We start from the raw sequence: 72,089 nt of genomic DNA on the forward strand, positions 1-72,089 counted from the left end.
GTTCTGAGTTCCCAGAAGAGATTAAATTTAATTGTCTTATAAACAATCTCACTTCAGTCAGAGCATTAATATATTGCCATCGTTTGCTCGGATGAATTTCATACTGTTATTTAGGACAGAAGTTTGACAGCCCGGAATGCTCTTCCTCAGCACATCCAAAACAATCCCAATATTTCATCATTTAAAAAAAAAGCCTAAAAGAATATCTCAATACCAACTGGCTCTGCCCCTCTATTTCTCCTGGATAATCTCTTTCTCCTATTACTTCACAGCTCTTTTTTCATGTACCTTTTTCAGCACCTTTAAGCAACTAGTGCTTATATCCCATGTCTTTTTTTCTGTTAGATTTTTGATTATCTGACCTCTCTTTCTCTACACCAGCCACAAACTGGTTCCACAGCTATCTAGCAATCAGTCATTTGGGACAACAATCTATCCACTTGCCTCCCTTTTACTCTCGGGGTTACCCAAGTCTCCATCCTTGGCCCCCTAGTTTTCTCCCTTTTCACCAACAATCTGCACACTGCCACCAAACATGCCTCCCTCATACAGTATGCAGATGATTCCACCCTCATCTGCTCAGCCCCAACTCTAACAGAACTCCAACAGATCACCCAAGAATCTTTCTCTTCAGTTGAAAGCTGGCTATCTAATGCCCAGCTTCTCCTCAATCCAAATAAAACCAAACTAATCATCTTCCAATCCAACAAATCTACTCCAAACACCCCACACTTCATTATTCAAGCCAAGGATAATACCTCCATTTCATCAACAGTTCACACAAAACTACTTGGCATACAGATTGAGAATAATCTCAGATTTGACACCCATATATCACTAACAATAAAAAAAGTTCACAAAAACCTGGGTACCTTATATTGAAGCCACCGATACCTCACCAAACCAGCAAGAATCTCTATTGCCAATTTCCAACTAATCTCCATCCTACTCTACACACCACCCATACTTACAAATCTTTGACAGTCAGACTTACACCAACTCGAAGCCTGCTACAGTAAAATCGCAAAATTTGTCACAGGTGCCTCTTACCACAGCCACCACTGTGTCTCCCTTGGAGACCTTGACTGGCTTGAACTCCCTCAACTCCTACACCAAATTCATCTCACCTTTGCTCATAAACTAGTAAACCACCCTTTCCAAATCCCATCCCTCCATACAATTCTCCAACCCTACCACTCTTCTAGACCACTGCGCTCCTGCAACATAAATCTACTCCAGGTCACCAAAGCCAAAAATTCAGCAGGTGAAGCACTATTTTCCTATGCAATATCCAAGCTCTGTAACAACCTTCCCACTATCATAACTACCCTTCCTTCCTTCCTGCAGTCTTTTCAATACTGCACTTAAATCTCACCTAAATTCTCACTGGCTTTGTCCTTGTCCAAACCCCATCTAATACCACCCCTTCAACCCTTCTCTCCTTTCCCAGATTTAGCTAGAGTATCCCCTCTATCACTATAAAACTCACTGCTTGTTAATCCTTCCAGGATTTAGTTATTCATTTAGTCTGTTATTATTGTTATGTAGTTACTGTTTAGATAATTTGTAGCACTCTGTTTTACTTCTTATTTCTCAATGTAATTAGAGCTTACTAATCAATTGTGCCTAATTTGCTCCTGTATTTCTCATTGTCATGATCACTTCTACTGTATACATTCCTTGATTGTTATTGTTTACCATCTACCATGTCTTTCTTTTGGAGCTTGTCTCCCCGGGCCTCTGCTGAAAAAGGACCTACGTCCAGTCGGAATTTCCCGGTAAACAAATATAAATAAATGAATAAAATTATTCCACTTATCAATATCTCTGTATTATGTTATACTGACTATTTGTTTCTTAAGTAATTTGTTAATCGCATTTTTTGTTAATACTTGTGTTCATAACTATGTGTTTTCTAACTAATTGTTACTTTACTGGAGATTTTTTCCCTGGGTCTCCGCTGAAAATGGGCAACTTGTCCAGTCGGACACTACCCGGTTAACAAATGCAAATAAATAATACATAAATAAGTTTCATCATAGGACAACATATGCTTTGATATGTTAATAACTATGATGCTGCTGTTCTCAGTCTGTTAGTTCAAATGACTGCATGTTATGAGCACTTGTTGACTTCTGCTTCTGGCTCTTCCTGCTCCCTCTCCTTGTCTTCTTCCCTTGCTTTGTTCTCACCTGATAGGGAGTGGGGCATCACCTAAAATTTGTAAATAATGTAAAGGGTCTGAAGCTGAGACTGAACTATCATCAGTGACTGGTACATCAACATTTCGTACAATATGAGTGAGAAGTGATTCAACCAATGAAGAAACATGTTGTTGCTGCCTCTGTACTCATTGTTCATGCTTTCACCATGAAAGCAACATGTTCTTTCTTAAAGTCATTCCAGTCTCTCTTAATCTTCCTTTTAACAATTATAATCATTTGTTCAAACTCATTCATTTGGCTTATATCTTCATATTATTTGATACTACTCGCAAACATTCCAGGTGCAATTATCTGATTTTGGATTTCATTAATGTTATTTCTGCTTTTAAAAACCTTTATTGAAATATCACTTGCGACATAGGCAAATTTACATTTATATAAAAGTAATCAAACTGTATTAACATAAATATTATACCTCACATATATTGGTATATGTCATATAACCTAAGCAATATTACATAAATTATTCAATTCCTGCCTTTTTTTAAACAAGAATCATCTTTATTAAGCCATCACTTACTGTATAGGAAATCATTATTTCTGAGAAGATCTGTGAAAAATTCTGCTATCATACTAGACAGAGCAGTAAAAGGTTTGCGTGCATAGGAATTGAGGTTGCTGAAATCTAACAGAGAGAGAAAACTCACTTTACAATAAGGGTACTGAAGACAAATGAGTTTGTATGTAATCTTACTTTCCCTAGTATTAATAATCTGGAATAAAAATAGAAAAGATAACTAAACATGGAATACATCTTTGTAATGAAAGAATGAACAGTGTAACACAGAACAGCAGACGTATGTATGCATGCGTACATATATGTACTGTTGAATGAATAAAATATTCAACAAAGAGTCTTTCCAGGGAGTTCAATTCATGACCATTTCCAAACCAAGTTCTATCTTTTAGAGGGAACAGAGCCTTGTCTGAGATGGCAGTGTGATCTTTTGATGCTTTAATGTTTAATTAAGGCCACGGACCTCAAACAAGATCAATTTTGGCCTCTCTCCACAAAGAAAATCACCAAAACATCTCTTTCTACCACCCGTTTACCTTATTTTTGAAAGCTAGAATATTTTCAGCCTTTCTAATCTCCACAGGAGGGGAATTACACCTTCTGCCAGCCTTGTTTGAAAAAAAAAAGACTAAAAACTAAACCTTGGGTTTGCTGTATTCACCCTCATGTCAACTAACTATTCCTTGTTCTACATTCCACATATATGATTTGGAAAATTAATTTCAGTGTGTTCCCCAGTGCTTCATTTTTCAAACTGTTGAATACCCCAAACTAATGTGCGTGTAATATAATGAGAATATGTTGAGAATCTTAAGTCTTCGTGTGGAAGATGGATGCTAACATCCTGTTATCTTCATAGTAAATATATTTTGGATCTATCACCTCTAGAGTACACATAAAAACCTGAACCATATTCTATTGTTGGTCTAATTATTAACTTATATATTGAAAACATAACTGACTTGTCTGTCAAGGTAATTGTTCTTAAACTTAGACGTTTGTCTGAGTAGTAGGCCTGCGTGCTGGCAAAGTTGGCTGGAGGAGATGGGAAGTGCAGTTAGTGCAAGGGACTGAGAAGAATTTCATAATAGCAGCAAGAACCTTCAGATAGAGACATGAAGAACATCCTCCAAGATGTGGGAGCATACCTTACACTACAGAGAGACTGGAAGATAGATGAAGGCACACAAGTGGTGCATGTGAGGACCACCAAAGCACACATTGTATCCTCTACCCCAAACAAATAAAAAGTAAGCATTAGGCAAAGAGAAAAAAAACAACTTTGTGTCATTGTGGCACCTAGCTATGTCATCCTGCTACCTTGATGCTACCAGTAGAATGGGGGGGAGCGGATGATTCATTCACAGACTTAGATGGCTCAACTGTTGGGCACTGAACAAATGCTAACATCTTTTTTTCTTCACATATATTGCTATATATCTTATAACCTAAGAAACATTACATAAATTATTCAATTCCTGCCCCCATTATTTGAATAAGAAACTTCTTTATTAAACCATCACTTACAACATACATGATCATACACTTATATAAATGAAAACAAACCACACTGACACACTCAGAGCTGCAAACATTATTCATCACTTGCACTCTACCCAGTCATTTTCAGTCAAACATTACATAGCTCATTTAAGTCCTGCCTTCTTCTAAACCTCATTCCTTCCCTGTATGTATTGTTCCCACAGTTCCCATTTTTCTGATGTAGTTTGCTCCTCCCCTTTACTAAAGATCTCAGTTACAGTTGTTTTATCTATGTTACTATATTCACTACTTCTAGTATAGTTGGTTTGGATTTTGATTTCCATTTTCTAGTAATTGCTTTTTTGGCAGAAACCATAATTAGACACAGCAAGACCTTACTATGTCTGAGCAATTCTAATTCTGTATCATAGCTCAGAAAAATCATCTCTCTCATCACACCAATCTGCCCACCCAGCATCTCTGACAGTGCATCCTGCAGGAAATCCTTAAAATATGTTCCCAGTTATCTCTTTCTTCCCCATTATACCTCCAACATTTGCTGTCTACTTAAGGAAAAATTCTCTGGAGTCTACATGAGGTATAAAAATATCTATGTAAACATTTCCAAGAAAAATCCTACATTTTTGAGATTTTGTTGCATATTTGGGAGACATGCATATATCCTCCCATTGTTTCTTTGTGAATTGCTTATCCAGGCTCTCTTCTCAATCCTTTCTAACCTCCTCTGATTGATTCTAATAGTTATCATGCAATATTTTATATGCTGTACTAATTATTCCTTTTTTAATGGCAGATTCTGTTTTAAAATATCTACCAGTACTGGTCTTTCATTTAGGACCCCCCCTATTTCTTTATCTTTGCCTATAATCTGATATCAGTCCTTGATAGGAAAAGCAATCTCTAACCTGCAACCCAAATACATTTTTGGCGCCTTCGCATTCTATCATCTTTACCTCTCTAGTTAATTGCTCTCAATACCTTGGTTCCTTTCCCAGTTTTTTCTAATAAATTTGAGCCCCTTCTTGCCTATTGTTTATATCCCTAATTGTAGTCATCCCTATCATCAGAATCTCCTTTTTCCATTCCCATGTTGGCTTAATTCTTAGGATACTTTCTGCTACTTTATAGCTATAATATTCTGTATGATTATTGTTATTCTGTTTAAAGGCCTGCATCCAAAATCCCAGTCTCTCCTTTCTTCTAGAACTTCCCTCCATTTCATCATCATCCCTTTCAACTTTGAATTATAGTTCTCTGCTTGTGCTATGTGTAGGAGCCTTAACTGTGTAGCTCTGAAATACCCCTTCAAATCAGATAATCCCAATCTTCCCTGTTCTACTGGAAGAATCAACTTATCCTACTTGACTCTTGCCATCTTCCCCTCCCAGATAAAGTCCTTCAGCTCTTTATTAATTGCTATCCACAACTTCTCCTCCGTTTGATAAAAATATGCTTGACCTATGTACAAGACTAATGGGACTACAATTTTTAACTGCTTGTATCTTGCTATCTATATCCATATAACAAAGCTTCCATTTTTTTAATTTTTTGCATTAACAACAATGGTATTTTCTTACATTCTGCTTCCCTCTGGATCATCAATATTCTGCAATTGTTGTCAAATGATTGCCTTCCCTCCACAAAACCACATTGTTCCGTATCTATCAATTTTGGCATTATTTTTGATATTTTTCAGCCTTTATAGACATCAACATTTTATAATTGTGGTTTAGTATTGAAATAGGCCTGTATGAAGCTGGATCTGATGGATCTTTACCCTCTTTAGGTATTACAGCTTTCACTGCATTTTTCCAGGATGTTGTACTTCTCCTCATAAAATACTGTTAAACAGAACCTTCCAGATCTTTATCAGTTTTTTCCCTCCTAGTTTACAAACTTCCACAGGAATATCATCTATTCCTGGGGACCTTCCTGTAAATTGGTTATACATCCCAATTTTTATCTCATCTCCTCCTATACTAACCATTAGTAATTGAGCCTCATCTGTCTCTAACCTTGGCATACTTAATTCTTCCACAAACATTTCCATTTGTGTCTTTTCTTGATTTCCATATTTCTCTGCTTTATACAAACGTTCATAGAATTTTGAAATATTTCTAATACCGCTACAGGATCTCTTGTTACCTTCCTTGTTATAGGCTCCCTAAGCTTGACGGTAGCCCTTTCTGCTTTCTGTTGCCTGAGTCATTATGCTAAACGTTTTGTACTCTAGTGTTATTGTCATGAAAGGAGATATTGCCAGCCCAGCTATCTGGAATTTTATAAATTATTATATGTCATTTGTGAATATCAAACATTATTTATACAGAAGTGTGACAAAGACAGATACTGCCAGCACAGCTGTCTTGAATTTTATAAATGGTTATATGTCATTTGTGAATGTCAGCATGCTTCATGTAAGATGCTTGTGTTACAACCTTATTAGAACTGTATGTTATGTGTATATCAAAATAGGTTTGTAGAGATATGTGTGTTGAAAAGGGTTTGTAAAGTACTATGCTTAAAGATATATCCACAGTGTACCCTACTGGAAAAGAACAGCAATGTATTTGTAACAGTTTAAATGTATATATTTTAAAAGGGGAAATCTGAACACAGGAGGTTAACTACAAAATTCAGAAAAATAGTTGAAATTAAATTACATTATGGCTGGACCATAAAAAGTTCTTATCTTTGAGTTTCAGTGCAGTAACAGACACAATGTCTATACTAGGGAGCTTTCTCTATTGTGAAATAAATACTAGTTTTTAAATGTGTAGGAAGGTAATTGTTTTATGATTTCCAGGATCTGCCTAGATCTGAAGGAAAGGTCCTTGTCTGTGTATTTTCACAGGTAGATGCTAAATGCTACCAGCTGGCATCAGTGGTTATTTTGAGCCTAGGAAATGAAGTCAGATGACAAGAAATTATGTCATTCTGTAAGTATCGCAGCAGTAATATTTGAGATATTAATTTGGGGAGTCTCTAAGAGAGAGATAGTATTCTGTGTTTGTCTTTGACCTGATAAAATCAAGATCCACTCACCACATCTGCTTTGCTGGTTCTGAAGTAAGTGTACTAGGGAACAACTTAATTCTTTTAGATATAGTCAGGAATATAGCAAAGCTTAGCTTAGATATTTTTATTTATTTATTTGAAACTGTCCTGCAATGTTGTTTTAAAATATTTCCTGTAATTTTGAGCTATGACATCACTGTACATATATGTTTAGTATTGTCTTGTTCTTTTATTGTTTATTATTAAATATATTTAAACATTTCATTGTGACTGATCTTTGTGAGACATATTTAAGTTTTGGGAGTACTTGCATATTTATTTGGTGACACTGTGTGGACCACTCCTAATTGCCTTGCTCTTGGTCAAACTACCATTTGTATTGATAGTAACATTACACAGTAAGACTGGACACCCTTTGTTAAGGGCTTTAAAGTAGCTGATAAGGAGTTACTGGTGGCAGGGAAAACTACCTTATAGTCTGGGCAGAAGGGGACATAGCTAGTAAACCTGTGCCAGCCTTTCTCAGCTGTGTGTGTGTGTGTGTGTGTGTGTGTGTGTGTGTGTGTGTGTGTGTGTGTGTATGTGTGTGTGTGTGTACAACTCAAACCACAAAAAGTATGTGTGTGTGGGTGTCTGTCAGGTACTTGGGCAGGGGCACAAAGCACTGGTTGGACAGAGAGGGTGCTGGAAGTCTTGGCTTGGTCACTGATCTGAGATCTCAACTCTATAGCTGTGCCAGTGGGGCGACTTACTGGGGATCTGGAAAAAGAGGGAGAAACTGGCTCCAGACTGGCTCTGGTCTGTGTGTGCTCATAAGGGAAATTATACTTGATGCAGAGAGCTGCATTTGGAAATACTGTGTGTATACTTGCCATCCTCCCGATGTACAACCCCTACCGGTGCTAGTGTTGAGGATTGAGTCTCCTTCATTACTGGGCCAGAGGTGGGGCATCACAGTTATTATCAAAAAACAGTTGCTTAACACCAGTCTTTCTAAACTTGTGAGTATTATCAAGGCAACCCTTATTTTCTGCTTAGCATTCCACATTTGATACTCTTCTTATTCTGTAAGATTCCCACTATTTTCAGTAATACTTTAACCTTTGTCAGTCCCTCTAAATAATTCTTGTTACTTCTTAACCATAGTTCCCTTTCTTTGATTTCCACCTTATTTTTAAACTCCACCTTAATTTTATCTCACTTCCTAGCTATATTTTTAGAAGTAATTTCTATTCTCTTGAATTGCTCCTGAATAATCTCCACAACCCATTCCTTAAATTACACTTTTCAACGGATACATGGGAAATTGCCAGTGTCTAATTTTTATTTCATTACCCTGTCTTTTTATTTTAGTTGTTATTGGCGCATGATCTGAAATACTTATTGCGTGCATATCAAGACCTTCAATTAAATGTACATGTTCCCGTGAAATGTATATTCTGCCTAGCCCAATATTTATATCTTGTGAAATAATATGTAAACTCACTTCAAACTCCTATTACTGAATTCACATATTCCATGCCAAATATTTTCATAAATTGCTTAAAAAATCTACTCTCATTTGTTATATTTTCACTTCTGCCCCCCCCCCCCCAGACACATCTTCACTGCTGCAAATCAAATTGCATTCTCTACCTATAAGTAATATTCCTTCCTGAAAATTGATTATTTCTCCCAGAATTTTCTTACGCTCAGTTATAATGGTTTTAGGTGAATATAAAATATATGCCAGTGTAATTCTCCTCCCTTGCCAGTAGCCCCTTAGCACTGATATTATTATCTTTTTTGTCCTCTTCTATCACTATTGGAGCTCCTCTTGCAATTAATATAAGTACTCATCTTTTCCTTTGTCCCAGCTATTCCACCGAATAACCATCCTGAAAACCTTTCTTTATCAAATTCACATGATCAGTTTTTTCCAAGTATGTCTCCTGTAATATAGCTATTTGCACTGTTCTTTCTTTTTTTGTATTTATCTGTGAAACCAATGACATTTAAAGACATTACAAAAAGCATCATTGTATTAAAACATTATTATTCCCACCTTTTTTGTTAAATTTCTAGTTCCAGCTTTTGTATTACATGCATACATTGTTTGGCAGGTTGGACTTTTATATAGTTGTTTCTTGTTATATCCATTTGAGCCTATGTTATATCTTGCAAAACGTTTTGTTTTATTGAAATCTCTCAAACAAAAAATCAAACAAACCCAGATGCCCCCTAAAATTTATTAATTTAATACTAACACACAAAACTATGTACATCTTCAAATATTGAAATTTTACTCTCCTAATAGGAACAAATGTCCCAAGCTGACAGCCACACTCATAAACTTGAGTTAACCTAAAAGGAAGGTTATCCATGCTAAGACGCATGGTGCAGCCTGTGCTTCTACCAAGTGCCAACTGATTTTGTCTTATCTCTGTACCTCTCGCAGCTGGGAAAACCCCTGAATGCTTTCAGAGAACATTGCCTCCTAGCCAGTTTCTCTCTTCTTTCTCCTCCAGCCAATCACTCTCCACCAGGCTGTTACCAATTTCTTTCTATCAGATTGTCTCCATGGAGACATGAGAACTAGACAGCCAATTTCTCATTATCAGATTGTCTTCATGGAGACATTAGAACCAGACAATTTCTCTTCATCAGATTGTTTCTGTGGAGACATGAGGGCCAGATACAGAATTGCTACTAAGCATACATTCATTTACTAGAAAAATCCTCATAATATTCAATATTCCTTTTCATTTACTTGCTTTCTCTTAATTTTTCTTTTGTCATGCTCTTTTAACCAGGCGTTTTTAACTGCAGTGCCTACATTTCTTAAAACTGAACAATAAAAAAAAGAGAAGGGAGAAAGACAAGGAAAAATGAACAGCAGCACATATTTACAATCTCCATTACACTTAAAAATAACTGAGAAAACTTTATAGCATGCAAAGAAAACCATACAACACAAAAGTAGTACTATTAAGAAAAAATATTTTCTTTACTTACAGTTAACTTTTCTCCCCTTTTTCTTCTCCCCAAAGCATTTTCCAAACATTAATGACATGAAATAGAGCATATACTTTAAAGTCCCCAGAAGTTCTCCAACAAATTCCGAAAAAGTCAAATATTTCCAGATTTTCTTGTTCTGTCAGATTTAACACATAAATGATTGTATTGTAATCCCATATTAAGTTACTGGTTTTATTACTGTTCATCTCCATTTACCAGATCCTGTCTTTGCTTCATTTCCAACATACTCTCAGTTTGTCTAGTCAACTCTCACGCTCCCTTCCTTCTATCCAATATTTTCTGTTGAAACAGTGGAAAAGGTTTCACAGGCATAGTCTCTCTGTGGTCTTTATTACCTGAAGAAAAAGAAGCAGAATGTCCTTCTGTTTCATAGCTCATTTTTTTGTTGGACAAATGTTTGTATTTCCCTCCTAGCATGTATTTCATCAAAAAAATATTTATTCACTTCAGAGAAGAATACCTTTAAGACAGCTGCATCTAAACATTCCCTAAATAGTGGAATGAATTTACTCATCTTCTGCCTGGTGTATAATGAATAATAATTCTCCATAAACACTCTGCTGTCTCCTACTTTTAGTATTATGTCTTTCTGTCACATATTTTGTCAGAATCAACTCCGTGTGCTAGTAGGATTGCTTTTTTGCTATTAAAGATCTAGGTTGATTTTTTTATAGCCAGGTTTGGAGCATACACATGATGTACCCTTTCAACTAACAGCTCCTGCTATGGAATACTAGCCCAGCTGCTTATTTAAGCTTTCAGAAAATGAATGTTGTCTTTTCCTTCCAGCTTCCCTAGTACAGATGTAAATCTTATGTTTTCCCTACGTGCTCTGTCCTCTAATTCTAGTATGTTTTGAAACATGTCTTCCTGAGCAGTCTCTTATTCAGGCAGCCTCTTCTGTATTTCAACCTCTAATTTTTAGAGCTTTATCACATCATTTGAATATCTGTTTAAAGCTTCTTCCATTTTTCTAGTCTTTTGTTGTTTGTGTTGATATACTCAGTCCGTGTTTCATTTATTTTAATCAGGTCTGTGTGCAGTTGTCTTATATCTTCTTGTAGGGTACTGGATGTTATATCTGGAGATTGCATTGCTTTTTGCTGAACAGCTGCAGAACATTCCGCAGTCAGTGTCCCATCCTCACTTTTTGTACCTGATTTTTTTCCAGGTGTTCTGTATTTCTTTTTTCCTGGCATCAGGGCAGTACATATACTAGCCAGTTTCTAAAATGTATCCATAAACACAAAAGACTACTGGCCTTCTCTGTTGAGTTCCTGCCTTCAAACTGGGAGAGCTAAAGTTAAGCTGTTATTCCATGTGCAGCCATCTTGGAAGGCAACAAATGCTAACATCTTAACCATTTCAGAGATATTTTATTTTGTCACTTCAGGCCAAGTGTCAAGTCCTGTCAATACTATTTTATTTCCATGTTTAATCCAATTGATGCTTAGAAAAGGAATTATAGGCATATTTATTTATTTATTTGATTTATTGGCATTTGTTTACCGGGAAAGTCTTTATATATAAGCATATATATTTTAGTATGATCTTCCTGCGTCAGGATGGGTAGCCCACAAGTCTTGGTGTCCTCTGGAAGAAGCACCTGTGCTACAAGGATGGTAAATGTGTAAACAGTGCCAGCTCATGATTAAATGGGGCTATAAGCAGGATAATAGACTGCTCCCTCCAGCCATGCCAATATCCGTTTACTAGAACGTCTGTTTCCAACTACCATGAAACACTGTTCAAACCTATCAGTGTACATATTATTTTCTGCTTATCATTTAAAAAATTTCAGAGATTTTAATTTATTTTAACATGTTTATTTCACATTTGACAGCAAAAATGCTAACAGATATCTGCTAAAGAAAACAAAACAAAACATTCTAGCATTAAAAACGTGCTTGGCATAAGCAACAGCAAACTTCCTTTCATTGAAACTCGCATTTTTTTAAATGCGTATCTGGAAACCCATTAAACTACAAGAGACATGCTGTATTCCTAGTCAAATAGCATATAGTGATGCACAAATTATTGGCTAAATGAAGGGTGCATAAATTCAAAACACTAACGTAATCCTTTCTCTGTTACTTGCATTACTACATGCAAGTACCCCTTTCAGGGGCAACCTAGTAGCAGTATCTGGAAGTGAGTTCATCAGAGTCACAAAGCCAACAAAGAAAGCTGAGGGGATCAAACCATGCACTATGGGAAACAATTCATTACCAGATCATAGCCTTACTCATCTAATAAATTGGTGTTGCCCAACACAATGCATTTCATATCTGCATACCTGCAAAAAAACAAGCTAAATTAAAAATGTATTCATAGTTAAAATATTAACATTAAATTCATAAATGTCATGGTATCTGGTTTATTCACAGTCAAATAATAAACACACTGTCAACAGTCAACCAAACAAGAAAATCAAGTATCGTACCCAATGAACATGGTTCATATGATCATGCTCCTGTTTACTACAATCACTTCCTTTAGTTACATAATAACTACTCTGGGATGTTAGAATCAAGTATTCACACACACACACACACACACACACACACACACACACACACACACACACACACACACACACACACACACAAACTACCATCAATTGCAACTATTTGTATGATGGTACACCTCAAATATCTGATTGAAGTCAAGTGAATGAATAAATTCATAAATAATAGCCTAGAAATATCTCAACTCACTGCAGTCAGAATTATACAGTGTAATCTACTGCAACTGTCTTCTGCTCCCTCAACCTCTTAGCTCAAATATCTCTGACAAAGACCCAAAATCAAGAACAGATTTTTCATACTACTGTTATGTACATTGAAAGTTATACATTCATAGATAGTTAGCAGGCATGCAGAACAGGATACCATTAAGGAGACTAGCCCAGATTCCTAGTTGTCCTGTCTGGTTAAATGACACACTGAAGGTTGCGTAGTAGGCAAATGAACGTGGAAATATTCAAACCCTGTAACAGGAAAGAGACAAGTCAGAGGTTCAGCCCTCTGAACTAACCACCCAGACATTTAACTTGCCGCTAGAATAACAAGCATGAATTTGCATTTTCTACATAGGAAAAACTACGAACTTTAATACTGTAATCCTCACTGATTTACAGGAAAAAGAAGTTAAAGAGGGACAGGGCATGAAGATGAGACAAAATCAGACATAATCTGCAAAACTGGAGACAGATATGAGAATCATTACTCCAGTTCATTTAAAAAGTTTTCTATCAGCATACATTTTCTAAGCAGCAAGAACTCTGAAACTCTGTAACTATAATGACTAGCATTATTGACTGACTGTAATCCTCAGAAACTTTTCTGGAACAGAAGAAGTTAAAAGGTTAAAAGGTATAGCAGCTGGTGCAGAGGATTAAGGTTTCAAGCTCCCAGTGAGCTGTTTCCTGTAGTCAAGGATACAGGGTTTTACATTTTCTACATCCATTTGCCAGCTGTGTAACTCTAAACAAGTCACTTAACCAGACAGTGCTCCTGGGCTGTCCATGAAAAGTGGGCTTAAAAAAATGTAATAAAAAAGCACAGGACAAAAATATATTGATGTGCATTTTCTGAAGAATTATAAAACTCTTATGCTAGGCATTTACTCTAACGCTGGCAAGAATAAAAATTATGAAATCTAAATGTCTGGCATTATTACCTGACTAAAACCAAAGAAAAAAAACAAGGTAAAGGAAGCAATTTTATCCACACACACACACACACACACACACACACACACACACACACACACACACACACACACACACACACACACACACCTTGCTAAAATAATGGAAAGTGGAGAAAATAATCCCAAAGCTTGTTTGTTTGAACTTTCTTATTGCAATAGTGATCAAAGGACTCCCTATTGAAATGTCAGCACTAGAAATGCCAAGTGCTGAAAAGCTGAAAAAAAGACCAAAAACGAAGAGAAAAGTGAATCTCAAAAATGACTCCTTTTCTTAAAACTTTTTTTTTGCTGCATGAGGGGGGCAAGTCCCCTGAATATATATATACCAACTCCGAGATCACAGTACCTCTAAGAAAAGTGAATATTCTGAGAAATTACATCTCAGACCTGGTATGTACAAGTCTGATCATTCAGTCATTCAGTCTGTGCATTATAAGACTCAGTCTAATGGGTCCTGAAATTTCAAGTGGTTACCTAATCATGGTGCTTACCACTTGCATACTTCAGGCTTCACAGATCTTGCACAGTAACACAAAGCTTTACTGGCCATTAATACTGCAGAAAAAAGTTTCTCTCTGTCTGTCATTGGCTCTACATTTGAGCCAGTGAGACTAAACCAGAGCAGCTGAATGGAAATCAGATTGGGAAATGGGGTGAGACAGATTTTTTTTCTTTTTGTTTTGCAATGTTTATAACCCTACCAAGTCAGCATTGGGCCCTAGGCAGCTCCGTAGATCACCTTATGTTGGTTATGGCCCTATGTGCAAGAAAATATATCAACAGCTAGTTGACATCTAGTTACTTGGCAACAGTTGCCCAAGGAACAGAATTATGATCACTGCTTTCCAAGTAAAATCACTTTGAGATTTGGGAGGCAAGTTCTCTGCAAAAATTGCTTGAAGTCAGAAGTAATATCATCTTGACGATTAGGGCATTTGTGTTTTGTTTGGTTCCTCGACATCTTCACATTTGAGGTTTCATAATAGAACTGTGCAAGTAGCAATTATTCAAGTATGTGTATTTTTTCCACAGAATGCTGTTAAAATTTGGTTTCTATATTGGCAATGAAATTATGTCATTGTATATTAATTCGTTATCACTGTTGTCCATAGTAAGAAAGTACTGTAACACTTTAAGAAATCACTGAGGCCAATGTAAAGCACTTCAGTCAGGAAAAGGAAAACAGTGATGTCCACTGTATGAGTCATTGTTTTGGGCACATAACTCACTGATTCCTGGCAGAGATCATTGTGATTCATGACAGAAAATAGTATGGTCCACAGCAGAAAAAGCTGCAGCAATGAATGCAAGGCGGTCAGCCAGTTACTGAAAGAAAACTCATCTGCCTATGGTGAAAAGCAGTGAGACTGACAGATGGGTCGAAACCTCACAGGTTACTGGCTCATTCTGGTAACAATCAGTAAAGCAGGAGACATGAGGCCATAGCTACCTTAATAGTTTGCTTATTATGACCATCTGTAAATTGATTGACATTGCTTTGATTTCTGGGCAGTCACAGGTTCAAGTATGCCTGTTGCTGAGTCATTACTTCCCCCTTGCCCCTGTCTTTTGCCTTAGTTTGCGGCTAATAACTGCAGAAAACATTATTTCACTGAAAGCAGATGTGTAATCTCAGCTGCAGTTTCCTGTGTTGAGAATTGCAGTCATGCTTAGAAGAAAACATACGGCAGAAAAATAAAACTTTACATTTTGGTGGGTTGTCAGCAAAAGCTGGTAACTGAAGTGTATTTACATCTTCGTTAAATAAGAATGTATACTTATAATTTAACAGTGTCCATGATTTCTAAGGGTTATTTAAATAAGGCTGTTTGGACAGTTTGCAGAACATTCATTTCTTTATGATACTGTTAACTTTTTCCACAAATTTCATTTTTTGAGTTTAATTTAGTTAGGGGAGATGTGAGGACATAGGAACCCCACTCCCTGTACCGCTGAAAGTCCTTCTAGTAAGAATAGATTATTTGGTAAATAAAAAAGGAACTTCAGTCAACTGTCTGAAATCTATTCCTCTCACTCTTTGTATACATATATATAAACTTGCAATTATAGTTCATTTGATCTAAAAAAAAAAAAAAAAAACACAATAAACAGTGGCTCATTTCATCAAAGCCACAAAATATCGAAAGTAATTTCTCTGGAAATTTTACATACACCGAATGTATCTCCAAAAACTTTTTTTGCAGGGGGTAAGTCTAACTTTACCCCTCACTCCACCTAACTTAAATATACTAACACCACAGCCACTCAAATGCGGTAAAAAAAGAATACTCCTGACACACCAAATCACTGCTGGTGCACATACACATAGAGGGAATTCATGAAGGTAACACAACTGTACACATCTGTGTACCCTTTTGGATTCACAAGTGTTGCATGGTGCACTTGCATGAAGAAATGCAGCACCATGTAGGGCTAGCCTTGTGGCCATGCTGAATGCTAATGAGGTAGTCCATGGATGTGGTTAATGCTAATTAGCAATGTGCTTTCTCCCTGGCACCACCACCAGGAAAGCGTCTGCACCCTGAATAGGCGTCTGCACCCTGAATGAATCAAGAAATCTCTCTGCTATGTAGATCAGCACAGCCATGCTCAACTACCTACCACCAATGATACAGGGATTTATGGTGAGGAAGGCCAGTACTTACCAAAGATATATTTTACCTAAGTGCCATAATGGCACCAAAATCAGTACAGGTATGGAAGGATAGGGGTAAACACTAGACTCCAGGGACTGCACAACAGTGAAGTGTCATAACAGCAAAGGCATTATTACAGGGATTGCTGGTGGGGGGGATCATTAGTTGTGATAGATACATATTAGTTAAGTGCCTTAATAGCACCAATATCAATAGGGGGATATGTAGATGAAGTGAATCACTAGACACGAATGATTACTCAACAGTAAAGTGCCATAACAACACCAACTTCAGGACAGGGATGGGGGGTGTGGGAGGATTCAGAAGACACCAGGAAATCTAAAAATATGTCATAATGGCATGTACACTATTGCAATGAATAGGGGTGGAAGTACATACAAGCCACCAGGGCTGCGCCATAACAACATGTGCACTATTAACATGTGCACTATTACAGAGATCAGAGAGGTGGGGTGGAGGACACATTAGCCACCATGGCATACTAGACACGTGCCATTATGGCACTTCAGCTGTTACAGGAATTGAGGGTGGCAAGAACCATGGGAGGACAGATAGGTATGGAGACTGTGTTTCACATGGGCGCACACGTGTGTGTGTGCGCACGCGCGTGTGTGTGTGTGTGTGTGTGTGTGTGTGTGTGTGTGTGTGTGTGTGTGTGTGTGTGTGAGTGTGTGCTTGTGTGAGTGTCTGTTTGTATTTTATGTATATCTGCATGTGGGAAAGTGACTGTGGGAATGCCAATGCCTACACAAGCAGCAGTTTACTACGGAGACAGATTAGCAATGATTTGCATATTGCAGTAGTAACTGATATGCAGAGAATGAGATCTTACCTCATTACAGCTGATACATATCTGAATCACAAACTACTACATTGTAGGAGCAGTATACAAATAAGTATTACTAGGATAGTAATGCTGAATTAATTGTGTATTTTGCAACATGGTTTATCCTAGTACACATGTAATAGTTTGTAGTTCGTGTAAATATACAGATATTGCTTTTACTTCATTACTAGAGAATTAATATATGTGTGTATAGCGGTTTTGGTTTTACACTGGTATATATATATTATATATATATTATTTATATTTATTTTTATTTATTTTGAAGTTTATATGTGGGACAAAAAATTTTAGTAATGGAATATATACTTCACAGGTCTTAGGTCTGTGCATGGTGGGTGTAGAAAAGTATAAAAGAAATGCTGGACCTATATTAAATTTTTCTTGTTTTTCTTGTCTCTATGTCTCTGCTTTGGGACCCGTGGGAGGAACTTTTGCTCAGGAGGAACTTCATACTGAGAATTCAGACATGTGACCTTATTAGTGAATATTGAATGTGAATTTTTACATGCAAAACAGTTTGTTGATGCTTCTCTTGATTGCAGCTTTTTTTGATTGAAGTGTTTTAATAACTTGTATTGTATAGCTTTTCCAATTAATATGAGTTAAGAGTGAGTTAAGCTATAATATATGAGTTAAGAGACAAGGGATTTTAGTGATTTAGTTGTGAACTCACTTCTCTTGTTGGATGAATGTGGTTTTCTTTCTGTGATTTTCCAAGTTCTTTGTGCTTTGTTTGAAGCATGTATTTGTTGAATTATGAGTTTGGTTTGTAAATTTATTTTTTTGTCTGAAGTCTGCAGCGTTTTTTTTTTTGAGGAGGTTTTTGATGAGCTTTTTTGAATTTTTGATGAGTTGAGTATTTGCACTTTAGAAAAAATGTATTGATGAATTTTAAACTGTGTTTGAATAAAATGATGGCTTTAAATTGGTAAAATTTTTGAAATTTTTCATTTTAATTTATGATGCCGCCAAAAGTTGTTTAGTATAAGTATTTTGGAATCATTTTATTTATCTGATATCTGATGAAGCATAGTTTAACTATGTAAAGCGCTATTTTTCTGTTTTGTTTAATTTCATTTTTTCATTATTTTCATTGTGGATATTTTCAGTGTGTCAGGACTCTTGGAGTGGATGAGTTGTGACTTCTTATGTTACCGCTTCTTCCTGTTGCACTTTTTCTTTTTTTTACTTTTGCTTTTCTGCTTTGGTGAGAACGTCTGAGTTTTTGTTGTGTTTTTCTTTTTTACGATTTATTCTTTTTTCGCATTTTTGTTCTCAATCTCAGTTCACCTATGGAAGGCCAGAGTGTTGGACTGCCTCTAATCCAGTGTCGGTGTTGATTATTTCTGCCTATGGACATTATTTGTATTTGGAACTCAACCCTTTATGTGGCTGTGAAAGGAATGCGATGTGGGGCCCTAGAAAACATGATGAATAATGGAAAACAAATAAACAGCCAGGAAATGACTGAGCAGCTGGAAAAACAAGCTTAAACTATAACGTACAAAGGCTCATGTGGCAAAGGTTTTCTTTGAAACTTTAGATGCTTAGATAGCTCCCCCCTGGCATCATGGTCTTCAGCATGCCTCGTTGTATACTCCCCCATCCATCCTTATTGAAGCAGTGTGAGACTTTGAATTTTAGGCCTGGGCTTTGATTATGTGAAGCTACTTTGAAAGCTTTTTTCTCCTATTTGTTGAGACCGACTCAGAACTGGGCAGTGTGCTAGAAAAAGGGTTAGTTGATAATTTCCAATAATTTTTGCTCAGAAGAAAAAAGAGATTAATGACCAAACAGCATAAATTTGGTGAGAGTGTTGGTAAGACTGTGTAAGACAGCAAGGAGTGTATGAGGTATGTGTTGGTTCAGTCTTTGTTGGTGGTCAGGGCCTTATAGAAGGTCCCTAAAGATAAAATCAGCTTCACTAATGTCTATACTCTACAGCAGCAGTGGTTTTAGTTACAAAGTCAGTTATTTCACAGTAATCAATTTCTCTTTAACACACACAGAGTTTTTTCCCCACTCAGGTCCTCTTCCATACAACCCTATAGTTATCCAAGGCTACACAACCACCTACACCCAAGCAGCTATACAAGAGGCTAAGAAGAATCAGCGAATCAATCCAGGAGCTATAAGCTTTCCAGGCTCAGCGACAGGCACCTCGAATCAGGGGACAGAGGAAGCAAGGGAAGCTCCCAGAAGAACCAGGCATTAGACAACAGCAGAAGATTTTCTTGACGGAAGTTAACTAAGTATGTGGAATATGTCTAAACATGCTATGGTGTTTAATTTTTGTAGCTAACTTATCATTACATAATACTTTATTTAGAGACAGAAGAGGACCTTTATTTATATTTTGTAATTTTTTCCGCTCAAAAGACATTATTGTAATGATATTTTTTTAGCAAGATTACTTAAAAATAGAAGTGTTTTTCTATAATAGTTACATTAATAGATGGTAAATAAATGACCGTGACCTACTTCTATCTCAAATAGTACCTTTAATACTAGTAATAATCCAATAGATTGATTTCCATATCTAGATGATTTCTAGATTCACAAAAGGAAGATTTTTGCAACCTTTAAATTAGCATTTTGAAGAGCAAAAGGAAATTGAGAAGACGAAGTAATCTGCCCTTGAAATGATAAGATGAAGAGGGGGATGATGATGGATGTATTGTGAAATATGGGTGTATTACAATGTTTTGATGTGACTGGACATTATAAGATACTATAAGTACATGACCTTGTTATCTATAACAATACTACACACACAGTGGTTAGTCTTGACTTATGATTTATACTGGAAATTATGAAAATGAATATTGATTAACTATAAATTCCTGTTGACCACCCAGAAATATTAATTCTGGGGACTCCCTGTTTGTGTTATTCCGATGGGGCCATTCCCATGAGAGATATTTTAAAGAGATTTGGCCTGTACCATGAGACCTGTTGTGAGGAGGGGTGAGTGTACCATATCCTATACTTTTCCTTGAGAGCTACATACACTAGGTGAAGAAAAGACAAACATTCCTCATCTTAGAACCATTTAGAAACTTATATTTACCCTTATATGGGCCTATATAGAAATGGCTGACACAGAGTACCTCATATAAATGGACACAATAAACCTCTTTACCCCTAATACTAATATACAAACACAACATTACAATACAAAACATAAAATAAACATTGACAAATGACTAATAATTTAATGTAAATATGGCAATTTCAGCTAACATGAACAACAACATGTTTTTTATTTTGTAATGACTATTATCTACAGGTGTTGTGGGTAGCCAGCACTTAATCCCCTCCCTGTTAGTTATGCTAATTTGTCTGGTATAATTGTACTTAAAAAGTTAGAGGCTGTTTATACATATGATGGAGAAGTACATGATATAATTTAAGGTTTCATGTTATTTATTCAAGTATTTCATTGTTTGGCCCTTTGATATGAATTCATCATTGACTTCCTTTTTTAATTTACACAACAGAGGTGGTTCTTTTTTCAGGTAGAAGTTGGAATATTTCAGGTAAGGAAAGAGGATGAGTAATTCAGCCAGGAGATGGCATCAATTGTGACCTTCATTTACATGAAAGCTAGTCAATTTATGAAATATGCTAGATCAGTCAAAAGGCACCTAAATATTTTGAGTATGTTAATAATACCAATATGTATAAACTATGGATGATATGATGTATAATAATAAGAAGACTTTTAAAAAATAAAGAATGATCTTTGAAAGAAGGGAGGACATGGATGATAGTTTAGTGGTTTTGGGAGAACATAATCATGGTTAGAATCCAAAGATAATATTAGTTGTAGGATTAGTGTTGGGAACTAATATGAAAAGAAGGGTAAGCATGGGAAGTTTTGAAGTTCCACTATGAAGATTAGTCAAGGAAGGAAAAAGATAAGTATGAGAAGGAAGCGTAGACCAATGCTTAATAATAGGAAAGGCATTAATGATGTAAAGCAACTGCATAACTGAAAAAGGTCAAATATGATAAAGGAATTGGTCAGGTCTAGTAGGAAACCTGAATTTGTATAATCTTAAGGTCATTTACAAGAGTATTATCCAGACTTATCAACATCAGGACAGACTTTTGTTTAGGACTAGGGATGATTACACCTTTAAACATATCCCATTTTTCACTTGCTGCTGCAATTGTGATCTTTGTACCCCATTTCGATTCAAACCAAAGCACTGAATTTTGTGATTAAACCCAACCGGTTCTCACCTTACATGGCCACCACCACTGTTACTTGGCCAAGCAGGTTAACACAAGCATTTTAGCCAGTCTAAATCTTTTGACCACTCTCTTAGATTTCAATTTTAGGGTTTGTTTATGAATGGATTTTACTTTGACTTAAGTTTTTGTTGAATTTAGGTTTTTTTTTTTTTATACTATTCATTAAAACTCCATAGTTATAGTTATGGATTTATGAATTCCAACTGGAGAAACTTTAGTTTTGGATTCTAGCTGGGCTAAAGTTAATTTTGCTACTTAGAGTTATAACCATCATATAGTTAGAGTAGTTGCGATAATAAAAGTATTCCATAGTTACTTTTTTCTATTCTAGAATTGATTATAGTACCTAGCATTTCCTTTTATTATATTTATCCCTTTTTGTTTAGTAATTTTGATTTAGGAACTATTATCCCCTTTTCTCCTTTTATCTATCAGGAAGTGATGTATAACAACATTATTAATTTATACCAGTGAACATATCCCATATATATATAAACATTTTAAATATATAGATTACTGTTATTTTTTAATTTTATATATACATGTTTTATATTTTACCTTTATTTCATTTGTAATTATATATTATAGTAAGGGCATGTCTTAATTTATATATAGGAAGCTATTATAGATTATATTTTAGCATTGTTATATATATTATATGTCATTTTATATGTATTAATATTTTATTTCATTGTTCTGAGTGCAATATTGTTCTATATGTGGTAATATGTATGTTTATATTGGTGTGCATGTTCATTTGGGGTGACACTCCTCCACCATGAGATACCCTATATATTTAATTGTGGTGATGGTCTAGTTATACTGATGTACAGGAATAGTTTTGATGTCCAAAGGAAGCATTATGGAGATGCTGTTCATTTAAATACTTTATTATCTTTATGATGTGGTGGATTACAAGTACATTTTTGAGATATGGTATACTGATATATTGTTAATAGCTTGCCTAGTGAATATGTGGTTATGTTCTTTTAATGTTATATAAATATGTGTTATATATGTTGATGTATAGATGTATATTATATGTATGTATTTCTATTTATATAATATATATTTTTTCATATATAATATGTTTATCTATATAATGTTCCTTTTATGATGTATATTAATGTTAAAGGTATATAGTAGTGGTAATATGTTTACTATAATTGTATGTAAATCAAGGTAGATCATAGTTCAACATAAAATGTATTTATGTTTTATTAGTAACATTACATTAGTTGCTACTTTTTAGAAATAAGTAATATATATATGTGTGTTTTATGTTTATTATTATATTTTAATAGTTTCCATATGTATTTACTTTATTTTTAGTTTTTGTTTGATATGAATATTATATCATTTATATTACTTATATAATTTTAAATTATACATCCTATATAATATCTCTTTAATTTTATTTTGATATATATATGCCCGCTGATAAACATTTTATATTAAATGGGTAGGATTTTGTCCTCTAAAATATACAGAAATTTTAGGATGGAAATGGTTAATCTTTACAGGGATTGAACTTAATTGGTATGTGGACATTAAACCTTATTTTTGAATAGGATGAGGTTTAATTTGCAATGGCAACAGTTTTCTTGATGCTTTTGCTTTTTTTTTTTGTTTGGGGACTGTTTTTTATATAATGTATTGGTCCATTTGAGAATTCAATTTGTGTAAAGGGATTTTAGAATGTTTATATGAGTAAATTGACAAGGAACACCATGATAGTATTTTGTTGGCTTTTCTTACTTTTTACCCCATGGGATTTATTCTATGTTATTAGATTTTTTATGTCTTAGAACTTGTTTTAAGTAAAGTGTTTTGATCTAATTTTTTTGTTGTGTTTTTAAGTGGTTCAAGTTTTTAGCCATTTGTTTAGTTGAAGGCTTTTTGTGGTGAGTTGCTAATTGTTTTCTGTATGAGTGTTGCATTTGATTTATGTAAATGTGAATTTAAAACTGTTTTTGAATTAAAATTTGGGCTTAAATTTGTAAAGGCAATTAAGCTTGCTTTTATTATATTGCTTTAGATGATGGATGCTTTAAAAAATTTTGTGATTATTTATGATTTTTAAATCTTAAATTGATACATATTTTATGCTAAAACTGTTTTTTTATGTAATTAAATAAATGAATTCATTAATTAGTAGTTTAGTATATTTTTTTTTATTCCTGCTGTTTTTGTTTAGTATAAGACACATATTTTTTCCATTGTGTATTTGATGTGTGTGAGTTTTTTGATCATTGTAGGAGCAGGATGTTTTAAGCTCAAGCCATACAGATGATACTAGGCCTTTTAATGACTTCCTGAGAAACTTCTTGATGTGGAGTTACACCTTAATAGCAGGCATTAGCAAGGAACTAATAGTTATTAACTCTAATTTGCAATATAATTCTTGTGTTCCAAGACCAATCAACAGTAATTTTCTACGGGCTAAGAAATGTGATTCAGTCATTTGTGGTTTAGATTAAATGAGTTTTTGATCAAATGGGCCCCACTATTTTAATTTTAGATAAAATGAATTGTAACTACATATATATATATATATATATATATATATATATATATATATATATATATAGACGGACAGGTAAATGAGAGTCATTCACTCCATTGAATCAGCTATTGTTTGATGGAGTTAGTGTGATTGAGAATGCCATTTATTAAAAGTTTAACACTTCATATGAGGGAAACATTGCTTACATGCAGATAAAGTAAGAATAGGATTGGGAAACTAATGCCAAAACCTTCTAATACTAGAAACGTTTCAGCATTAGGAGGTTGGAGCTTTTTGGTAAGTATAGGTAGGCCGAGGCTGAGTTAGGGTGAAGGGATGTGTAGTTTTAATGTAGTGTGTGCTTGTGTGTGTGTGTGTGTGTGTGTGTGTGTGTGTGTGTGTGTGTGTTTGTGTGTGTGTGTAAACCATAATCTAAACCCCCCTGAATAAATAATATAATATATTATTGTAAACAAATTTTGACTGAGTTTCCTGTACTCTCCCAATTATCAAAAAATAATAATAATAATAAATTCCCTTAAAGGGGAAAAGGAGCAGTCTTAACCCATCTTGTCAATACCCATGTAAGTATCTTGTAAGAGTTTTCTGAAGACCATATGAAGTCAGTACATGCACTTCACTTTGTACAAAACATCGTAAAGGCATTTAGAGCATCTCTAATTATTCTGAACATATGTTATTATATACCTTACATTTATTTTATATTACATTATCTTACATTACATTATATTACAATTTTGTGCTTCTATTTTATGATTAGTCTGACTCAAAAAGCTAATTCAACAGATGTGGATGTTGTTTTATGTCCCTTTCATTCATGACACATACCTTCTCTTTTTCAGTCAGACTGGGTAATGCCTTCCTCAACATTTGACAGAAAACTCTGGTGCAGCTGCTTTAGATAAGAATTTAGGTAAAGGGTTAAGTTTCTATTTCAGTAAATAATCTTTCCTTCCCTTTCCATAAAAAGCTCATACAGCCTGCAGAGGAATTCACTGGAATCTCATTTCCATTGCACAGTTACTCATCCTGCATAATTTCCTGCAAGTTCTTTTAATATTCCATCATAAAATGCATAGCGGTCTCATCAAACCCATGTACAGTGAATAACACAACGTTACACAGTGGTAGTTTCATTGCTTAGAAACTGACCTACAGGGAAAGTCCACTTATTTAATTTTAAGTTTTGGATTACTTATACACATATAGTGTGTGTGTGTGTGTGTGTGTGTGTGTGTGTGTGTGTGTGTGTGTGTGTGTGTGTGTGCGCGTGTGTGCATGTGTGTATGCGTGTGTGTGCCTGTGTGTGTATACATATACTCATATGCACACACACAAACATATATATAAAACACATATGTTTACACATATAGATACTTATACCTCTCAACTGTACAGATTTTCATAGAATGTCCAGATTTTGTTTTTCTCATTTTTTTTTTATTTTTCAAATACATTTGAATGAATTCTATAGTATTTATACATATCTTAAATAAATATGTACGCCTGACACTATAACAGATTTTAATATATACAGTTTCTTTATAAGTATGTCCAATCCATTATCAGAGTGTCTGATCAATTATTGTATAGTGTCAATCAATGATAAGACTTTTCCCCAAGGGTTGTTGATAAATGGTTTTGGATACATTTTTAGTTCTTTAATTTTAATTTCCAGTAATGCTGTGGTCTTCAGTAGGTTGTAGAAGTCTTCCAAAGTTGGTATTGTGTTTGTATTCTATCTTCTTGTTATACACTTCCTTGAAATTGCAAGTATAGTCCATACTAGATACATGTTTGACCTATTCCAATGAGGACCTTCGTTCACATTTAATAATACAAGAGATTTAGTTAAATAAAATGATTAGTTAAATAAAGCTTGTAGAAAGTTATTAATACCATTCCAAAATGGCTTAATTTTTAACACAATCAAAGAAAATTTGGTTCCAATCTGCAGTGTGTACTTGCTCACATCTCCAACATATTCCTTTTATGGAAGAACTAATTTTACTGATTCTATCTGGGGTTAAGAATGCTCTGTGCAAGCATTTCCAATTGTAAACTTTACAGTATTATGTAAAGGATGCATATTTTTTCGATAATAAGATATTTGTTTTAATATCTTCAGTAACTGTATTGCGTGTCCTTTTGTTATATATTTCCAGTATGAAGTTTTGGGTGTTGTTTTATAGTTTATCAATATTTTGTAAAATTTTGAAATACTGTTTCCCATGTCAAAGTCATTATATATGATTTCATATATGTATTGAGTAAATTTAGGTATTTATTTAAATGAAGAATTGTTAATTATTCTACTTAAATCTTGCGAAAATGACAGAATACTCTGTAAGTTAGCCAGTCCGGTTGTGGAATTTTGTATGTTGTTTTTATTACTTGCATATCTCAAACTTTTAGTTCTTTGATACATTGGAGCCAACAGACAAATCCTTTCTGTTCCCAGGAATTAATAATTTCTCTATGTATTTTATGTGGAAAGTTCTTTGTGACTATAAATGGTGTTAAAAGATCAAACCAGGTTTTTAAATCTATATTTGCATTAATAATTTTCCTATATGAGTCAATGTAATAATTAATCATACGAGTTTTATTGGGTTTAATTATGGTATGTTACATACTAATACATATGTGCCATGGCAAATTGTTTTTATCTGTTATTTGAAATTTTTTTTGTAAATCAAATTCATTTATTGATATTATAGTTAGTAATTCTTTACAATTTGCAGAGTAGTTTGGACTTATCCAATCTGAGATTGTTTTAGATATTGATACTTTTATATATGTTTCTAAATTAGGTAAATTTAATCCTCCCTGTTTCCATGGTCTGATATGATGTATTAAAGCTATTCTGTTTCTTTTGGGAACCCATAAAAAAATTATTAGGCATGAATTTCTTTAAGTATATTCCTTTCTGTTAACAGTTGTATTGCCAAGGCTATATATAGGATCTTGGACAGTAAAACCATTTTTATTAACTGTAGTCTATCTTCAAATGTTAATATTATTTTGTTCCATTTTTGCACAGACAATTTCATTTTATTGGTGACATTATTGTAGGGTTTTGAGACCAATTCATTATTATCTTTGCATAACTCAATTCCTAGATATTTTAAGGTAGATTCTTGTTTCTCTATGATGTGATCCCCCTTAGTCTGCAGTTCTTTTTTTTATTTAAAAATAAAAATTTTGATTTTGATTTATTGAAATGGAGTCTTGAAGTCATGAGAAATTTGTCAATTAATATATCTATTTTTTTCTAATGTCTCTTTTGTAATAGATAATGTAAGTAATATGTCATCAAATGCAAATAGCATTACTTTAGAATTGTATTGTTCATAAATATCTATTCCTTTGATTTTTATATTTTTACAAATTGAATCTGCCAATATTTAAATAGCCACAGCAAATAGAATCGGTGACATTAGACATCCTTGTTTAGTGCCTTTTGTTATATGCATAGATTCAGAGGTAACATAACTTGATATACACTAAACTATTTGTATATGCATTCTTTAGGAGATGAGCAAAGGAAGCAGGAAATTCAAATAGCATTAGGATTTTGAAAAAACAGTCCCAATTTAGGAAATCAAATGCTTTCTCTTTGTCTAAGCCAATTATGAGTGTTTATTTTCTTTATTAACTTAAGCTATAAGAGAAATTATCCTTTTAATATTGTCATGTGTGTGTCTATGATATATAAATCCAGTTTGATCATTATTTATTGTTTTGGATAGTGGTATTTTCATTATGTTAGTTAATATTCTCATAAATATCTTATAGTCATTATTTAATAATGATATACGTCTATATGAGGTGCAGAGGTTTGAGGATTTTTTTCCTTTAGGATTGGTGTGATTAAGGAATACCTCCAGGAGGGTGATACTAAAGCTTGTGACTGAATTTCTAATAGAATTTTATGGAAGAGGTATAGTATCTTTGAAGGAAAAAGTTTATATATTTCCATAATTATGCCATCTCTACCTGGAGCTTTATTATTTTTACCCTCTTTTATTGTATCTGTACTTTCTTTGTAGGATATGGGTGCTTGCAGATCTAGTTTTTCTTCTGGTATTTTTTTTTATGTTAGAACATTTTTCATCTAGATTTAATTGATTGATATGTATTTTTTCTTTTTGCAAATGTTTCATATAGTGATTTCCATAGGCATCAAGAATGTCACCTATATATGAGACATTTCTACCTTTCTTTTCATGGAATATACTTTTAATGTTATTAACTTTTGATTGTATTTTGATTCTTGTGTATAAATTATGTAGATATTTGGGAGAAGTGGCCAAGGTATTAATTTTTAGTTTTTCTAAAGCTAAACTAGTTTTATGTGTTAGACTTTCATTGTATTCATTGTTTAATACTTCTACTTCATTTTTCATCTCCAAGTGATTTTGATTTTTTTCAGCTTTTACTGACAAACGTTTGTATTATATCCACGGTGGTACAGCGGTAGTGTTGTTGCCTCACAGCAAGAGGTTCTCCCGTTTGATTCTCGGCTGGAGTGCAGGGAGTGCCTTCTGTGTGGAGTCTGCATGTCCTCCCCGCGGTCGAGTGGCGTTCTGAAAGACATGCATGAATGGGTATGCCTTCGTTGAAGGCCTGGCGTCGAGCTGGCAACTTCACACCATAAAAACCTACTGCCAATCATTAGCGGACCGGAGTTCCGCTGTGGCGACCCCTAACTGGGAAAAGCCGAAAGACAAACAACTGACAAACGTTTGTATTGTAGATCTAATAATTCAGAATCCCATTCTCTGATTTTTTTTATACCAAGTTAGGGTTTTACCATATATGTAAGCTTTTAATGAGTCCGATATCATTATTTTATTTATCTCTGTGGTGTAATTAATATCTAAGAAAAACTGTAATTCAGATAATAACCAGGGTTTGAACTCTTTAATTTTAGTTATATATGCTGGAATTTTGGAGTTAAAGATTAATGGTTTGTACCCATTTTGAAGTTTTAGTATCAATAAATTGTGGTCTGAAAAGGGGCAGGGAGTGATTGAGAAACTAATGATTTTAGAGTGTAAGTCATGGGTAGCAAATTTTTTATCTATTCTAGTTTGGGTACCAAATCTGTGACTGTGATGGGAAAACAACAAAGATTTATCTTCTTTAAATTTGAAAGTATCTACAAGATGAAATGATTCTATTCACTTGTTTAAAGCTTTTGATACAGCAGATGTACGTAGCGGCCCTTTATTTGTAGTTTCAGAAATATCAAATATACAGTTAAAATCTCCCCCTAATATTAAGTTGTCTTTATAATTATTGGAAATGAAATCCACATGTTTTTTAACAGTTCCTGTTCCAATGTTCATACTTATAAATAATTTCTGGGTTAATCACATTTGTTTTCCATAAAATCGTTACCTCTTTTGTCTTTGTCTTATAAGTGGATTGTGCCAATATAATATATTCCTTAGGATTCCATTTGTAATTGTTATTTGTTTTGAAATTTGTTTCTTGAAGGAAGACAATTTGTGCTTTGTTTAGTTTTACATATTTAAGTAGATTTGATCTCTTGCTAGGTTTGTTTAAGCCATTGGTATTTAAAGATAAAGCTAAATCCATCTTAGGTTATTTAGACTATGTATTTTTTTGTTTTATTGTGACTATTAAACATTTTTCTCTGATAACTATAAAGTATATGTTTGAGCTTTTAAAGAAAACTATCAGTTTTATAATTTGAGTGTTTACCAATAAAGTAATATTTTGGTCAAGTATACTAAAAATGTTTTTGTGAAATAACAAAATTAAATTGATAAATGTTAACAAAACTAAGATCCGCACTAGCCATGGAATGAAAATCACTCCTAATCTGATGGATAAACCTAAGTCCATCAGATTATCACTCATACCTTGACAATTCAGAACATCTGAACTCCATAAATTGAATTATCATATGGAGAATATTTGTAATAGGAATAAGCAATATTTATATTATTTTGAGCAGATATAGTACTATTGTAGATTAGACAGAATTTTAATACAACATAAATGTCTACTTATTGTATAAGCAATTAATATTTACATGAAAGATAGCTGACAAGCAATTCAGTCATAGTAAAGTAGGATGTATCATATATAAAACCTCAGTAAAAGATTATAGCACACAGTTATTTAACATATTCACCCTTATTGATGAAGTCTTTCAAAACTTGTTAATTAATATTAATATATGGTAATAATATTTATACCTAATGTTTATAATACAGTGTATTTTACTGGATATATCAAAACTCATATTTCATTGTTTGCCAGCATTGAAGTTATAACTTTGTTTGTTGGTAACTTACTTAAAGCGTCCGGTTTGTTTTATGTGAACATTGATGAAAGTTAGTGCATTTTAATTATTAGTGCATCCCTCTTCCCCCATTTCCTACATAAGGATTTTCATATCTGTCAGTTCTTATTATAAAATGAGTGAAATTATAGGTTAAAAACAACAAATTCACTTATTGCAAATAATGATTACAAGTTCCCTTTGCATATTCATAAATTGTCATTTTATGGCATATACTGAAAGTTTTTAGATTTAAATGGCAACATTCTATTTTGTACAATCAACAAAGGTTAAACTGAATGATTATTGTCAATGTAATACTATTTGTTCAGAATGTGATTGTTACATTCTGTGACATTCCTAGTTCAGGCTTCTATTGTTTCCCTTGAACAACTTTGTCAGTTTGATGTCATGTATAAACATTAGTTACCTTGGTAGCCGCTTAAGCATTATATATTGTCAAGATCATCATCATCTTCTTTCGGCTGTTCCCTTTAGCAGTCGCCACTGTGGATCATCTGTTTCCATTTCTTCCTGTCCTTTGTATCTTGCTCTGTCACACCAACCACCTGCATGTCCTCTCTCACCACGTCCATAAACCTTATCTTAGGCCTTCCTCTTTTCCTGTTACCTGGTAACTTCATCCTTAGCATCTTTTTCCCAATATACTTGGCATCCCTCCTCAGCACATGTCCACATGTCCAAACCAATGTAATCTTTCCTCTCTGGCTTTGTCATCAAACCTTCCAACCTGGGCTGACCCTCTAATATACTTATTCCTAATCCTGTCCACCCTTGTCACACCCAATGCAAATCTTAACATCTTTAACTCAGCCACATCAGGCTCTAACTCCTGCCTTTTTGTCAATGCCACTGTGTCCAACCCATATAACATAGCTGGTCTCACTACCCTCTTTAGAACTTCCCTTTCACTCTTACTCATCTGTAACAAATCACTCCTGACACTCTCTTCTCTACCCACTCCATCCTGCCTGTACTCTCTTCTTCTCCTCTCTTCCACACTTACCATTACTCTGAACTATTGATCCCAAGTATTTAAACTCATCTACCTTCGCCACCTCTACTCCTTGCATCCTCACCATTTCTCTATCCTCCCTCTCATTCACACACATATATACTTAGTCCTGCTGGCCTTCATTCCTCTTCACTCTAGAGCATATCTCCATCTCTTCAGGGTCTCCTCCACCTGTTTCCTAGTCTCACTACAGATCACAATGTCATCTGCAAACATCATAGTCCACGGGGACTCCTGTCTGATCTCATCTGTCAACCTGTCCATCACCATTGCAAATAAGAAAGGGCTCAGAGCTGATCCTTGATGTAATCCCACCTCCACCTTAAATGCATCCGCCACTCCCAACGCAGACTTCACCGCTGTCACACTACCCTCGTACATATCCTGTACCACTCTTACATACTTCTCTGACACTCCCGACTTCCTCATACAGTGCCACAACTCCTCTCTAAGCACCCTGTCATATGCTTTCTCTAAGTCTACAAAAACATAATACAACTCCTTCTGACCTTCTCTATACTTCTTCATCAACACTCTCAGAGCAAACATCGCATCTGTAGTGCTCTTTCCTGGCATGAAACCATACTGCTGATCACTAATCATCACGTCCCTTTTTAACCTAGCTTCCACTACTCTTTCCCATAACTTCAGGCTGCGATTGATCAGTTTAATCCCTCTGTAGTTACTACAGCTCTTCACATCACGCTTATTCTTAAAAATCGGTACCAAAACACCTTTTCTCCATTCCTCAGGCATCCTCTCACTTTCCAAGATTTCATTAAACAATCTGGTTAGAAACTCCACTGCCATTTCACCTAAACACCTCCATGCTTCCACAGGTATGTCATCTGGACCAACAGCCTTTCCGTTCTTCATCCTCTTCATAGCTATCCTTACTTCCTCCTTGCTAATCCACTGCACTTCATGATTCACTATCCCCACATCATCCAACCTTCTCTCACTCTTATTCTCTTCATTCATCAACCTCTCAAAGTACTCTTTCCATCTGCTCAACACACTCTCCTCGCTTGTGAGTATGTTTCCCTCATTATCCTTTATCACCTTTACCTGCTGCACATCTTTCCTAGCTCGGTCCCTCTGTCCAGCCAATTGGTACACGTCCTTTTCTCCCTCCTTAGTGTCCAACCTTTCATACAGTTCTTCATATGCCTTATCCTTAGCCATCGCCACCTCTTTCTTTGCCATGCACCTCATCTCCTTATACTCCTGTCTTCTTTCTTCATCTCTCTGACAATCTCATTTCTTCTTTGCCAACCTCTTTCTTTGTATACTCTCCTGTACTTCCTCATTCCACCACCATGTCTCCTTGTCGTCCTTCCTCTGTCCAGATGTCATACCAAGCACCTTTCTAGCCATCTCCCTTACTAGCTCTGCTGTAGTTACCCAGCTATTTGGTAACTCTTCACTGCCACCCAGTGCCTGTCTTAACTTTTCCCTGAACTCCACCTCATAATTACCCTTTTTCAGTTTCTACCATTTAGTCCTTGGTGCTGCCCTTACACTCCTCCTCCTCTTCTTGATCACCAACGTCATCCTACAAACCACCATCCTATGCTGCCTAACTACACTTTCCCCGGTCACCACTTTACAGTCTCTTTTGTTTGGCTGTTGCTTAGTTATTTGAGAGACCACAAGCTGTAATGCTTATTCTTATTATTAGCTCCTTCCAAGCATGTTTATACAGTCCATAGACTTTAGATTATGAAACCTTTCTAGTTTCTTATTTGTTATAAGTATATTTCCATCCTTACATACACACATATCAGTACTGCAAGCATGGGCAACAATGCCCATCCAGTTTTGCCAGAGTACCATTTACTAGTTCATGTGGTTTGTTTCCAGGCTGTTCTTAAAATATCCAAGCCAATAATTGCTGTGTTCCATTTTACCAGCCTGTTCCATGCAGGGGCCACTCTGCCAGTGAACCACAGCAATCACCTTCCATTCCCACAGGTATTTCCATGAAGGAAATCTGATGACTCTCTAGCAGTTCCTTGCAACCTCAAATACCCCTAGAATCAGCTATCCCCATATGCCCAACACGTCCGAGCAAGCTCACCTCCCAGACCACTGCTAAGGGTACTACACAAAACCAAGTGCTCTTAGTCTTTCACAATAACTCAGACTTCAACTCTTAGGTAAATCCTTAATGTGTTTGGACCAAAATGCATTTTAAATATAAAATTGTGCTTATTATTATTTATTTTTTTTCTATCAAGAATCAACTTAATGTGCTAAACTAAGTGTTGGGAGACCATCAATATGTGTACATGTGGTTTAAAACAGCCCTAAAACCAAAAACGTCCTTGCTGAGAATCATCTCGGAGGCTCCTCAGAGCCATTAAGCATTATCATCACTCTGTCTCCGTTACCATAGCAACCTGGGAGCGTTTGTTTCTGTTAGTGTGTCTGTGTACTGCATACCAGAGGCTGGCGATGCACCTGAACCAAAGCTTTACTTCACTGCAACTTCCCTCCCTTTCAGCGAGGCAGCAGCCAGTTAAAGAACGGAGAGCAAACAGATCAAAAAAAAAAAAAATTCCCAACAAACTGCCACAACAAGAGATAACACATTCTTCCAGCCTTCCCACCTCTCACTCAGCAGATGTACAAACAAACTATTCTCTGCCAAAATATCTGAAATCACAGTTTTATCTACCCCCTTTCCCTGGATCCAGGCTAAAACACCAAATGTCTCTTTGTAATACACAAGCATCAGGAAACTTCGATCACAAGCCTCAACCCATAGCTTCCCAGAGACAAAAACAGCAACATACAACAGCTGACAGACACAGCTGCATCCACACACACCATGTCAGGCTTAATCAAACAGCACTCAAAGCTATGATACCTGCCATAATTGATATTAACTATGTTTAGACAGAATAATGATTACATTTGTACTAAGAGCTTGCTACTATTATTAAGCAGGATATACATGACATTTCTAAATCATACTTTAACTGAAGAAGGCATTAGTCTCCATGACAGCATTTTTTTCAAAACACTCTACTGTTACTGCTATTATATATGGTGTTAATTTGTTACATTTGTGTCTGAACTCTGATGAATGGTACCTTTTTGAATTAGTTAATTAATTACTTAAATTATTATAAGTAAAACCAATGAAAAATGAACAAGATAAATATTCATTGAGTTTAAGTAGGGTAATAGAAATTTATATGTTTGTATTATATGTTACTTTGTTTGGCTTATATATAATGTAAGTAGTAACCCATCTTGACTTACCTTTGTTTGTGAAGAAATATTGGACTCTGAACATTCTGAATAGATCATTACTGTTTCTCAGTTATTTAAGAAACCCTCCTTTTTTAAATAAAAACAGTTGACAAGAGATGTACCATATCAGTTGATACTTTGAGAGATGTAGTTGTAAGAGTTATTTTTGGGACAGCTATTTTAGAATCATTTTTTTTTTGTTTCTTCTTTTTAGCATCAGTCCAAGGATTTGTTTCTTTTATTCTTTTAAGATTAGGGGCCATCCATTCCATATCTTCTGGGATAGACACTATGTTGTTGTTTTTTAATAAATATAGTAGCTTCTTCTAAGTCATTAAAGGTTCTCATCTCATTGGCAAAAAATATTTTTATCTTGGCTGGAAAGGCCAGATGTGCTTTAATGTTGTTTTTTTTCAACAGTTTTATTATTGGCCAGACTGTTTTTACTTTGTTCTAGTATTCTGGAAGAATTGTCATTGTCAAACCTTATCAGACTTTATATTTTAAGGGTGATTTTCTCCAAGCAGATTTTAATATTAGTTCTTTGTCCAGAAATGAAAGAAATTTTTATAACGATGGATCTAGGTGGAATATTTGTTGAGTTAGAACCAGGTTTCCTCAGTGATCTATGTGGCTTTTCAGTTCCAAATGAAAGTCTCTCTTTCAAGTCTAAAAATTCAGGAATCCAGGTTGTTCAGAATGAAATACTGTCTTCTCCTTCAGTGTTTTCAGGCAGACTAAAGATCCTTATGTTGTTTCTCCTTTCCCTGTTTTCTAAGTCATCTATTTTGTTAAGCAGCCATGTATTCTGTTTGAGCAGAAATTCTTTTTGGAATTCTTCCTCTTTGAGTCTCCCTTCAATGTCATTTAGAGAAGTCTCTATATTTGTTATTTTTGTATGGTGTGGCTGTAATAGCTCCTTAAGAGTATCAGTTTGTTTTTGAGAATTTAATTTGCGGTTTTCTAAGTCATTTTCTAAAGCCATCCATCTTCAAAGATAGTTCCTGTAAGGTAGATGTCATCAATTACACTTATTTTTTCAAAGCAGCATCTGGATGAGAATTCCTTGCGTTGTTCATATTCAGTGACTCAATATATCTCCAAGTTACTTGACAGGAAAATTTTTGTATATCTCCACCAAAATTGATATTTATGTAGTTTAGTAGTTTATCTATAGATTTCTGATGTTTTAAACTTGAAAATAATAAGAATTTTCGTATATTATTATACTAGTTTATGGAGTTCTCTAAATTCACTGTTCTCAGTTGGCCATCTAGGCTCCGCCCCTCGAATCTCCAGATTTTTGACTCATATTTTTGGTATGGTCCTCATAAAATTTTGTTTTTTTGGCAAATCGCTGGCAAAGCATTGAGAACTAAAGTAAAAAAATAATGACATTTATTTGAATTTCAGACTTCATTCCCTTCAAAAAATGCATGCTAATGCAAAACCTATTATTCTATCAAGTTTCTATATTTGTAAAAGCAATATTTAAAATTGTCCCTATTTTGGGCCTTTGTTCCCCCATTATTTATGGATTTGTCCAGATTTCGTGTTCTAAGAGGTTGAGAGGTGTGATATTTGTGTGTGTGTTTATTTCAGGAATAAGTGAATATAGTAAACACTGAACATACCTGTACCAAAACATAACATATTATTCACAATATGTTGCATGCCAGCAAAAATATAAAAAGCACAGAAATACAGGAAAAGACAAACTAAACAAACCATGTAGCACAAAAGAATGAGTAAAGAATAAGTGCACTTTTATTTTCTAGACAGAAACTCTAAGTAACAAATGGCGGAAACTGCTAAACATGAAACTGCAATGCAACCAGTCTTAGGAAAGTAGAAGTCTCATACTCAGACTGACAGGAGACAATGAACCACACAGAATCTTCCCCCTAATGAGTACTAGGTTGTAGAGGTATGGCTAATAAAACACACAGTCGCATATCCTCCACTTGACTCACTTTTCTAACCAAGGTGTACATAATCGCAGAGAGGTCAGGTGCACACTTCCCCAAAAGGCACTTCAAATATCTGTGCCATATGTCCACTGTATTCTGTGTTCATGAAAAATATGATGAATGTATAGAAAATACACTCCAAAATGTTGGAGGAGACAGAGGAGGAAAATGACATCATGCCAAGATGTGTTTTCAAAGGTCTAACTTGAATATATACATGTAGTACACCTCCAGATAGGAAATAAGTACAGCAGCAGAATACAGCAGCCCAGTTGTATGTATTTAACACATGGCAGGAAATTTCTCTGGTAAAAGAAAGGACATGCTTTTAATCTTCCTAATATTTAAGTTGAAATCACAGTTGTAGCCATACAACTCTGCCAGTTGCATAACCCATTCATTAAATGTTGTACCCTACGTACTCTAGAAAACGAGTAGCATAACAACACAAAAGTAGGAAAGAAATAGCCCAATAGTACTTGAAAGCTTTAAAGGAAAACTCAAAATCTTGCTTACACAAAGACCTGGTACTAGTACATGTCCTCTCAAAATACCATTAATGGCAAGTCTTCAGAGCACATTATTTAGAACTAATCATGCTGTCACCTGCACAGCTCAGCCTATATACACCACCTTGCGAAACAAACTGCAACACATTAATACCCACAAGTAGCACATTTCTCAAGTTGGAAAGGAAATAGTGCAATTAATTTTATGCTTCCATATACTTCTCTCACAGCAAAACAGCTCTCACATGTACATTTACACATCTATCAAGAGCTCAGATGGAACATCACCTTAACAATGTTTATCCTGTCAGTACATATTTACTGCTTTTATCTTGTCCGTCTTCACTCTTCATTTACATACTAACATTATGTTCACTCTAATTTCCATTCACAGATATGCAAACGTCAACCATACAGTTGACGCATACTCTTCCAGATTACCCATATATAGATAGCTACAGACAGATATAGATATAGATGCATCCTAAGCACTATCCTAGGAGGAGATGCATGTGATAGCATACTGCCTACTGAGTAAGTTTTTCCTTGTGCTACCAGGGGTTGAGAATAAGGTTTATGATATCCTCAACACTATTCCCATTTCTCTCCAGTAGGGTGAGAAAATCATATTCAGTGTATAATGTACCACCATAACCTGTACCTCCTCCCCAGAATCTAACACTATCACATGATTATGTGCAAGCAGTGTTGGCACATAAAATAAAGATAAAAATACATTGATATCTTAAAAGAACTGTAGAGACCATGAAAAAACGTAGCATAAAACAAAATGTTCACTTCCAGAATTATGGATTGTTAATGGTTTGTCTGAGAATGGAAATAGCACCTTATATAAAGATATTGTTAATACTTTTGAACCATACAATTATAGGTCCAGATTTAAGCTTTTAACGTCAGTGGTGGGATTGTGGATATTAAAATCATGTTGAAATATGTAAATATAAATGGCAAACATGAAGATATCCAGCTAAAATTAGTGCATGTTTTTAAACACTATTTTAATAAAAAGGTGGTTAGGACATTCATTGATGGCTTAATTTGGTGTAAATCTCAAAATGCACTCGCTCAAAGCACTCCTTAAAATGGAGAACATCGAAATTTGTGCTGTAACAGAGACCTGGTTCAAGGCAGCAGAAAACACCCCTGCACTACCAGGCTATAACTCATCCCACACCTTTTGGCCCCAGAACTTGGACTGTAGCTCCAAACGTGGTGGTGTTTACATATTCATAAAGGATGTGCACGCCTCTAGACTGGTAGCCCAACATAACACATCTGAGATAATTCAGGTGCAGCTAACATTGGGTAAGACACTGATACAGGTCATAGCCTGCTATAGGTCCCCAACCATGTCCCAAGACTCTCACTCCACATTCCTGCACCCTGGAGAATATTAGAGTCCAACCTAACACTCTCATACTGGGTGAGTTCAACTACCCCTCCATTAACTGGGAAAACTACTCATGTACCAATACACTTGCCCAATGTTTTCTGGAATTCATTAATTCCAATGCCCTGGACCAGCTCATTCTTACCCCCACTAGAGGTAGCAACATCCTTGACCTGGTCATTACTAACATGGGCAACTGTTGCTCTACACCAGTAGTCAACTCCTCCCTGGTTAGATCTGACCACAAACTAATCACCTTGGAAATCCACCCCCCCCCCAAAGGTAACCACCATGAAAAACTTACCCAAAGCTAACTTTGGGCTCCTAAAAACAGAGGTGGCTAACTTTACAGCTCCCATGCAAATGGAGAATAGTTGCATGACCGCCGAGTCATACACCAATGCACTGTATGAACATGTACACAAATGCATCGATCTCACCATATCCAGTAGAACCAAGATGCTCTCCTCCAAAAAAAGAAAGCCAATCTGGTGGTACCCTGCCATAAACAAACTCTACAAAAGAAGGAGGAAACTGATGCAGCAAAAGGTAAAGTCCCAAGATTGGAAAAACTCCCTTATCAGCCTCAACAAAAAGTTGAGATCCTTCATCAAATCCTCTAAAGCTAGCTATGAAAACAGAATTGCAGCAGATAGTAAAGACAACCACAAAGCCTTCTGTAGTTATGTAAAGAATCTCCACGGCAATACCCAGATTTGCTCTGAGCTACTGCACAATGGTACCTCCTATACCGAGCCAACAGATATTGCCAATATACTGGCCAACAGATTCAGTGCCAACTTTACCCCTCTCTCCCCTCCAAAAGGCCCAATCACAATACCAGTAGATTGCCAGGCACCCAGTATTACTGCTGCACAGGTTAAAACAGCAGTGTCCAAGGCCAGCTTCTATGGGACCTGACAATATCTCTGGCTGTGTTCTGCATGAACTACAGAGTGAACTGGTACCTCACCTGTGTGCCCTGTTCAATCACAGCGTCATCTTAGGCTTTGTCCCTACCAAATGGCACACTGTTACAGTCATCGCTCTCCGCAAATGAGGAGTAACTACAGTCCCTAGGAACTATCTTCTCATTAGCCTGACGAGTCTGATGTGCAAAGCTATGGAATGCATCATCATGGACCTAATAAACAAGGATAAAGGGAATCTCCAAACTCTGGATCCTACACAGTTTGGTTTTGTGAAGGGTAGATCATGCCTGCTCAACTTGGTCAACTTCTTTGAGTCAGTTACCAGAGCTGTGGATGAAGGCAAGGTGGTTCATACAGCCTACCTTGATCTGGCCAAGGCCTTTGATACCATTCCCCACTTAGGAATCATAGAAAAACTCACTACGCTAGGCATCAACCCCTATATCACTAGGTGGGTTACAAACTGGCTCACAGATAGAACCCACAGTGTGAAAGTAGCTGACTCCAAGTCGGACTGCAGACCAGTCATGAGTGGAGTCCCACAGGGTTTGGTCCTGGGTCCTCTCCTGTTTGGTATCTACTTCTCTGAAGTCCAGGCCAACATGAAGGGACTTTGGCTGACAAAGTTCGCAGACGATTGCAAGTTGGGAGCTATTATTAACTCCCCAAGTGATGTTGACATCCCACAGAAAGGCCTCACTAATGACTGGTGTCAGAACCATGGCCTTTAGCTTAATGCCAAAAAATGTGTCGTCATCCCTCTTGAGAAAAACCCAGTTCCCATGAATTACCACATTGATGGTAGTCCACTAAACACAGAAGATGTTATAAGAGATCTGGGAACACAGCTTGACAGCAACCTCTCTTTTGACCACCACATTGTCACTGTGGTCAGAAAGTCCTTCTATGTGGCACATCTCATTATTAAGGGTTTTGCATCCAGGTAGAAAGAGGTCATTGTCTCCCTCTACTGTTCCCTCATTAGGCCAATCATCGAGTACAATGCCTCGTTTGGCATGTACCTCACTAGACACCTGCAACAACTGGAGAGGCCACAAAAGTACCTCAAAAAGAGGATCCTAGGCCTTAAACACTTATCCTATATGGACAGACTAAAAACTCCAACTATTCTCTGTCTCATATCGCCTAGTTAAAGGCGATCTCTGCTTGACTTACAAAGCGATGTCTGACCCAGCTCTGTTAGAAATGCTACATCTAAAGAAATCCCAATCCCTCCACACCACACACTCCAGAGACCTCAACCTCATTACCACAATCAACAAAACATGCTGGAGGGACAGGTTCATAACCCAGAGACTGCCCATGCTCTGGGAAAGACTTCTCATACATGTCAATCAGAACACCTCACTGGCCCTCTTCAAGAGAAATTTTGATGAGTGGATGGGAAATAGGAAATTTACCCTGGGGATAACTCCAGTGGCTCTATGTGACAGAGGCACTGGGAACTAAGGTCGGGTGGCACAAGGCCGGGGTAGTCCTATGGGCTAGGCTTGTGAAGGCTCCAGGGCCATTAGCCTAGTACACACCTATGAACCTATAAGAAGATAGTGCTTTTCTAATATTTTTTCTTAATGAAATATTGCACCCATGTTTGGTTCCAAGATAGTTTGATATGAAGTGTTTAGCCAGAGCCTTTTTATTATTTTATTGTAGTGCACAGAGCACCAAAACTACATTCCAAAAATGACTAAATTACATCCTGGTTCAGTGCTGCCTTAGTATGAAACTCAACCTTAACAGCACAGAGTGGTGCTTAACAATTGTTAAACGCCCCCAAGGAGTTGCTAAGGGTGGGTCTGCACTAAAAGGAGACAGCACTGACCAGTAAGCAATAGCAGCCATGAATGAAACAGTTTCATTTCAACTCCCATTTCTGCCTACTGTCTGATAAAGTACACAGAGTGCTTTGGTTACAACTGCTTCCCTTAGACATGATGACAAACTCAGACAGTATGTAGGGACATCAACCACTTCCCTATTGATTATTAGCTTTCAAAGTTGGCACAAAACATAATTTTTTTTCTTTTACCTTACTTTTCACTGATTTGTAGTACATGGAACAGCTAAATTTCCATACACTACAAAGAATTATGATCAGATCTCTGATCGCAACTATATATATTATGTGTTCTCAACACAGATGCCAAGAATCACCTCTTGAACAAATTTCTGGGCATCCATGTCTCAAACACATTCTAAGTAAGTTATGATCTGTGAACTGATCATAATCCTTTCTGTTTTGTATAACATAAATGTCTTCACTTGTTCAGATGTGTTTGAGTGGACAGACTTGGCTAGCACAGCTCACATTTACAATGTCATTGAATATTAATGAGACATCAGCATTCTAGGAACTTCTGTTTTCCTGTATCCTGTAATAGACAGATAAGGTCTGTTCAAACAACTGAGATTTATTTATTAGAAGTTGATTAATTTAAAACAATGTCTATAAAGGAATGCAGTGTTTTGAGTTGAGTTGTGACACTCAGTGGAATGGCAATAAAGTCATATGTTATACAATTCTCAGTATGGGTAGTGTGATCTATATGTGCCACTATGAAAGAGTTGGAATATATATGTTTTATCTTTATGTAAAATGAAAAGAAAGATTAGTGAAAAAAATGAATTTCATGTTAATGTTTTAGAGGCTATTCAAAGTAACAGGACAGGTGGTGATTAAATTACTGTAACTGAAATGAGAATATTATTTAATTACACATTTCAGAGTTGATAAACCCCACGTTATAAATAGAGGCTACAGTATAAAACTCATTTTGAGGACTGGAACTTGTACACATTAAATCAAGCTGAAGTCATTCTGTTTTATTTGTCATGTGCTTGAATTGTCATATGATTAACTTGCAATCATATGGACATGTATACTCAATAAAGTCCTGGTTTCCTATAGCTGGGTGTTTTTAACAGGCCATAATGCATCATGTAGGCTATGCTAACACATCACAGTGCTTCTTTGTTTCTGGGTTTATTACACAGAAAAAACAGAATATTCCTATGTGTAAGGCACAGTATGTAAGAGATATGAGAAAGTTGATGTAAAAAGACACTGGAGTAGAATTATACAAGCATAGGTCAGATAAACAGTAAGACATGTATGAGGTTTGGTGAGGAACTCAAATAGGTTGCATGCAGGTCAGTTACCAAATTTCCCATTGTACCTTTATGACAAAGGTAGCACCTCAAGGGGAGGACAGTAGTTGTTGTCCCATTATTTGAAAGGAAATCCAAGATAACACTGGTTAGTTACTAGTCCTTAATCCAGATGTCAACTATGCGTAAGACTATGGTGAAACTACTCTGAAGAAGGCTAAGTAACATTTTGTGCATATAATGGCCTTGTGAATTTGGGTGAATCCAGGTTCATTTTGAGAAAATAATGTCAGCTTAACTATCTATTTTCTGATGTTAGATAGCTGTTGAGATAACTAGGAACTGAATAATGAATGTGGGTTTCCTGATCTTTATTAATGCCCTTTGGCAGAGTGTTAGAAAGCATGAAGGGAGTGGAAATGAAATGAGATGTTGTAACTTGAGTGTGCATTTGGTTGGTGTGAAAACACAGATGGCATTGGTGAAATGGTGCAATAACAATGATTTTGCAGAGGCCTATGCTGGCAGTATTCCCATGTTTTTGACAGATGCCTTACAATTAGGAGCCAGATAGGGGAATGTCCTATTTACAAATGCCACAGAAGTTAAAGATTATTAACACTAGGTGATAAACTGAGCTTAAAAGAGGATTGGCTTCTGTTGGAAACAATAGTGTATGCATCAACTGTGGTAACATTTTGACAACTGTAGGATAGCCATAGGATATGTGCAAATGTGGAGGGCTTCAAGTGTTACTGGATGTTACGCCAGGTAATAAAACAAAGGGCACAGAAGTGATCATAGCTCAAGAAGGTAAACTCTACACAGATGTGATAACTAAGGTAGATCACCAGGAGATGTAAAATGTTTGCATTCTTAATATGGCTCTGAAGGTGCAACATCTGCATGGTAGAACTGTTGAGAAGCATGCAGGAGAAGGATCATGGATTCATTATAATGTTTCTAAGGAAGTATTATGAACTCTGTGCAGTAGTGATAGGTAAACCTAATTAGATACCTTAAAAGAACTGTCAGCTCGGAGAGATGCAGAGGTCATACATTAACCATTTCTCGATTGCTTTACTAGCTTTCAAAGCTGGCATAAAATATTACTTTTTTATCTTATTTTTCACTAATTTGTAGTACATGCAGCAGATAAATCTTCATGCATTACAAAGAACTACGACTGGATCTCAGGGCATAACTACATATCATGTGCTCTCAACTTGGATGTCAAGATTCACCTCTTGGGCGTTGCTGTACAAGACATGACTGAGACTTCACATGGAGTACCGTGTTAAAGAGGGCACTTGTAGACTAACAGACAAGGCATTACTAGAAAGAATATAAAGTAAAACAACAACAACAACAGTGAGTGGTCAGTATATGAGCAAATTCTACCTAGAAAACTGTTATTTTCATTACAGAAGAGATAGTGGGTTATAATAAAGCTGTTTCACTTGTCGGGCTATGGGGTATGTCTTTATATTTAGGACCAAGGAGGGCAGAAATGGCACTCTAATCGACAAGAGGAGGAGGGAATTACATTTAGATTGCAGCGAATGCTTCTTTAGTAAAGAAATGTTTGAAGTGTAGAAAAAAAACAGAGTAAAGGAATAGTTTAGAGTAAAACCCCAGATATTTCAAGCTTATGTGTAATAGATGGGATAGTAAGGGTGCAGTAAGTGGCAGCTACAGAAAGTGGTATCAGTATGAAAGTGAAAAAGATGCAGCAGGGGTCTGTATGTGCAGATGAATTCAGCCATTTGATGTTTATTGTGTTTTCTGACATGATTTCTTTATGTATATTGCATTCTATTACTGTGTTCACTACTGTAATTCTGCTGCATTTCTCTACATCAATTCCTCTATTCTTTCAAATTGTAATTCCTCAGCAATAGCACCATGGTACGTCTTTAATTATAACATGCATATATGTTTTTAACTGTCACTTGTACAAAAATGTTTCTTCTTGCCTTCTGATGTACTATTTTGTACCCTGGTAATACCTGAAAAGGGTCTGTAGACCAGCTCATCTACCTGCTAAACAAAATGCAGTTAAATAAATAAAGTTAGGTGTAATTTACAAACAAAATGAATTAACAGTCTTTCTTTTCGAAGCAATGCGAGATGGAAATGACTTAGCCTTATTGCCATGCAGCATTAACCATTGCGCAATCATTGAACAGTTCTGTTTGCCTGCTGAATGATTTATTTTGTCTCCTATATTCATACTGTTGGTTTAACAGCTATAAGGTTTGCATTAGTGTGAACTATTTGGATCAGTTTTAAAAGAATGCAGATTAATTCAGAAGTATTCAGGAAAGAATGCAGATTAATTCAAAAAGTATTCAAGAAGGAACAAACTTGGCTCATTTCAGATGCAGCTTCAAGTACATACCGGCTGTAGTTTTTTTCTCAGAATAGCTAACCTCCTTTGCTGTGCATGCTGTAAATAATTTGAAGTTTCTTATAATTTTTGTTTTAACAGCTGGGTTGCACTGACCATGAATGTAGGAATTTAGTGCACAAATCTTTCTTGTTTTGTTAAGTTCTAGAAGAGAAATCTCATTTACAGAAAAGCAGTGATGTCTCCAAAGGCTATAACTTTAGCCTACTAACTTGTGAAGTGAGGAAAAAAATGTAAATTCTTGTTTGTGATACAGAAACACTGTCTTGCTCAAGCTTTGCTTTTATGGTTCTTTGCATTTTCTTGGCCTCCTCTGTTAGGAACACAAAGTAGGTCTACATTTCAGTCAGTGCAATAGTGCAGTATCCCATCAAGTCTTTGATTTTCCCCCTCCCCTCGGCAATAGGTATGATATGCCTCCTTTGTCCCATATTTTTGGAACAATCATAAAATAAAGTTGGGACAGGTGAAGAGAGTCAGGTGTCCTTTAAGTGAATCATTTCTTTAGGCCATGATCACTTCTGTTCTCCGTTTTATTATTTGGCATAATATGCAGTGACATTTGAAGCTCATCCACTTTTGTACACATTCTACAGCTATTCCGCAGTTGCCAAAATGTTATCACAATTGATGCATATAGTATTGCCTGACTTCCCTAAACATGTTCAAGGTGAAATTGCTTGAGCATTAATAACATACAGGAAAAAAAAAAACAGACAGATGGCTTTAATGCCAAATGTTGGTTCCCATAGGAAATTATTACCAGTGTGACTTCTAAATATCTGCCTCCAGTGATTCACTTGTTTTGGGAGATTTCTCCCTTCTTTGATTTGGGCCATTTTGGTTGTATGGGGGCTTCATCCACATATTTTAGGTTTGGGGGAGGGAGGCTTGCTCCCCTGCAAAATGTAACTGAAAATGATTGTTTCACCCTTTTGACTTTTGGGCATTTTTTTCGCCATTTTGGGACTTAGACTTTCAGGAAGTCAGTATTTCATAGTAGTACCCCACTATTCCATTGTGTAGAAACTTCCTTGAAGGTCTACTGTAACCAGGGTAGTAGAAATCATTGCAGTTTGAATATGTGTACAATTTTGTTAGATATTGTATGATTTTCCTCTGCCTCCCCACTGACTCTTCATTAGAGTCATGCACATTCCAAGTAAGTGATATTGCATTTGATGATATTAAATCTGCACCAGTGAGCAGACATTAAATAGATATTATACAATGACTCACGGTGGTGGTGCTGCGGTAGCATTGTCGCCTCATAGTAAGACGCTGACTGGTTCGATTCTAAGCTAGAGCGTTTTCTGCGTGGAGACATGCGTGAATGGGCGTACCTTCGTTGAAGGTTGTGCGTCAGGCCTGGCAAGCCGGTATGTAAAAATCAATGGCCAATCATTAGCGGACCGGAGTTCCGCTGTGGCGGCCCCTGACTGGGAAAAGCTGAAAGACACAAACAAACAAACAATGACTGCTCACTACTGTTCAAAAATGTGCACATTGATTGCACAGCCCAACCAGTCAGTATGGATTGGGAAGAGTGCAAGCATCAATGAAGATGCCCAGAAGTTATTGCTATTTTAACCCCAGGAAATAGAATGCTGACCGCACTGTGAAGTCAGCAGTCTGTCATGTAATATGAGTATGTGCACGATGCAGCTGGTGATTAGGCCTGTTACTCTCACACTCGCTTCCCACGCTTTTAGTGACAAGGAAAGAGTGAGAGAATGGAGAGACAAGCAACCAAAGAAGAGAAAAATCAGCGATCTAAACAGATTAGTGTTTAAACTTTAAGGTAATCTTTCAGTTTTTTTTCTCTTGGTAGCGACAACCAGATAATTTCTGCATTTTTTTCCTGGCAGGTTCAACCAGATACTTTTTTATATTTGTTTTTCAGACAGGGGCAACAGATACCTTCTGTATTTTGTTTTTAGGCAGGGTCAACTAGATACTTGTTAAATCTTGGTGCAGTCTCCTACATAAATTATCTTTCTGACATCCTGGACCTGTAGGTAGGCAGGGTCAACCAGATAGTAGAAGGTTAGTGAAAAATGGGCCGTTGGTTCTGATGATGCCAGAGTCTAATTCTTGTCCCAGTCAGCCCCTGCCTGTATCTGAATAGTGAAGCTACATGTATTAAGACATATTTTATACCTACAAAGTACAAGATCACCCTACTTTGGAGTATTCTCTGTGCTCTGAAGTGTAGCAATTACAATGTTAGAATGTATATATAGCAAAGGTGTAAGGGATGCAGGCTCTTGTGTTGTGGAGTGCAGGAGGGAAAAACAATTTAAAGGATGAACAGCAAGTTTTGACATTTGCTGTAATCCTTTAGGTTCACTGTTTACTTTTCTTAATTGCAGAAATCATGGTTATGGGTCTGAACAGTTCAATTAGGTGCAGTGTTCTTTTGGTAAAGACAAAAAGGAAACAGCAAAGCTAGCATTATAAAAAAATGACTAAAAATAAAAAAAAATTATCATTTTAATAGATGTATATTTAGTGTCTTATTTATCCTGTGTAGTATACTATATTGGAAAGACAAAAAGGGAGTTACATGTAGAATATATGAGCATGTATATCCTATAGAAACAGGTGATAAAAATAATGCATTAAGTAAGCATTACCTTGAAAGCAAATGTAAGGTAGACTTTATAGTTATTGATCAAGTTTATAATTTTTTAAATAGGTTTGATGTAAAGGATGAGTTAGACTGGAGGGAATACTGCTGACGGATAAGGCTAGATGCATAACCCTCCATGTTTAAATGACAAGGAAATTTTTAAAGTCTTTTTAAAAAGAAAGAGGGTAAGGTGCTAATTATTTGATTGTTTCATTGAGATCATATGATTGTATGCTATAAAATGTGTGTGCTTTTCACTTTGCATTCAGTCTGAAGTCTGTTGAGATGAAAGTGTTTCCTGAAGGCATTTTCTGATGACATCTTTTAAATTGATTATTTTTTCTTTGTTTTTAGCTGTTTCTTGTGTTTTATTTTTCTTTTTGACTAAGTTTCCATTGTTTGTTGGATATTTATTTGAGTTTTCAGAGTGTTTATTTCCTCTGGATATTATGGGAAGTCAATCCGAATTGAGTTTTATGGTCTTATTGTTTGGATTTACCTTACTTGATACCCCTAGTGGTTCTGTCATTTTAAATCAGGAGGGGGCTATTAATCATATTGAAGGCAGACCCCACAATGAACACAATACTGGCTGCTAGGGCAGATGTTTATGATGCTATTAATAGTTTAAGAGACTATTTGAGAAAATTAAAATTTTATTTTTTATTTAATGATGATTCAAGAACTAATACGTTTTGAAAACCTAGTCTTTTTAACCCTCCATCAAAACCTGAGCTTGAGGCTTTTTTGGTGACTATTGAAAGATAGATGAGAGACTTGTTTAAAACTAAGCTTAGCTACATATTACAGTTGGATGGTGGTTGAGAGAAAAGCTCTTAGAGAATTGTTAGAGAATCCTAAGATTTTTGTTCTGAAAGCAGATAAGAGCAATGCTCTAGTTGTCCTTGAGAGAAACACCTATAATATTAAAATGGAAACAATGATGACAGTTTTTAAAAGAAAGTGTTTTTCTTGGACATTAAGAAAACATACAGTAAAATCAATTCTCTTATAGAAGGTCGGTTGTGTGATAGAATGATTGATGGTGAAGCGGCAAGTTTTCGGTGGGTGAAGAATCTACAAATTTGTTGAATTTTTGGTCTGTCTAAATTACATGAGAGTCTGGAAAATCTGCCCCTAAGACCAATTGTTACAAGTAGTGGAAGTAAGACCAAAACTATGGCTATTTTTTTTTGGATGATTATTTGCAGAAAGTAGTAAGGATGGGACGCTTTTATAAGAAATGCTTTTGCTTTTAAACAGGTTCTTCAAACTGTGACTGTGATTATTGCTGATCATTTAGTTACCTTGGACATACTGTCATTATATATGTTATATGATTCTGAATGAAGTAAGAATGTATTTTGTTAGAAAAGAATTAATAAGTTCAAGGTTACTTCCGGACAACTTAATTAATTTATTGATGGAAATGTTGGATGTAGTTTTGAGTTATAATCTTTTTGAATTTAATGCCTCTTTTTTCCAGCAAGTCAATGGAGTAGCCATGGGAAAAGCCATGGACAACTGGAAGATTTTGAGTAGTGTTCCAGAAGTCAGAAAAATAGTTAGAAATGAGCCAGCATTTGTTAGCAAAAGAAGGTAAAGTTTGAAAGACAAGTTTCAAGCTAAGTTAGGATTGGTTAAAAGAGTTAAGTAAAACAGGTATGTTTAAGTGTTACAATTGCAACTATTGCCTGTAATTAAATATAGGTAAGACAGGTGGTTATACCTGGGTATTTCTCTTGCATTTCTAAATACGTAGTATATTTAATGTCTTGTTTGTCCTGTGCAGTTTATTATATTGGAAGGGCAAAAAGGGAGTCACACCTTAGAATATATGAGCATGTATTTGCTATAGAAACTGGAGAGAAAATAATAATGCATTAAGCAAACATTACCTTGAAGATAAATATAAGGTAGACTTTATATTTATAGTTATTGATCAAGTTTATAATTTTTAAATAGGTTTGACGCAGATGATGAATTAGACTGTACGAAATACTGCTGGCAGATAAGGCTAGAGGCATGTAACCCTCCAGGTTTAAATGACATGGACAATTTTAAAGTCTTTTTAAAAAGAAAGAGGGTGAGGCACTAATTATTCAATTATTCTATTGAGATCATGTGATTTTATGCTATAAAATGTGTGTGCTTTTCAGTTTGCATTTAGTCTGAAGATGTCTGTTGAGATGAAAGTGCTTACTGAATGTATTTTCTGATTACATCTATTAAACTAATAATTTTATTCTTTGTTTTTAGTCTTTTTTTTTTTTTGTGTTTTATTTTTCTTTTTGACTAAGGTTCCATTGTTTCTTGGAAATATAACAGTATAAACAGATGAAAAATAAACAAAAAACCCACCTAATCAGAAAAAAAAACTTTATTAACACTTTCACCTAAAACAATACAGATTTTATCAGATAAAAGAGGCACTATTTCAAACATATAAATTTATAGCAGCAAGTCATGTGATAAAACCAACTAATCTAAAAGCAATACAGAAAACCAAATATAATCACCATTTAAATTAACTATTAAATAATTAAAACTAAATGGCATATACTGACACATAGTTTTAAAAAAATCTTACAAATTATTGACAAACTTGGGGAAGCTAAGAATGAAAGAAAATCTTATAAAATATGCATAAATTCTTTGTTGTATTTTACGAAAATGATGTAAAATGTAACCAGAATATAATTATACATAATAAAATTGTATAATTATTTAAAAGCAATTTAAAATGGTAAAAGTAGATAAGACTAAACTAAAGATACTTATTAAAGTACTAATAACACTGATAGTTTTACTGAGGCCAGGAAATCTGTCAGCCTGTAACCTTAATTACCACACACTCCTTCATTTCAGCTAAAACATTGAATTCTCCTTCTCTGTTTTATGGTACTGCCTGGTCCAACATATCAAAAGCAAGCTTTTACAAATTCTGACAGTTCTGTTGTTATATAAGTTGGTAGTATCAGAAGGATACTTACAACCAGACTATATGAGTGTTGTTTGGATATCTGAAACAGTAATAGGAATAATGTTTTATATATGCATTGTATTCTTAGAAACATTGCTTCTTTATTCTGATAATGTCTGTGCTGTTTTAGATGAAAGAGCTAAAAAGTCAGTTTTATGTTCTCCAGGTTGTTCCTTCTTTATTTCTTAGAAGGTCTGTGCTCATATGACTATTTGTGTCTCATTGTGTCAGGGCTCTTAACAGAACAAATCAGTCAGCAGTTTGCTTTATAAAAGATTTTGCTGTTCTTTATTTATTGTGCACCTGAACATTTCTTAATCTGGTTTTGGATACCTATTCTGTTTGAAAAGCAAGGCTAGTGGGTTATACAGCATGCATTACATAGGCTGCAATGCTTGACAAGGGTGGGCTATTATAAGGAAATAACAAACCACCCAAGGTATTGTGAGGCATGACTATGTTCACATCAAACATCTTTACCCTGGAAGTTCTGCAATTTCCGTATAATGCACAGCATGGAGGACATTGTAGTAATAAACAATTGCCTTTCTGTTTTTTTAAGGGCATTTTTGTTCTTGGTATTTTCTTAGAAACAGTATTCATTTTCCTTACTTATTTATACAGGAATATTTTACATGTTGTACTTTTAAAAATGGTTAGATAATGTTCACGTAATATGCATGCCTGATTGCAATCTTCAGGAGGGTATGAATGTTTTGTGTGTGTGTGTGTGTGTGTGTGTGTGTGTGTGTGTGTGTGTGTGTGTGTGTGTGTGTGTTTGTGTGTGTGTGTGTGTCTGTGTGTGTGTCTATGTGTATGGGCATGCATGTGTGATGATAGGAAGTACTGCCAGCCATGCCAAGAGAAGTATGGCAGTGGATGTATGACTTGTGCCAGCACAACTTGGTGGAATTTCGTAAATAATTATATGTCATGTGTATCAAACTGATTTGAGCAGATGCTTGAAATGAAAATGTATTTGTGAGGTTTACTTGTGTTAAAATGTATCAACAGTGTACCCTGCTGGAATGAAAAGAAATGTACGTGTATTACTGCATCTGAATTAAATGCATATGTTTTAATAGAGGATACTGGGACAGCAGAGGTTAATCAGCTAGCTTACTTTAAGAAAAATAAAGGAAATATAAATGAGCTGTTAAGCCATTAAAACGGCATCCCACATTGCTGAATAGGACCAGAGACAGCTGGTCTGGAACAAGCCTTTGTTCATTAGCTCAGTAAAAAGACAGGAAGCCCCAGGCACTGCTATACACATTTAGATGTGTATTTTAGCCGTCAATCCTAACTTCCTGTCTCAGCTTCAAAGGGGGATACTGTGAGAACAGAGTCAGATGACCAAATGAGGTCATTCTGCAAGTCATCTTGGATATTAAATTTTACAGGATATTATATTTTACATGATGTAATCTCTGAATATTGAGTATTCTGTTTTGTGGAACCTGACTAGAAAGACTGCTCATGTATTTCATTGTGCCTTGCTCTATCAAGTAAGTTTTTATAGAATAGTAATTCTCCTAGATTCAGTCAGGAATATAGTGAAGCATAGTTTATAGATTGTTTTTCTTTATTTGTATGAATCTTTCCATCAATGTTATTTTCAATATTCCCTGTGATTTGAACTCTGTGGCTTACTGTAAATATATATTTTTTTCTTGTTCTTTTATTATTAAATATATTTAAACTTCTATTGTGGCTGGTCCTTCTAGAAAGTATTTCACCTTTGAGAGCGCTTATATTTATTTGGTGACATTCTGTGGTACACGCTAGAAGGCCTAGCTGTCTTGGTCAGCTATTGCCATTTGTATTAGTATTGCTATTGCACATTATACTGTGCAATAGCAATAATGCTGCCATTTGTATTAGTATTGCTATTGCACAGTTTAATTGGACACCCTTTGTTAAGGGCCTTAGAGTACCTGATTGTGGAGTGTCTGGTGGCAGTGATAATTACCTTAACTCTGGGCAGAAAGGGACACATCAGGTAAATGTGTGCTAGCCTTTCCCACGTGTGTGTGTGTGTGTGTGTGTGTGTGTGTGTGTGTGTGTGTGTGTGTGTGTGTGTCTGTGTGTATATGTGTGTGTGTGAGTGTGTGTGAAAAATCAAATCTCACAGTGTGTGTGTGTGTCAGCTACTAGCAGCAGAGACACCAAGCACTGGACTTACAGAGAGAGTGCTGGAGGTCTTGGCTTGGACAATCAGCTGAGGACCTGTCCCTACAGTTGTACCAGTGGGGAGTCTTATTGAGACCTGGATGGAGACAGAAAGATCCAGACCCCGGACGGAGTGTGTTCCTTGTGTGCTCTTAAGGAAGCTTGTGCTTGATGCATAGAAGTCTGCATCTGGAAATACTGAGTGTATCCATTTGCATTCCAAATGCATGTCCATCTCCAGTGTCAGTGGTAAGGATTCAGGCTTCTTGATTATTTATTTATTTATTTATTTATTGACATTTGTTGACCAAGAAAGTCCACTGGGCCAGAAACCCATTTTCAGTGGAGGCCCTGGGGAAAAAAGCTCCAGGAAGATAGAAAATATTAATATCATTGTCATGAATTGTTTAGTACAGAGAGATAGTATTCAGTTTTAGTACATTACTGGCCCAGTGTGGGGACATCACACATGTGTCTATGTAAGTCTGTGTATAAGTGAGTCTATGTGTGAGTGCATATGTTTATTTGAGTCCATGAATAGAAGTGTGTGTGTCGTGCGTGCATGCGTGTGTGTGTGTGTGTGTGTGTGTGTGTGTGTGTGTATGTGTGTGTGTGTGTGTGTTCTGATTGCTTACATTTTATAATACTTTCAGAAAGCAAAGTTTGGAATTTTAGTAGTTATCTGGCTAGAGATGTGGATATCTGCTTTCCAGATTAGCAGACTGTACAGACAGTTTAACAATATAGTGCTCTGTGGTAATAAGTGTGATGATAATGAAGAACACTGGACCATGCATAAGTCACATTCAAGAATGAAGATACTAGTATTGTCTACATCACTGCCAATACCACCAATGACACTTGGGAAGCTTTTTTTAATCCACATAAAAAGTTAATAGAACATTAGCATGCATTTTATGAACATTAAGAAGTATTAAACTCTAATGTCTGATATTACAGACTGATGGTACGCCTTAGCCATTTCCCAGGAAACCAAATATTTCAGGAGGGACAGTGCAAAAACTGGAGGTAAAATCATGGATGTTAAAAGTCTATAGTATAATAGGCTTTGCAATCAACACACAAGGAAGTTCTAATGTCTGACATTGTCTAACTATAATTTTCAGTGGTTTGCCATAAAATCAAACATTGTATGAGGGACAGGGCAAAATCAAGGTTGCTGTGTAGAAAAACACAGCCATGAAACTGTTCATATTATCATTTCAAGTGAAGGATCACTTAGCATCGTTACTGATTTTTTAACTTGTTTGCTGGCTTTTTTTCTGATATGACTTTTTATAAAATACTATTTGTGATAAGGTTTAGCTTGTTACTGCAACAGCGAGCAGCTGTCAAAGTGTGCTAATGCCGTAACAGTCTAAGCAGTACGCAAACACACTACTGTAGTCCAGTGATATCCATTATCTACATAAGTTCTATACTGATGGCTAAGGTTTTTATTATTATTTTTTTTAAACTTTGAACTAGCACCTTTTTATGGTTCTCAAACTGCAGCTGTACAAAGTTTTGTTCAGTAGATTATCAATCAGATTGTAGAGCTAGTAAGAAGTTCTACAATTGTTTGATTTTTCATTGTAAGGAGTCTGTGTTGTCCATTGTTATTTTTATAAAATATATATATATATATATATATATATATATATATATATATATATATATATATATATTTTTATTTTACATTTGTTTACCGGGGAAGTCCGACTGGACACAGGTCCATTTTCAGCGGAGGCCCGGGAAGAAAAGCTCCGGTAAACTACAGCACAAAAGATACAATATGGTAAGATAAGAAGTGAGTATCACAGCAAGCAGGAGATTTGTACAATTGAGCATACTTAGCAGAAATTAACAATTTTAAAATATCTAAAAGAAAGTCAATACATTTACGAAACTCTGAGACATTTTTTTTTTTTTTTTTTTTTTTTTATTGTAGGGTATTTATCATTGGGTAGAGTACAAGTGAATGGGTGGTAGAGAGCCACTGTTTTGATGTAAGTAGGATCCCAGCAGCAGTGATGTTATGGTTTAACCTGGAGGATGACATGAGCAAAGCCAGTTTTGTTAAGTAGTGGGTTTTGAGAAGTTTTTTAAATTGGAAACTAGAGGTAACAGAAGTTAACTGATTTGGGAGTGAGTTCCAGGTTCTGGCAGTAGAGCAGGCAAAGAGAGATTTGCCAGCCTCATTTTTGTGTTTAATGACGTTTATGTGGTTCTGGTTGCTAGATCTTAAGGTTCTGGAGGTGGTGTAGGGGTGGGCTAGGTGCTGAAGGGCAGGAGTTTTGTCAGGAAGGTAGTAGAGCTTGTGAGCTATTGTGAGTTGGTTGTGGAGGAGGAATTGTGAAACTCAAGCCAGTTCAGTTGCATGTGGGCTATACAGTGATGGGTCCTATGAGTGGTATCGGTAGCAAACTTGGCAATCTTGTTGTAGCAAGATTCCATCTTGCTGAGTCTGGTGTAGTGAAGGTTAGTTAAGATAGGGGAGACATACAGAAGGATGAATAACAGATGGGTTCTTGCAATAGTGGCTTTGGTGCATTTAGTCATGAACTGTTGATTCCTGTAAAGGAGACCAAGCTTTTTGTTTGGTTAGTTAAGATAGGGGAGGCATAAAGAAGGATGGATAACAGATTGGTTCTTGCGATAGTGGCTTTGGTGTGTTTAGTCATGAACTGTCAGTTCCTGTAAAGGAGTCCTAGCTTTTTGTTGACCTTCTTGATTGTCTGGGCTATATGTATGTCAAATTTCAGATTATTGTCAATTTCTACACCTAATAGCTTTGTGTGGGTTGTCGGGGTGATCTGTGTATTATCTTTAGATTGTATGATAAAATTATTATTTAGTGGAGGAGATCGACCTGGGCTAAAAAGAATGAGTTTGTTTTTTTTGGGATTGAGTATAAGTTTGATGTTGGTGAACCAGGCTTCAGCTAGGGTAAAGTTATTTTGGTTGATGGTTTTTAGTTCATTCAGGATGGGGGCGGCACATATAATAGTGGTGACATCTGCATATTGAAATACAGAGGCAGAGAGAGAGGATGAGGCTATCTGGTTTGTAAATAGTAAAAATAGCAAGGGTCCGAGGATGGACCCTTGTGGGATACCAGTGGTAACTGGTGAGTAGGCGGGAAAATTGATCTTGCCATAGGACTGCTTGCTGATGATCTGATAAATAGTTATTGAACCATGATATGGTGGAGGGTTATGTTGAGGATAGCTAGAGTTTCTAGGAGTATGCTATGGTTGACATATCAAAGGCTTTGGATAAGTCTAAGAATATGGAGGATACGAATAGGCCATTGTTTCTATGGTGACTGATAATGTTGGAAAATGAAAGCCATGCTGTGGTAGTGCTATAGGAAGGTCTGAAGTCATGCTGGGAATTGGATAGTAGGTTGCTTTTTAGGAGGTACTGCATAAGCTGGGTATGAACTACTCTCTCTAGTATTTTTGACAAAGGTGATAGGATTGCAATAGGGCAGTAGTTAGTAAGCTCAAGTGAGTTACCCCCTTTGTCCAATGGTATAATATGAGATATTTTCCATGAGTGGGGTACTTTACATTCTGATATTGAACTGTTTATAAGTGTGGACACGGGATAGGCTATAGCATATGCTGTTATCTGTAGGAAATCAGCTGGAAGATTGTCAGCTGCTAATGTGGTTGGTTTAAGTTTTTTGAGGAGTTTAGCAATTATATTGGTGGGGACTGGGTTCAGGAAAAAACTGGGGTAGGAGCATTTTGTACTGAAATGGGTGGGGGCCACTCTGTTCGAGTGGGGTTGCTGCTTGTGTTTTGCGTATTGGTTAGGGCCTGGATTGTTTCAGTAAAGTATTTGTTGAATTGGGTGGGGATGTTGCAGTTATTAGCTAATACAGGGGAAGGCGTGGTAGTTTTATCTGAGTGTATTAAGCTCTTATATGAGGCCCAGAATTTTTGAGAGTTGTGAGCGTGTTTTTCCTGCATAGTTTTATAGTAGTTAGTTTTGTCAAGTTTTATTAGTTTTTTGGCTCTGTTGTGAAGTTCATGGTAATTCTGTTTCAGGGTAGTGGTTTTGTTTTTGTGGAGTTGTGACCAGGCTTTGTCTCTATCTTTCATTATGGACCTAATATCTTTTGATAGCCATGGGGCATGGTTGGTTTTGATCCTAGTGGTTCTGGGTGGTGCATGGGGTAAGATTTTTAGGAAGGTTGAGTTAAAGTACTGCACGGCTTCATCTAGAGATAGTTGCTTAAGAAGAGTCCAGTTATAGCATTTTAGTGAATTGATTAGGTCATGGGCACTAAAGGTCTTTTTGTTACAAACTCCTCTGAGGATGGGTTGTTTAGTTTGGTGGGACTGGTTCCTAATTAAGTAGGTAGCTTGATGGTCACTTAGACTGTCAGGGAGACATCCTTATTGGTGAGCCCTAGTGGGGTCTGATAGTAGAATCCAATCTAAGATGCACTGGCGTTTAGATGTTTGGTCAATTCTTGTGGGGGCAGATATGATTTTGGAAAACACATGGAGGTTAATGTGGGTAGAGGGATTTTGGCTGGAGCAGTCAGACCAGTCAATGTTAAAGTCGCCTAATAGTATGGTTTCATGTGGAAGGGAAGATGACAACCAATTAAGTAGATTTTCCAGTATGGTAATATTATTGCCTGGTAGGATATATCCCCCTGCAATAATAATTTGTTTGTTGGGGTTAAGTTTTAGTCTGGCTAGGATTAGTTCTATGTCCTTGACATCTTGGGAGTTACATTCAAATTGTTCAATAATGAGGTGGCTTTGGAAGATTATGGCTACTCTACCTCCCTTTTTCCTGGTCTATCTTTACGTATGATATTTTAGCCAGGGGCAGTAATTTCATTGCCGTGATGTTCAGGTTTAAGACAAGTTTCTGTTAATACAAGGATGTCTGGTTTATATAGAGCTAGTAGGGCATGGAGGGCCAGTATTTTGTTAAGTATACTCCTTACATTAATATTTAAAAAGAGAAGAGATGTGGTAGGTCTTTGATAAGGGGGATTGGGTTTTATTGAGTTTGTGGTGTTACATTATTTGGGTCCTGGATTTGGGTGAATGTCACCACAACATGAGAGTTTTTGTAGTAGGTGTATGTAGAGTTTGTTTAATTTGTGGAATATTTTAGCTGTTTTTTGAAAGAGTGGGGGCTAGTTTTGTATGTGATAGTTTTATATGGGTATGAGAAAGGTTGAGTGGAGGGGAGGTCACAAGGGGATACTGGGAAATGGTTCATTTTCGTGGGATTGGTAAAGGATTCTGTTTACCATGATGGTGGGGGGTGAAATGTATTTTTGTGTGGTAGGATGAGAGGAAGCAGAGAAAAAGGAGAGAGAAGAGGGTTAGTATGTAAAATAGTGGTTGTAGAAGATGGGTGTTATGAGTAGTGGACATCTTATTTGGTTATAGGTGAGTCTTGTGTATGTGAGTGTAAGAAGTATCTGTTAGGGGAGGGGTTTTGTAGAGTGTGGTGAAGTGTTTTGGAGTGGAGGATGGTAGGTAGGAGTTGAATGGATGGTTGGGAGTGAGGTGTGGTTAGGGGAGTAGTGTATAACTATAAATGTAATTGATATGAGGGTGGGTGGGAACGGGGGTAGGGTAGCGAACAGAGCAAGGCTACACCATCCATGAGGAGCGGAGAGTGGCAAGGACAAGGAAAACAAAGATAGGCTGAGTTGGGGTGGACAGTTATACTTTTAGTGCCAGTACGTTAACTTTATTCACTAGTCTGTGGAGGAAAGGATGGTCTGGGTTCAGAGCCTAGAGAGAAGCCAGAGAGGTAAGTGGGGTGAATTAGATGAGGAAAATAGGGAGGAGAAACACAGGGTTATGTAGAGGTGGATTAGAAGAGGAAAACAGGGAGAATAGACTCATGGTTAAGCAGTAGTAGGAGTAAAAGTGTCCAGGGGTGAAAGGCAGGTAGAGTGAGTGGAGACAGAATATGCAGGTTAGGTAGGGGACTGTGGTAGAGAGGGAAAAGAATTACAAGGCAAATGGAGCTTACAGAGCAAAGACAGCTAGGTATTTGGGTAGGTCAGCAGAGGACTTACAAATAAATGGTAGAGCAAAAACAGCAGGGTATTGTGAAGGTTGGCAGGGAATATTAAACAGAATGGTAGAGAGAGATAGGGGTAGGGGTGCACCAAGATGAGCTGACCAGGGACATCTTTAATATAAGGCAGAAGAAAATGATAAGACAGGGTACAATATTATGCATACACACATACACTGTTCTTAAAGGGCGCTGTTGCTGGGAAGGATTCTACCAATGAACAGGGCTCCAAGAGGTAATGAGTGGACCTCCTGGGTTGGCAAGAGATTCTGAGTCTTTGTAGCAAGGCAAGGGACCTGCAAAATAAAGATAGAAATAAAGATGAGGGTGAGGCAAACAAGAGTAGCTTTTGCTGGGGTAGAGTAGTGTAGAGGATGAAAGAAGGTATAGGGCAGAAATAAAGAGGAGATTGGTTGAGAAAAAGATTTCAGTGTTAGAACAGGGGTAGAAGGAGGAGTTAGTAGCGGAAGAACCTTTACCAAGAGTTAGAGTAGGGGAGGAACTGTTACTGAGAAGAGAATAAGGGAAGAGAGAAGGAGGTGGTTTAGAGAAACAAGCTTAGCTGAGATAAGTGTAAGGGGGGGGGCAGAAATCAGGGTAAGGCAGGGAGAAGAAATATGTATGAGAGGACATGGAGGTCCAGAAGGGGGAATATGAATGCACTCAGAGTGGGTACTGTGGAACATACACTCTTCAGAACCAATTATTTAAGTTGGACAACTTATCAGAGGTGCAATAGTAAGAAATGCATTCAGACAACCTCAACAATTACAGTAGTCAAGAGATGCAAACAACATGTCAATATAACAGGTAAAAATGCATTCAAAACTAAATGTCAGTTGTTACAGTTATGGCGTAGTTGCCACAATTTTAGTAAGCCAGATTCTTTTAGCACACTAGTGCTGTACTCGGGAAAAGCCAAAAGAAGAAGAAGAAGTGCTGTACTCAATTAACACATTAGGCAAAACAGTTTCTTTTAGCACAGTAACACTATACTTAATAAGCACAATAGATAAACTCAGTAATGAACACTCAAAAGCCCGTTAAATGAGTAGTAGGCTAGTTGACTAGTGGTCAGAGCAAGTTAGTACACATAAGATATTGGGGGCACATGTCGATCATGGGGGTTCTAGGATGGATAATCCTGTTTGTAGAAAATAAGCCCTTGCACAACTGGTGAAATAGTAATAGAAGGACTTACTTCTAAGTTAAATGATACGCTAGAGAAATAATAATGTCTACAGGCTATTTGAATAAGTCCTTACATAATCTGATGAAGTAGTAGCCTAGGTTCTTAATTCTGAGTTGTATGATACAATAGAGAAGCAATACAGACTAATCCACTTGGTAAAGAGAGCACAAACAAACAATTAAATGTTGAAGCCCACGACAAAAACAATTATAGCAGGCACCTTGAAACAGTATGAGCAAAACATAATCCACACAGCTAGAGTGATGCAGCCAGTGTCGGAGAACTGACACTATTGCAGATTGTAGACTAACATAAATAATACATTACATATACACTTTGTTTTTCACAGAGCACTGAGCCTACCTGGTCAGAGTGCATACAACTCTGCGATATGGGGCCAGAAGTTACAGGTGAAAATGATGCAGGATCCTAAGTGTGGCTATTAACTGCCGCAAAGCATCATGGGAGGAATGGGGTGACATAATACTGCAATAGCGGTTTTAAATGGCTATATGTTGTGCGGGTATATGGTGCAACACTGTCCGTGAGGAGCAGAGAGTGGCAAGGACAAAGAAAACAATCAGGGAGAGGGGAAGGCTGAGTTGGGGTGGACAGTTATACTTTTAATATCAGTACATTAACTTTATGCACTAGTCAGTGGATGAAAGGATGGTCTGGGCCCAGAGCCTAGAGAGAAGCCAGAGAGGTGAGTGGGGGGAATTAAATGAGGAATATAGGGAGGAGAGACACAGGGTTATGTAGGGGTGGATTAGAAGAGGAAGACAGGGAGAAGAGACTCAGGGTTAGGCGATAGTAGGAGTAAAAGTGTCCAGGGTTGAAAGGCAGGTAGAGTGAGTGGAGACAGAATATGCAGGTTAGGTAGGGGACTGTGGTAGAGGGGGGAAAGAATTACAAGGCAATTGGAGCTTACAAAGACAGCTAGATATTTGGGTATGTCAGCCGAGGACTTACAACTAAATGGTAGAGCAAAAACAGCAGGGTATTGTGAAGGTTGGCAGGGAATATTTAACAGAATGGTAGAGAGAGCCAGGGGGTGGGGGTGCGCCGAGATGAGTTGTAGCTGACCAGGGACACCTTTAATATAAGGCAGAGTAAAATGATAATAAGACAGGGTACAATATTATGCATATATACATACACTGTTCTTAACATGAGCTGTTGCTGGGAAGGATTCTACCGATGACCAGGCTTCGAGAGGTAATGGGTGGACTAAACCGGTTAGGTTTAGCTAAGACCTCAGTTTAGTTGTCAACATGGAGCACTCAATGTCAATAAGTAAGCTGTTGAAGAAAGCAGGAATCATAAAGATTCTGAGTCTTTGTAGTGAGGCAATGGACACTGTTCTTTTAGGGAGCTGTTGCTGGGAAGGATTCTACCGATGAACAGGGCTCTGAGAGGTAATGGGTGGACCTCCTGGGTTGGCAAGAGATTCTGTGTCTTTGTAGCAAGGCAAGGGACACTGTTCTTAAAGGGAGCTGTTGCTGGGAAGGATTCTACCAATGAACAGGGCTCCGAGAGGTAATGGGTGGACCTCCTGGGTTGGCAACAGATTCTGAGTCTTTGTCGCAAGGCAAGGGACCTGGTCAGCATGCATACAACTCTGCGATATGGGGCCAGAGGTTACAGGAGAAAAATATCTGTATATATATATATATATATATATATATATATATATATATATATATATATATATATTTATATAGACAGATAGATATTTGTACAAACACACACACACAACATATGTTTTATAGATTGCATTATCGTCCTTTCAATTATTTTGTAATAATGTCAAAAAAGGGGGCTCTTATGCTTGTGTCTATATATATATATATATATATATATATATATATATATATATATATATATATATATATATACATTTAATTGCTTCACCATATAGATAGATAAACCAATGCTTTTATCTCAGTAATGTTCAGATATCTATTCAAGATTCCTGGTGATTCCCAAAACACCAGGCTGTTTTAAGCATATTTTAGAATGTTGTACCCAAAGTAAGGTTGTGAAATTAAAGGAATTGTGAACCATATCAAGCCCTTTTTTGCAGCCATTGAGTTAAAATGAAGCATGGGTGATCACAGTGGACTTTGAAAATAACTATTTTCATATTCTTGTCCATTCATCTCATGAGAGTTATCTTTGGTCCAGGCTAAACCAGCATGCTTCCAGTTCACATCTTTTTGCATTGAACTAGCTACAGCACCAAGTTTGTGTGCTAAATGTCTTGCTTCAGTATTAACTTACATAAGACTAAGTAACATTCACGTATTTCCCCAGCTGCATAACATCTTTATGATTCCTGCTTTCTTCAACAGCTTACTTATTGACACTGAGTGCTCCATGTTGACAACTAAACTGAGGTCTTAGCTAAACCTAACCGGTTTAGTCCAGTTTATGAGCATAGTCATAAACTCTATGAAGTACAAACCTTTTTTGTTCCAGGAAATGGGGCAGCAGATCCTGTTTTCCTTCCTGGATTTCAAACAGCCGAAACTGACAATTGCAAGAGAACATTTCAGTGTTCTGGAGTGTGCTTGTATAAGAACAGTGTACTGCAGGACACTGAAATGCTTTTTACTCCAGAACAGTGTACTCCAGAGCATTTCAGTGTTCTGGAGTACACTGTTTTTATACAAGCATAATTCTCATGTCAAACTCATAGAGTAAGAACTCAGTAAACAGTCATATACATGTGTGATCAAATCTCTGCAATATCTAGACCAAATGTTCCATCTTAAGAAGGAATTTTTGTTAGCATTAACATGACAGACTAATCCCTTCAACATCTGTTAAGGCAAACACGTTAATTACCCTCAGCATTTCACATTGTTATTACAGATATTACAGTTTTTGGTTGGGGGTCCAACTTGTGGGCCCTCTCAGTTCATGGTTTTTGAGATCTATCTCTACTATCATGACATATCAACATTAACAAATTGGGGCAGTTCAGTTGTCTGTGAATGCCCTTTTCATGTCTTTGTAGGCAGGCTCAGTCTTAATTGAGACTGTATTACAAATGTTATCTGATTGAGCAGGTAAGGGCACAGTTCCTGCAACTCTGCAGTCTAATCTTAAAGATTTGAGGATAGTTATTTTCGGAAAAATCTGATTTTATAGGTGTCACTTACAAATGGATACCTTAGTTTGTCAGATAACATTTTAAGCTAAGACATTTTAGTGGTCTTTGAATGGAAATTGAACATTTAGGATTGTAGTCGACAAATGAAATTCTCTCAAAAAGGCATGTGTTCCATTCCAGAATGCAAAACTTCCTGAATTCTCTTCAAAGACTCCAAAGGTATCAGCTGCATGGCATAGAGTGATAAAAGCTCTGATTATGGCACAGTTACCTGCGTTCAGTTAGGGACTATTGCTGTTGATGGGGAAGGAGGAGAGGAGTGAGCAGCCGTTTAATACTTGTCAACCCTTGGGGGAAGGAGGGAGATCATTCTGTCTCAGCACATGCCTTTCACCTAGCAGCAGCAGCATGAGGTGTTACACCCAGTACAGTCTGAGCCTACTCAGCCTGCTTTTGTACCTGTAACATGAGGAGAAATAAACACATGGAGGCATGATTCCCCTTGGAGACAACAATGGTAGAGCCCAAAAGAGTTACTGAGTGGGAGAGAGGTGCTCCTAGGGGGAGAGGGTAGGATGCTCCACAGGACAGCAAGCTAGTCTGCTTCCCAGGCATATCATAGAGCTCTCACCTAGTTTGGGAATACCTGGCTGCTATCCCACCCAGAGAAAATAAACTGATTGCATGCAGGCTAGGAGTCATTGTGTCTAGGTCACATGGAGAAAATACCTCTTTTTTTAACTTTTTTCGCAAATCAATGGGTCAAAAAGTGCTTAAAAAGATAACACAGGGTTTGTCTCATCCTTGTCCCACAAACTGTTAGCAGTGACACTGGATATCACTGTTCCTGCAGATTATATCCAGCTGCCATATAGACTACTGCCTCACCAAGGGAAATAATTCTGCAGCCATATTTTGCACTGATGATTGACTGATTCTCTTGATTTAATGATTGATTATTTGACCAGGAATATCCAACTCTACTACACCTCTTTTTTGGTGGACACATGGAGAAAAGCTTCAACATGCAATGAGGATTTCAAAAAATATATGAAGCAAAATGATCACTTGCACAGATTGTGACATATAAAATAAGAAGTGCAGTTTATTTAAGCAAAACTGAACAATCTAGGCTGTTGTACTTCATAGCCAGAGGTGGGTACAGCAAACAACTTTCTTAATAAAACACATCTTTTGACATGGTTGCATCTTCATATATGCACATTTACTATGAGCAGGTAAAATAGATGGTCATATGGTCACTATCCCATATTCCCATACTCACCTCAGATATTATTATCCTTTGCTATTTTTTATATACTGTCATTGTATAACTGACTGAAAAATATGAATTCTCAAAACCAATTGTCTGTGTTTTCACTGTGTTACCCAGATGCCACATCAAGTTCATATTATACATAACAGCCTCAATGATGTTACATGTCTGGTCATGGTTTTTAAATTTTATTTTTAACAAGCCTTTCCCATATTCTTCTCTTAAGAATCATTGTACAGCCAAAGTAAGCACTTCTTGTGGAAAGCTTTCTTTTTAAGTTCAGTAATGTATCACCTATGCTGATTTCAGAATACGGGCACTTGTTATTGTCACTTTTATTTAATTTTTTCATAATGAAGGCACACTGTTATTAGCCATTTATCATTTTCAGCTTAAATTAATGGAATCGTTTTAACTCAAACTATTAATTTGTTTGTTTCCTGGAACATGCCATTTCAGGAGAAGTGTTGCTCTGATTCCTGCAAACAAAACATTAATGTAGGTATATCATTTCTAATAGTGATCTGTAAAAGCAGCATTACTCTGTTTCATCTGTGCCAAAAATGAAAGGTAAATTATTTATTATGCAGCATTTTTATGATATGGTCTTGCTGTAGAAAATGTGGTAGGTTTCTATAGGTAGACAAAGCACTTTTCACTAGAAGCAGTGCTTTTTAGTAATGCCAGCTGATGCTAAACAAGTTCTGTGCTACCCTCCTTTATTAAATACTGATAGCCAGACTTCTGCTCTAAAATGTCAAGGGACAGAGTCAATCTTTATCCTCATGTTAAACACAAGAGTCATTCTTGACTGTATAGCATGCTTCCAACAAAGTATTCACTGTGGAATAGCAAAGTTGCATGCATACTCACTGTAAAACTAAAACTTGGAGACTTTGTTACGTAAGATTTGTACATAGGATCATAGGATCAAAGGAGGTTACTAGGCTAATGGCCCTGGGGCCCTTACAAGGCTAGTCAAGAGTTTATCCCAAAAAAGAAACCTCAGTCAGCACCTGTCACCCCTGTCAGTGAGGGATACAGGTGGAACCCCTGGGGCAAATTTGTGGTTTCCCATCCACTCATCAAGGCTGTGCTTGAAGAGGGTCAGCAAGGTACTCTGTTTGATGTGTACAAGAAGTCTATTCCAGAGATGGGGTAGCCTCTGGGAGACAAACCTGTCTCTCCAGCAGGTTTTGTTGATGTTGCCTATTGGATTCAGGCCTTCTGAGTGGGTAATGCATGAAGAGTTAGACTTACGGATATGGAACATCTCTGGTAGGGCAGGTCTGAGATTGCCTTGTAGACGAGACACAGATCACCTCTGAGCAATCTGTACCATACTGAATAGAGTGATAGTGATTTGAGCCTGTCTACATAGGACAGGTGTTGGATCCCATGGATTCTCTTTGTGAGGTATTTCTGTGGCCTTTCCAGTTTTTGCAGATGTTTGGAGAGGTACATACCAAATGGGGTATTATATTCAGTTACTGGTCTAATGAGGGAGGAGTATATAGAGGTAATACCTTCCTTTTTTCTGGATAAAATCCCTTTACTTATGAGATGAACCAAGTAAAAGTCTTTTCTGACCACTGCTGCCACATGATGGTCGAATATGAGATCGTTATCAACCTGAGTACCCAGGTCTCTCACCACATGTTTTCTGTTTAGGGGGTTGCTGTTGATGTGGTAATCATTAGGGGCCTAATTTTTGCTGAATGGTATGATGATACATTTTTTTTTGCATTTAGCTTGAGGCCATAACTTTGGTACCAGTTATTAGCTGCTGTGAGACCCTATTGCAGTATGTTAATTTCTTTTTTTTTCATTTTTGCCTCTCTGTTTTTCAGCTCTGAAACTGTTGAGGACATTTGCTTTTTAACAAAAGTATTTCTATTTAAATGATATAATAATTAATTTTATATTGCTACTGTTGCACTGGAATATATGCTGCACTGTAGACTGGAACGAATAAGCATGCTCTGGTCAGTAACATATGTGACACTGGACAGTTGTCTGAAATGTGACATGCAAATCACCACCAATGTGTAAGACGGTAATACTTTTCTCTCCACTTTAAATACATAGGATGTGTGTGTGTGTGTGCGTGCGTGTGTGTGTGTGTGTGTGTGTGTGTGTGTGTGTGTGTGTGTGTGTGTGTGTGTGTGTGTGTGTGTGTGTGTGTGTGTGTGTGTGTGTGTGTGTGTGTGTGTGTGTGTGTGTGTGTGTGTGTGTGTGTGTGTGTGTGTGTGTGTTGCGGGTGTGTCTGTGTTGCGCGAGTGATATATCCCAAATGGACTATTTAGTTTCCAAGCTGTAGTAACATATCTTCTTAAATAATGCACTTAAAGTTTATTTCATTCTTTTCACTGCACATTCCCCATAACTACACCCATTTCTACTTTAGAGAGAGAGAGAGATGGGTTTTAATAACTTAGAAGGATTTCCCAATCCACCTAGTTTCCCAGTTTCACCACCTGATGAATCAGCAGTGGATTCTACTTAACCAACAGATTTTTTCTTATCCTACCCTTTATAAGACTTGCCATATGTTTGTCCAGTGCATTTTGAATGCTTTTAATGCCTTTAAAGTCAGTGCTTCTTCAAGAGTTCAGCTGAGTCGTCCAGCACTTTGAAATAATTTGTTTTGTCAAGAGACATCCAGCTTGTATCTTCAAAATGTTTTATTTTCACACATTGTTGTTAAAAAACTAGTAAGTTAGGCAACTGAACAGTAAAATACCATTCAAATGTTTATTATGTGTCCTGTTTGTCTTTGTATCTCCTTCAGATAATTAAACATTTACATCACATATCACGTCTTCCTTATATTTTCATACCATAGATGTTAACTTTTTTTCTTTCCTCTTACTGATTCCCCTGCAGACTCTGCATCATTTGCACACATCTTCTTCGAAGTGCATATTTCACTTATTAGTCCTTACAGTGTTCTGACCTCCAAAGCTACTCAGAGTACTCTAGATTTTCCAGATCGGGTGTTACTAGCTGTCTCTATAAAGCAAAGATTGCTTTAGTTAATGCTGCTGGCACCTTTTCCTAGGCATCCCATTATTCTGCCTTGCTACTCTATCACATAGCATAAGTGTCATCAGGGTAATGCAATTATACCAAAGGTTTCCTTCCTGATTTATTGCTGCTACAACTTCCTTTCTATCCATGTGCTCTTTCTGGGGTTTTCCTTCATGGTTGCATTATTTTGTATTGAGTTTAAGCTGCCTTGCTTTTGAAAAGTTCATTATTTTTATCAACTCTCCTGTTGTGAATCAGCTTTGTTGCATAAATTGCTTAGAACAGCAAGAACACATTCTTTCTTCTTTTTCTTTCTGTATTGCTGTTTATTAAGGCTTGGTAAAGAACCACCATAATACTATTGACAGTGGTATCTAACTGATCACCATTCATCTAAGCAGACTCCATAATACTATCGACAGTGGTATCTAACTGATCACCATTCATCTAACCAGACTCCATAATACTATCGACAGTGGTATCTAACTGATCACCATTCATCTAACCAGACTCCATAATACTATCGGCCTAGGGGCCAGGATGATCGCCCCATGTCCATACCACATGAGAATAACATCGATGCCATAGGAAGGGAAACCGGAGCTCCCAATTCTTCATCATCAACAATGATTAACACTTTTTCCAACACACAGGCTGATATATCCAACACTAGAGTCAATAGTCTTGACCCAATTGATCACTCGCACATGGGTACACCTCCTCCCAATCAGGAAGCTCTGCAGGGACATCATAATCTAGGAGCCATACCTAAGAATAACACTACCTTGGGAGTCCCCCCCCCCTTTTTTACCTTATCGAAAAAAATTGATCCAACAACAAAGGGGTCGGTCCAACGACAGAGGACCAAGGAAACGCAAGTATTCGGAGGAAAGGATTGCACCAAACAGAAGGACCAGGTATTGACTTCCTTGGCCTTTAATTTTTCTAGCACTTGCCTGGACAATAATCTACTCAGCCTTCTTAACAGAGGGCTGACTTTTATTCCAGCTGCTCGATCTTCTCTAGAGGAGTCTTTGATTGATCTTAGAATGTTCTGCAGGCAAGTTTGCTTGAAATTATTTTTTCCTAAAGACAGAGGGAATGACAATACTCATTTGTATCCATTTCCGTTTAAGAACAGAAGTACTTTTATGCCACCGCTGTATCCTATGGTGGAATGCTTCCTGAACTTATGTGAAAAGGATTTCTATGTAATATTCTCAGATAAAAATAGTAAGAAAGGAAGATTTTGTAATCTCAACAGTAATGAAAATCAAGCCTTAGTTAGATTAAAAAATGAGAGATCAATAATAGTGAAACCTGCTGACAAAGGGGGGGGAGTTGTGACTATGGACACTGAAGAGTATGTGAAATGTATGGATAGCTTGCTCTCAGATAATAAGACCTATATTAATATTTCTGCTAGACGGGTCTCCACTATTATACAAACGGTGAATGATAATATCCATGATATGTTGTTATGTAGACAGATCAGTATGGAACTATATGAGTATTTTTCGAATTCGCATCCGGTTATACCGATTGTGAAGGGGCTTCCTAAGATTCACAAAGAGACATGGCCCATACCCATGAGACCTATAGTGTCAGGGGAAGGTTGGATAACTTCTCATATATCCACCTTCCTGGACCATATACTACGCCCTGTTGTTGATAGTAGTAGTACTATCCTGAAAGATACTTATCATCTTTTAGAGAGTCTTGAAGATCTGGCTTTAGATGTAACAAATACACAATACCTTTTGATTACTATGGACATAGAGAAATTGTTCACCTCTATTCCCAATGAGGTTGGGGTACAATATATCAGGGAATTGTTACATAAAGAAACAACTTTTTCCAATGACAGGGTCATACTTGTTTGTCAACTACCAGACATTGTTCTCTGTAACAATGTCTTTATGTTTGGAGACAGATATTTCCTACAGGCATGGGGAGTGGCCATGGGCACTCCCTGTGCCAACACCTACGCAAACTTAGTGGTTTACTGGTGGGAGAAATTATTTTTGTTTCCACATGAGTCATCGAAAAACATAAAATATTACCGACGTTTTGTGGATGACATACTGATAGTATGGGAGGGCACGGTTGAAAGTTTTATTGGTTTCTTGGGATATTTGGAAACTACAACAGACTTCCTAAGATTTACCATGAAGTGTTCACATCAACAGGTCAATTTCTTAGATGTAACACTGAGATTGACTGATACAGGAAGAATTACATCTACCCTCTATAGAAAAACGGTATGGAAAAATGCCATACTAGCGTCAGACAGCATGCACCCACCACATACTTTTCAGGGTATAGTGAAGAGTCAATTTATAAGGATTTCAAGACTATGCAAAAATAAATGTGATTTGATCGATGAAGTAAGTAAAATGGAACTTCTATTCAAAGATAGAGGCTATAATATGGACATGGTCAGAAGAATAAGACAGGAAGTCATTGGGGACATAATACCTGTGAGCAAGGGCGACGTACAATTGTTGAGTACACCAATATTTACAGCCAAGAGAGGTTACATCGAACATGATACATATAATTATAAGGTGAATTATATGATCAAGTATACTAGTGATGTGGAAAGGATAAGACATGTAGTAAGAAAGAACTGGAATGTCTTAACCATCAGTGAACAAGTTAAAGATGTTGTAGGAGCAACACCTAGATTCTGCTATAGGAATAGTGATAACCTCAAGATGTTATTATGTAATGACAAACAAGTTACTAGTATGATCAAGCCTAATAAATTATTATTGGGAGACATTATAAGTAAGGGCACATACCCTTGTCTTCAATGCCCTAGGTGTAGTTATCTTAGTAGGACACAAGTCTATCAGCATCCTTATATGGATTATGTTTTTAGACCTACTCACTATGCTGATTGTAATACGAAGAATGTGGTCTACCTAGCTACCTGTTCCCTTTGTCCAGCCTTCTATGTAGGCTTAACGAAAAGAAGGCTAAGGGATCGTATTTATGACCACCAACATGATATCCTTAGACAGGAAGAGACCAATGCATTAGCTAGGCACGTTAAAGAACATCATATGCATTCTTTTACTTTTAGAGTTCTACAAGTAGTGACAGTGAGTACGAGAGGGGGTGACACTGACAATAATTTAGCGAAAGCTGAACTTTATTGGATTCTGAGGCTAGCAGCACATTTATTACCGGGGTTGAACAGTTGTATCTCATTGAAACCCATACTAACAGGAAGAAGATAGTATTCATACCATTAAGTCAGTATAGGGACATCATCATGTAATATTTTCCAGGTGTACCCATCAGAGTCTTAATTTTATAACAGCAGATGGTGACACTTACTCCAAACTTCACCATGTTTTTGTATTATGAATATACACTGATATCAACCTTGATTGCTTTCATCATTTCAATGACTTGTTCTGCAAATGTACTAAACCATGTCTCTGTCTTAAAATAAGCCTATACAAATAATATTTATTGGATGACAACTTTTGGTACTAGCAGTGTAATAATACTCTTTTTATCTACATATTTAACAGTACTTAAGCTGTTATAATAGTCCATATGCGCAGGTTTATAAGTCATGAGTTTCTTGTGCATTCTTATATTTTTACATTTTGTGCTTAACTCTTCTCAGAATATGAACATAAGTGTTTGCCTTTTTATCTATGATTATTTTCATTATAAGAAGTTGAGACGAAGATATGAGACTTAGATAAATGAAACGAGTTTTAGGACTCTGAGGCATACCTTTACACACAGTCCAGCAGTGACGTTGTTCAAACTAGCAAGAGTGTGAGGTTTACAATGCGAACTGATTCAGGAACTGCTTTGTAAGTAATATAAACTTGTTCGCAATGGATATCTTAGGATCTGAGATTAAATGATGGGTCAGATCTCCACTTTGAAGTAAGTTGTAGGACATTATGGTTTTAAAAAATGGTAGAAATACTGCTTTTATAATCGGAATGTTTTAATACACTTGAATGAGTCGTTTTCATGATTGTTTACTATATATAAACGCCGATTAAGATTTTAGGACTTTATTGATAGGTTGAGTTATTAAGCAATGTGAAATGCTTGTTTTAAATGTTTAAATGTTTAAATATTTATGATGCGTTACTCTGAGTCACATCGGTGCATGGAGAATGTGAATACGTGCAGTGTTGCTTTATTCATTGAGTTGATTTGGAACATCTCAATATACTGTTGGTTATTGGCCATGACTGATTAATGTATTAATTTACAATTATACTAATTAATTATATTAATGAGCCCGCCAAAATGTTTTATTTAAAAGTGAATGAATTCATGTGAGTGTATC

The sequence above is a fragment of the Protopterus annectens genome, chromosome 3.part0 (assembly GCF_019279795.1).
Source record: "Protopterus annectens isolate FY-2018-M chromosome 3.part0, PAN1.0, whole genome shotgun sequence".
Lineage (NCBI taxonomy): Eukaryota > Metazoa > Chordata > Ceratodontiformes > Protopteridae > Protopterus > Protopterus annectens.